Source organism: Saccopteryx leptura, chromosome 13 (genome assembly GCF_036850995.1).
Source record: "Saccopteryx leptura isolate mSacLep1 chromosome 13, mSacLep1_pri_phased_curated, whole genome shotgun sequence".
Classification (NCBI taxonomy): Eukaryota; Metazoa; Chordata; class Mammalia; order Chiroptera; family Emballonuridae; genus Saccopteryx; species Saccopteryx leptura.
The window spans coordinates 54,818,962-54,889,548 of NC_089515.1; the positions used below are offsets into that span (position 1 = coordinate 54,818,962).

Genomic DNA, 70,587 nt, shown 5'->3' on the forward strand with positions numbered 1-70,587 from the left:
GGGGAAGAGTGGGAAGCATGAAGCATGATTAACTCATTGCTTCTCATGTGAGCCTTGCCCCCTGGGGAAAGCCTGAGGTTTCAAACTGACGCCCTCCGCATCCCGGGTCAATGCTGCATCCACTGCGCCACCGCAGGTCAGGCGCCCCAGAGTTTCTAAGGATGTTATGAGGAAAATGAAAGTAAAAAGCAGCTTCTTCTCTGGTGCCTCCATGTTTGGCGCAGTAATAGGAACACAGGTCAAAATAGCCATCCGATGTGGATAACACCCAGGGCCGATGGGAAAGTTTTACAGGGATGAACTCCTTTGAACTCTCATAACATGATTCCCATTTTAAAGACGGAGAAACCACACAGAGTAGTCCAGTCCTTCTGCTCTGGTCACACAGTTTAGGAGGCTGAGCCCTGGGGGGGGGGGGGGGGGGGCGTTTAAAACCAGGTAAGTGATTCTAGCATCTCAGTCCACATGGGCCCTATTGCCTCTCACGAGCAGGAGCTCAGTAAACACTTGCTGTTTTGCTTCTTTAAGCAACGTTTGAGATGCCTTGGCTGTATTCTTTATTATCCAAGTATGAGTACAAATGTTTTAAAAATTTGTTTATAATAAAAACAGGCCAGTGCTTGGCTTTTTTTTTTTTTAATTCTCTGTATAATGAGAAGGGCCCTGTAGAGGTTTACAATTCAACTGGTGGAAAAGAAAAATGTGACGTGATGCTCCTTTACATCGCTGGGTCGTTATCTTCTCCTTCCTTGTATATTCGGTGTGGGTTGTTGTGAATGAATGCAACATGAGGTCACCTGGCATTTGGAATGCTTTGTTCCATTTACTGGACTTAGTGGGTCAGCTTGGTAGACTTAAGCATTTTAGCTTGAAAAGCTGCCCTTCCTGTGCTGCTGTCTGGAACAAGATGATTTTTCTTTTCTTTTCTTTTCTTTTCTTTTCTTTCTTTCTTTCTTTCTTTCCTTTTGCTTCCTTCCTTTCTTTTTCTTTTCTTTTCTTCTTTTTATTTTTATTTTTTGTAAACTAAATGAATTTACTAAAGAAAAAAATATCCAACCCTAGCTTTCTGAGCATAACGGTGGAAGCAGAATGCGGGGTCAGGAATCCAGCGTGTTCGAAGAGCAAGCTTTTTTAGGCTTTGATTTTCTTCCTTTGCCCAGCTTGACCTGTGGGGGAGAGAGAGGGGGAGGGAGGGAGGCAGGGAGGAAAACAGGGAGAGGAAGAAGAGAGATGCTCTGCGGAGCATGCGCAATGCCCACTCTCCGGTTTTTGCCCCCGGCTCTCTCCATCTTTGGCACCAGAGAGGCTGCCAGCCAGTTCCACTTGGGCACCCTGGGTTTGCATGCCGTGCTTTCTCCCAAGTTCACAGGGAAAGAAAGGGAAATACAAAGGACCCTAAATGGTAGGGTTGGGGATCGGTCACCTGGGGCGAAGCCCTTGCGCTCTGCGGGTACCCAGCACCTGCAGCGATGCGCACAGCGCAGCGCAGCGGGTCTGCATCCAGGTCCGGGAAGCCAGCACCGCGTGTGGGCTGCGCTGCGTCTTGCCTCGGCGGAGGCCGGCGATCGGGGACCCTCTGGCGGTTTCCAGGAGAAATGCCCCGGGTTTCTTCTCACGGCCTCGCTTCACCTCCTAGGGGCGCGAAGACGCAGAGCAAGCCGGGCCGCTGCCTCCCTTCTCCTTATTCTTTATGGCTTCTGGGTTTGGTGTCAACGCCATCCCCCACCCCGCCCGCCCCGTCTCAAAATTGTACTTCTAAAATAATGTTTCATGGTTTAAAAAAAAACAAAACAAAACAACAAACAACTTTCCCACCCCGACTTAAAAGAAATAACTGAGGGACAATGCACACGCAACAAAATGCACTCCTCCCGCTCAATACATTTTTAGCCACACATACACGCCCTAAGGGAAAGGACAGCATTGCGCATCATTCAGATGGAGGTGAGGACACGTTCCAGGTGCCCTCTGCCAAGCACCGGGCCAACTTCGCAGGCCCTGCGCACCCTCGCGACCCACCCTCTGCCTTTCCCAATAGAGTGGTTTAGCCTTGCGCTTGCATCTCAGTGCTGGGAATCGTGTGCTTCCGTTCTGAACATCTGTTTTATATCCCCCTAGTACAATATAGCTTTATGTAGCTGTCATTCATTTCTTTCACGTGGCGCGGGACATTTCATTGTGTTCTTCAATTTACCATCTTTTATTCTGCTGACGCGCACATGTTCCTGCAAGTTGTGTGTGTGTGCGCGCGCGCACGTATGTGCCCGGTGTTCTTGGTTATCTGGAGAGCTGCGAAATTTTTAGATCACAGGAAAGGCATGTATTCAGTGGTAATAAAGAGTACTAAAGAGGTTTTCGACATAGTTGTGGCCATGTGCCACCCATTGGCTATGTGAGTGCCACACGTGGCTTCAAAGAGACTCGGCCTCCTCGTCCTTGTGAATGATAGACATTCCTGTAAGGTATTTTTCCCCACCGAGGAAGAAAGAAGGGCATAGCCACGAAGTGTGAAATAATAAAAGCTTTATTTAGTACAGCGCTTCCCGGAGGATGTCCTCTGGTCCAGGGGGACAGGGGCCAGAGAATTCACATGGAGAAAACCGCGTGGGGGATATTTAGAGGGATCATTTAGGGTGGGTGAGGTAAGATGATGTGGCGAAATTTCACTGGCTGACGGACGGTCACTCTTTCTCTCCAGGACTCCTGGGAAGTTTCTTTTGGCGCGCATGGGTGTGGGCAGTTCCAACCAAAGTTCCCTGGTCTAGTTCCTCACGTGACCTTCCCCCAGTGCCCACCGACCTTACAATCCGCTGTCTCGTTCTGGTTGTGGGAATCTGCTTTCATGAATCTCTTAAGGCTTTTGACCACAGCAAAGCTAGCCAGTTTTATTTTTGTTTGTAGGAGCTCATTGTGCACAACGTGTGTGTGTGTGTGTTGTGTGTGTGTGTGTGTTTATTGGTTGATTTTAGAGAGAAAGGAAGGAATATAGGGAGAAATAGCAATTTATTGTTCTACCCATTTATGCACTTATTGGTTGCTTCCCATGTGTGCCCTGACTGGCGTTGAACCCACAACTTGGGTGAATCAGGATGACACTCCAACCAACTGAGCTACCTGGCCAGGGCCTCCTCATGATGTGGTTTTGTTAGGAGTCCTTTCATGTGGGTGCTTGTAAGGGCTCTCTCCCCTCAACCAGTGGTTTGCCTGCTTGCTCTCCAAATAGTGTTTTAGCAACACTGTTGCTTTGTATCCTAATAAATCACTGCTTATCCAGAAAGCCTAATGATAATCTATGTTTTCCTCTGAAAGCTCAGGAAGAAAGCGCCTCTTTTATATGGCCAGGTTTCATTTCTAATTAAATTTTAGCATATGATTTTATTTATGAGTCAATGGTCATTTATCTCCCGACAGAAAGCTAATTGACCTTGCATGATTTATTTAAAACGCCATCTTTTCACCACCACGTTTGCATACATCGGGTGATGATGTCGGAATGCATCCCTTTCTGGGCTCCATCCTCTTGATCTAGTGCGCCATGACCACAGGTATTTTTCTGGTTTTTTAAAAATATTACTACAGCTTTCAAAAATGATTAATAGCTATTATTTCTAGTTTATGCTTTTGGCTGTTCTAGGCCATTTGCCATTTAACTGGAGGTCAGCTGATAAATTATCCCCCCCCCCAAACTTTTTAAACTATTTATTCTGAATAATCACAAGCTTAAAAAGAAACTTATTTCCATCAAACACAACATAATTTACAGTCCCTGGTGCAATTTTGTTCATTGTTCCAATAACATCTTCAATCACATTTTCCCCTCGATTTGATCCAAGATCCCATTCAGGGTCACAAAACTCATTCATTGTTTGTCATATATTGTGTGTGTGTGTGTGTGTGTGTGTGTGTGTGTGTGTGTGTATATATATATATATATATGAAAAAAATAAGGGAAAAAATAAATATATATCATATATATTTTTTACCTAGAACAGTTGTTTGGCGTTTTGTGGGTTTTTTAAGATAACGTGGATAATTTCAGTGGAAGCCATGGTTTTATAGAATGTGCCTCAGAAAGGGGTGTGTCTGCTCCTTCCTCACGATCGGATTCTGAGTATGTAATCCATGCAGAAACTCCGGATAGGTAATGTGGCCTTTCTCAGTGCACGGCCTTGAGGGCCCAGAACCTGAGGAGTTTGTGTTACCGTGGGTCACGGGAATCACTTGGTTAAGTTGGTCTCTGCCAGTTTTCTCCACTGTAAAGTTACACTAAAAAAAAATTGTTAACTATTCTTGGTGGGGGGGGTGAATTCTTTGAGAATCCTTAACTACGTTTTAGCTTGCATTGGTGACTTTTGCCTGTTGGTTGTGAAGCGTCGATTTTCTGAGGTTTCTCCTACACGTAGGAGTCAGTACTTTAAAGAAGCACATCGTCTCTTCCTCTCTTACGACTTCCGTGTGGACTTGTGGTTTCTGGTTTTGTTCAACGTATCTTAACCCATTACTGTTATGAGTTACCGTTATTCCCAGGTTTAACCAAGATTTAGACAGACCGCAGGAGCCTCTTCAAGCTGACTCATGTGTGACACCGTTTTGTCTGTCCCCAATGTATTTATGTATTTTTGAGCACATCCTTACTTTCCAGTGGGGGAATTGTTTTTCTTAATTAGCAATCAACAGTCTGAATGGGCAGAGAAATGGATCCAACGGACTGATGATTCTCTCTCTCTCTCTCTCTCTCTCAAACATCAACCAATAAATAAAAGAAAAAGAGAACATTGTCTTTGGGTGGGATCCCACCACCTTGCCCAAAGTGGCTCCATCACATCCAGTCCACGCACGTTCCAGGATTCCTTCTTTCCGTCGGTTCTCATCCACCAAACACCTGTCCCTGTCCTGGACTCCGCTGGCTGCTCAGGGAGACAGGGACAGCAGCAGGAAGAATATAGAATACATTGAGCTTAAATCAACTCAGAGCTCATTTCAAGTTTTTCTTCCTAAGGTTTCTACATGATAGACTCTAGTATCCAGGCAGCTCAGTTAGAGTGTCGTCTTGAGAGGCCAAGGTTGCAGGTTCGATCCCCAGTCAGGGCACATGCGAGAATCAACGGATGAATGCATGAATAAGTGGAACAACAAATCAAGGTTTCTCTCTCTCTTTCAAATAAATAAATAATTTTTTTTAAAAAAACCCACCAAAATATAGTATCTGATCTTTGGTTTTCTTTGTCTCTCAATCTGAACTCAGAAAAGCAAAGGAAACCCATTTCTTTTACACCTTAATATTAGGCAAAAAAAAAAAAAATCTAAGCGGTAAATATTTTTGAATCACACATTTCCATAAGGAGCCCAATGCTCACTTCAAAATGAGCTACAGATCCTCTGATTTGGGGGTTGAGATCTTCTATTGAACATGACAGAGACAAACAGGCAATCATGCAAATCTCTGATGAAACGAACCTTTTTCGCACACTTCAGAAGCACTACCTGAGGAGGCTGCAGACCCAGCCGGTAACTGCCACCATTGGGAGGGTTCATATCCCCTGCCATGTTTGCGTCTGGCATCAACTGTCGGAGAATGTGTTAATATTATAAAAGAGACATTATAATTAATGTTTAAATATTTAAAATACTGTTTTCATCAACACCATGACAAGGGCACATACAGTTTTTCAAAAAAGAAAGTTCTTTCTGATTTGCAGCTACCTCTCACAATGGAGGTTTACCTTTTTTAAAGTTTACATTTTAATTGTCGATGGCCACCAAGTGCCCCTCCCCTCCCCTCCCCCATCCAAAGTACTTTAAAGCAGTGGTCCCCAACCTTTTCTGGGTCACAGACCGGTTTAATGTCAGAAAATATTTTCACAGACCGGCCTTTAGGGTGGGATGGATAAATGTACAAAATAAAATTATGCGACCGGCGTAAAAACCGTGGTGTTTTTAAATATAATTGTCAAACCTATGAGACAAGCGTCAAGAGTGAGTCTTAGACGGATGTAACAGAGGGAATCAGGTCATTTTTAAAAAATAAAACGTCATTCAGACTTAAATATAAATAAAACGGAAATAATGTAAGTTATTTATTCTTTCTTTGCGGACCGGTACCAAATAGCCCACGGACCGGTACCAGTCCACGGCCCGGGGGGTTGGGGACCACTGCTTTAAAGAGTGTGTTCCCAGTGGCAAGAACATGGAAACAACCAAAAAGCCCATCAATAGATGACTGGATAAAGAAGATGTGGCACATATACACTATGGAATACTACTCAGCCATAAGAAATGATGACATCGGATCATTTACAGCAAAATGGTGGGATCTTGATAACATTATACGAAGTGAAATAAGTAAATCAGAAAAAACCAGGAACTGCATTATTCCATACGTAGGTGGGACATAAAAGTGAGACTAAGAGACATTGATAAGAGTGTGGTGGTTACGGGGGGAGGGGGGAGAGGGAGAGGGAAAGGGGGAGGGGCACAAAGAAAACTAGATAGAAGGTGACAGAGGACAATCTGACTTTGGGTGATGGGTATGCAACATAATTGAACGACAAGATAACCTGGACATGTTATCTTTAAATATATGTATCCTGATTTATTGATGTTGCCCCATTAAAAAAATAAATAAATAAATAAATAAATAGTGTGTTCCCGTCTTCCCTTGGCATTGGACTCTGACCTATGGACATAGGATTTGATGATAGCTTCACATCCTAGCCTCGGAGCACAAAACATTCCTGTGACCACCCTCTAGCATGTTACCCCAACTTTCAGGGTCTGGATTTTCACATCTGTCAGTAAAATTGGAAGCGGAACAGGTACCTCACTGCACTGCGGTCACAATTAAACAAGGCAATAGGCATGACTCTTGGCACGATGCCCAATTCATCCAAAAACCCCTCCGTCCCCCCAGTAATCGATAGCCCTTCAAACTATTTGGATGATGGCGTTTAATTAAACATTCTCCCCGTTCTGAAAAATACAACTCTGATTTTTTTTTTAAAAATTACTTTTCCTAGTAAAGTTTTGTTTTTTAAGTTTGTTACTGCTCTTTTGCTTTTTAATTGAATTTACTGGTGTGACATTGGTTAATAAAATTATATAGGTGTGAGGTGCGCAGTTCCATAATGCCTCATCTGTACGCTGCACTGTGTGCCCACCTCCTCAAGTCACACCCCCTCCCCCACCGTCCACCCCCCCTCCACCCTCTTCTCCCCTCCCCCACCCCCTCTCCCTCTGCTAATCACCAGACTGTCGTCTGTATCTATGCACTTTTTATTTTACCTTCATTTTTTTTCACCCAGCTTCTCAACCTCCCTCCCTTTTGAGAGCTGTCAGTCTGTTCTCTGTATCTAGGAGTCTGTTTCTATTCTGTTTGTTAGTTTATGCAGCCCAGTTGTCCATCTGTTCATGAGTGTATTAAAAAAAAAAAAAAGCTGGCCCTGACTGGTTGGCTCAGTGGTAGAGCGTTGGCCTGGCATGTGGAAGTCCTGGGTTCAATTCCTGGTCAGGGCACACAGGAGAAGCACCCACCTGCTTCTCCACCCCTCCCCCTCTCCTTTCTCTCTGTCTCTCTCTTCCCCTCCCGCAGCCAAGGCTCCATTGGAGCAAAGTTTGCCCGGACACTGAGGATGGCTCCTTGGCCTCTGCCTCAGGCACTAGAATGGCTCTGGTTACAACAGAGCAACGCCCCAGATGAGCAGAGCATCGCCCCCTGGTGGGCTTGCCGGGTGGATCCCGGACAGGCGCATGCGGGGGTCTCTCTGCCTCCCTGCTTCTCATTTCAGAAAAATACAAAAACAAACAAACAAACAAAAAACTGTGGGAATTACACAACGGAATACTACTCAGCTGTAGGAAAGAGGGAAATCTCACTCTTGCGACAGCGTGGATGGATCTGGAGAGCATTAGGCTGAGTGGGATCAGCTGGCTGGGTAGAGGACGGAGGGTAGGCTGATTGGAGATGCGAGGTCCTCCTGGTCAGCCTTCCCCTCCAGGTGGTTCCCGCCCGAGGCACTGAACACAAGCGTTTGCATCTGTGCTCTGGGAGGAGGGATCACATCAAGATACTTGGTTTCTTCCTCCTCACTTCCTTCTCCTCCTTCCCTCCCTCCCTCCCCCTCTCTCTGTCCAATGGAGAAGGAGAGTGGTGTAGAGACCACTACCCTGACAGGTTCCTTCTAGCAAGAGGAGTTCCTTCTATCCCAGAAGCCCAGATAATTTTCTGGAAGAGGGAACCAGCTTAAAGGTCGTGTTTTCCCGGGGGGGGGGGGGAGGAGGAGGAGGAGGAGGAGGAGGGGGAGGAGGAGGAGGAGGGGGAGGGGAAAGGGGAGGGGAGGAGGGGGAGGGGGAGGGGGAGGAGGGTGAGGGTGAGGGTGAGGAGGGGGAGGGGGAGGAGGGGGAGGGGGAGGGGGAGGGGGAGGGAGAGGAGGGGGAGGAGGAGGAGGAGGAGGAGGAGGAGGGGGAGGAGGGGGAGGAGGAGGAATTCTCTAGGTATGCCACACATAGACTCATTCAAGCAGGGCTTTAGGTTGCTTTCTTGTCCTGAATCAGCTTCCGCCGGAAAGCAAATGCGTGGTGCTGCGAAGCCAATGACTAACACCCGGGAGGTCAGAGAACGGGGCCGGCATTTTCTCCTGACGTGGCACACGACGCGAGCCGACCCGCGGACTGACCTCTTTGCGTCTCAGAGTCCCCGTCCCGTTGTAAAGCAGAGGTTTCTGATTCAGGGAACCGGCGTCCCCCTGACTTGTCCCAGAGAAGACGCAGGTTGGAACTACCGTGAAGGTGGTTCACAAACAGGTGAGCAGACCCACCCAGCTCCTTATCCGTCTTCCGCAAGGGTGTTTGTTTGCCATTGTCACTTGGGTCGTTGTCCGGGAGCCCTGGGACCCACCCGGTTATCGGATACAAGCATGTAGACCAATGTTTGCCCAAGTTTGCCCTAGATAGAGAGACACAGAGGTCTGGGAGAGACCCAGCCTCCTGATGGCTGGCTTCTTAGAACGTTCCGGATGGTTATTTATGGGGCGCCCGTCAAAAAAGATACATTGAGACACACCACGGCTCGAAAAGTAGGGCGCAGTGCCTTGTAATTATTTTTTAAGTCTTTATTGCTTGCCTTGTTACCATCCCCCCCCACAAGGGGATCCTTTATTTTGTGTGCATCAAAGAGAAAAAGTAGCAAATGCTGAAACATCTACCACAGGACATCCCAGAGCAGAAAAAGGTGGTGGTCTTTTTTTTGTGTGTGTGTGTGCTCAACGCTGGTCAGATTTAAGCCCAAGCTGCGCGTGGGTGCGGAAGGCATGGCTTCACATTGGAATCCACTCGGCGATCTTCTGGGGGTTTTCCCGTTAACAGAGCTGAGAAGTTGTCAGGATGACGACAGCCACCTGACATGAAGGGCGTCACCTCCTCTGAGGACAGAGACAGATGCCGGAAGCGCGTGCTCGTGTGTGCGGTCTTCTCGACGTGACACGGGCCAGCCTCTGTCCACCTCCCAGCGACGACGCGCGGCAGGACCACAGAGGGGCATGTAAGAGAAATGTGACAGAGCATTCCGTGACAGCACACGTCTCGTGGGGAGCAGCGGGTGCGCCCCCCGCAAGGGCAGATGTTCTGCCGATCGATCGTGGGCGACCTTCGTGGCACAACACCCTCAGCTAGGACTCCGTTCAGCAGAGGCCTCCAGGAGGCCCCCGGGGAGGGAGGTGTGTATGAGGGGGGAGAACGTGTGGTTTTACCTACTTACCCTCACTGGGGTTGAAGTCACCTTTGTCTCTATGACGTGGTATCCTAAAAAATTAGTCCGGGGCAGAGTCGAACTGCCAAGAAAGGGTTTTTTTTGCATTCTTCTCTTTAAAATTTTTTATTTTTATTTTTATTGATTTGAGAGAGAGAAACATTAACTTGTTGTTCTACTTGGTTTTTTAAAATTAATTTTAGTGGGGTGACATTGATAAATCAGGGTACATATGTTCAGAGAAAACCTCTCCAGGTTATTTTGACATTAGATTATGTTGCATACCCATCACCCAAAGTCAAATTGTCTTCCGTCACCTTCTATCTGGTTTTCTTTGTGGCCCTCCCCTCCCCCCACTCTCTCCCTCTCCTTCCTCCCCCCCCCCCCCTCCGGTTACCATCACACTCTTGTTCATGTACCTGAGTCTCTTTTATGTCCCACCTATGTATGGAATCATACAGTTCTTAGTTTATTCTGATTTACTTATTTCACTCAGTATGTTATCAAGGTCCATCCTTCTACTACTTGTTTATGTGCTCATTGGTTGATTCTTGGTATGTGACCTGACCACGGATTGAACCCACAACCTTGGCATATTAGAATATCACTCTAACCAACTGAGCTATCTGGGCAGGGCCCTTCTTTCTTTTCTTTTCTTCTCTTTACTTTTCTTTCTCTCTTTCTTTCTTTCCTTCTTTCTTTCTTTCTCTCTCTCTCTCTCTCTCTCTCTCTTTCTTTCTTTCTTTCTTCGTGTGTGTGTGTGTGTGTGTGTGTGTGACAGAGACAGTGAAAGGAACAGATAAGGACAAACAGGAAGAGAGAGTGATGAGAAGCATCAATTCTTTCTTGCAGCACCTTAGTTGTTCATTGATTGCTTTCTCATATGTGCCTTGACCGTGGGGCTCCAGCAGATCGAGTAACCCCTTGCTCTAGCCAGCGACCTTGGGTCCAAGCTGGTGAGCTTTGCTCAAACCAGATGAGCCTGCGCTCAGGCTGGCGACCTCGGGGTCTCGAACCTGGGTCCTCTGCATCTCAGTCCAACGTTTTATCCACTGTGCCACCACTTGGTCAGGCTCTTCTTTCTTTTTTTTAATTTTATTTTTTCAATTACAGCTGACATTCAATATTATTTTGTATTCATTTCAGTGGTACAGTATAGCAGTTAGACAACCATAGTTTTTGGAAAGTGTCCCCCCCCCCCCAATGTTTGCAATGCCCCCCCCCCCAAGCAACTTCATGATGGGTTTCCTTCGTGTCATATTTAGGAAACGAATCCACCAAAATATGAATTTTTTTTCTCCCCACAAAATGACCTCCACAGGACTGGTTTATTTTTTTTTATTTTTTTAATGAACTTTTCAGGTTCATATACAAAAGCTAACAGGAGCAATACATCAATCGTGAAATACGTACAAGGAAATAAAGTGGAAAAGGACTCAATTACAGTTTGTCACGATGGGAGCGGACACACTGTTTATGGGCATGTCCATGTTTTAGACCCGCACGCACTTGGCTTTAAAATCTCTTCTTTCTTAGTCATTGTTCAGTTAGAAGGGGCAGTGGCTTGGGAAGTAGGGGGGAGGTTTCTCCCCTACTCAACACACAAAATAATTTTTTAAGCAGTTTATTTTTTCCGTTATGGGGAAATGTTTTATCCGTTAACCTAACGTAACTGTTACTAAACTTGTCTGCCTAAATAGTTGCCTATTCTATTTCCTAAAATTAAGGTCATGCAGGACTTGAATTTCTGAAAGTTAAGAATTATCAAAGGCAATTACTTTCTTACATAAATGCTCACAGCTTCCTTTCCTAATGAAAAAAAAAGAAATGTGCTCTTTGTGACCTTTCGTTCCTTGCGAGAGTTGGTCAAGTAAGAACCAGGGAGCGTTTCCTAAAATATTTATTTCGCCGGGAAATTTTGTATGAAATGGCGTTGTAAAGTATAAAAAATATCATTAGGTAACACTTGGAACAGTGAAAAATAGACTCGTCTCGTTTGTAAATGATCAGGGTTCCAAGTGTCAAAGCTATCCTGGCTCTCCAGAAAGGACGTTGTTTGCTTTATTTTGTTCGTCAACGTGACATCTCAGGAAACATCTGACGTTCTACGTAGAAACATCAAGGCAATTGTTAGGCATTGTACAGATTATTAAACATGCAAAAATGTCCTGAAAGGTTAGGTGCCCAAAGATGGGAAGCCCCCGCCCCGCCCCCCGTCTGAGCTCAGCCCTCTCCTGGGTCCCACTCCATGGGAAGTATGGCTCGCTTGGAGTTTGGGAGGAGGGCAGCGGGTCACTTGGGAGAGGTGGCCCCTTTAATCACCGGCTCCCTATTCAGATACGTCGCCCAGTACACCAAGTTGAAAGTGCCAAACAGGACCGGGAATACAATCCGGGACATTTTGTCGATCTTGCTGATGCTATTATAAGTCTTTTTGCTGTCCGGGGTCTTCTCATCAAGGGATCTTCCTGAGATGGTGGAGGGTGTGTTGGCGGTCCCTGCAGGGGTCTGCTCCTGAGGGATTTGGGGGGTCTGGGTCATCTTCCCAGCGGCGTGAGCATTTGTGGACTTGTTGAGGATGATAAGCTCACGCTCCTTTTTCTGCAAAACAGAAGAAGAATGTCAGGGCGTCAGCGGTCAGCTCACTTCTAAAAGGTTTATCAGTTAGAAGAGAAAGGGTTTTCATCAGCTTAGCCCCGGCAGACCCCAGAGACTTGTAAGCCTATAACCCCACACGGCCGGTCTTGGAGGTGAAATTCTATAATTTCAGGTAAAGGTAGTTATGGTGGAAGAAATCAGCATGGTGGTTACCATGGTTGCAGAGAGGATGGGAACCTCCCGGGATGCTGGAGACGTCGTCCGTTGGGCGGGATAGGGACTGGGTGACACTGGTCAATATAATGATCAAAACTGCAAATGTAGGCCCCCGGCCGGTTGACTCAGTGGTAGAACATCTGTGGGTGTCCTGGGTTCAATTCCCAGTCAGGGCACACAGGAGAAGCACCCATCTGCTTCTCCAACCCTCCCCCTCTCACTTCTCCCTCTCTCTCTCTCTCTCTCTCTCTCTCTTCCCCTCCCACAGCCAAGGCTCCATTGGAGCAAAGGTGGCCCGGGCGCTGAGGATGGTTCCATGACCTCTGCCTCAGGCGCTAGAATGGCCCCGGTTGCAACAGAACGACGTCCCAGATGGGCAGAGCATCGCCCCCTGGTGGGCGTGCCGGGTGGATCCCGGTCGGGCGCATGCGGGAGTCTGTCTCTGCCTCCCCTCCTCTCACTGAATATTAATAAAAAAAGAATAGTCCTGCGTATTATCAATGCAGAGCTCTCGCTCAGACAGAGCTGGAGATCCAAAAGGAAGTTGAAATGGGAACTGTTACAAGGAGGACTGCAGGGGACCTGGGTCGAAGGGAAGGGGTCGTGTTGTTGGGGTGGTGGGGCGGCAGAGAGGAGAAAGGCTTTGTCCTGCATTTGGACCTAGACCCAGGCGCGTTTTCTCTGCAAAGGGGGGGGGGGGTCTGCAGGAACGGAGGAGGAGCGTCTGCGGGAACGGAGGAGGAGCGTCTGCGGGAACGGAGGAGGAGCGTCTGCGGGAAAGGAGGAGCGTCTGCGGGAACAGGGGAGGAGCGTCAGCGGGAACGGAGGAGGAGCATCTGAGGGAAAGGAGGAGGAGCGTCTGCAGGAACGGAGGAGGAGCGTCTGCGGGAAAGGAGGAGGAGCATCTGAGGGAAAGGAGGAGGAGCGTCTGCGGGAATGGAGGAGGAGCGTCTGCGGGAAAGGAGGAGAAGCATCTGAGGGAAAGGAGGAGGAGCGTCTGCGGGAAAGCAGGAGGAGCGTCTGCAGGGAAAGGAGGAGGAGCGTCTGCGGGAAAGGAGGAGGAGCGTCAGCGGGAAAGGAGGAGGAGCGTCTGCAGGAACGGAGGAGGAGCGTCTGCGGGAAAGGAGGAGGAGCATCTGAGGGAAAGGAGGAGGAGCGTCTGCGGGAACGGAGGAGGAGCGTCTGCGGGAAAGGAGGAGGAGCGTCTGAGGGAAAGGAGGAGCGTCTGCGGGAAAGGAGGAGGAGCGTCAGCGGGAAAGGAGGAGGAGCGTCTGCGGGAAAGGAGGTGGAGCGTCTGCGGGAAAGGAGGAGGAGCGTCTGGGGGAACGGAGGAGGAGGAGCGTCTGCGGGAACGGAGGAGGAGCGTCTGCGGGAAAGCAGGAGGAGCGTCTGCGGGAATGGAGGAGGAGGAGGAGGAGCGTCAGCGGGAACGGAGGAGGAGGAGCGTCTGCAGGAACGGAGGAAGAGGAGGAGGAGGAGGAGCGTCTGCAGGAAAGGAGGAGGAGCGTCTGCAGGAAAGGAGGAGGACCGTCTGCGGGAACGGAGGAGGAGCGTCTGCGGGAATGGAGGAGGAGGAGGAGGAGCGTCTGCGGGAACGGAGGAAGAGGAGGAGGAGCGTCTGCAGGAACAGGGGAGGAGCGTCTGCGGGAAAGGAGGAGGAGCGTCAGCGGGAACGGAGGAAGAGGAGGAGGAGCGTCTGCAGGAACAGGGGAGGAGCGTCTGCGGGAAAGGAGGAGGAGCGTCTGCAGGAAAGGAGGAGGAGCGTCTGCAGGAAAGGAGGAGGAGGAGGAGGAGCATCTGCGGAAACGGAGGAGGAGCGTCTGCGGGAAAGGAGGAGGAGCGTCTGCGGGATCGGAGGAGGAGCATCTGCAGGAACGGAGGAGGAGCGTCTGCGGGAACGGAGGAAGAGGAGGAGGAGGAGGAGCGTCTGCGGGAACGGAGGAAGAGGAGGAGGAGGAGGAGGAGCGTCTGCAGGAACGGAGGAGGAGCGTCTGCAGGAACGGAGGAGGAGCGTCTGCAGGAAAGGAGGAGGAGGAGCGTCAGTACCTTGATCTTGGCTGCTTCCAGTGCCTTCTTTCCGTCCCAGGCCCAGCCCCTCTTGGTGAAGTAGTTGACGGTGGCAAACTCGATCAGCGCCGAGAAGACGAACGCATAGCACACGGCGATGAACCAGTCCATGGCTGTCGCGTAAGCCACCTTGGGCAGCGAGTTCCGGGCGCTGATGCTCAGGGTCGTCATGGTCAGCACCGTGGTCACCCCTGGTGACGGGGCAGGGATGGGGGAGAGTGGAAACAGATCAGGGCCGGTTATGACTCATCAGTAGGCATCTGTAATTGTCCTTAAAATCCAGTCAATCATTGTGCTGGGCAGGGGGGCGGTCTGTCCATGACCTGGAATGGGTTCCTTATGCCTTCTTGGGTCTTTCCTGTCGTAATGTGCCTTTAAGAATCTCCAGGAGGAAACAGCGTTTTCTATTCATATGTTCCCATGCCTGTCTACTAAGACCCTCCTAAAGAGCTAGGGGAGCAGCAGTGCTCCCTGAAAGATTCCCAAAGCTTAACTGGGTGAGGTGAGGGAGGCCAGGTGCACAGCTGGAGCTAGGGAGACGCCCCATAGTAACACCTGGGTCACATCTGGGGCCACACTAGGGGAGCATGAACACAAAACACAGGTCACCTTTCTGTCCTTGGAAGCCTGAATTGTGCTTTACAGTTTAGAAAGACGGGGGCATCTCCCTGCCCACCGATAACCAGCAAGGCAGCCTTTAATATCGCTCCTCAGATTTGAGGGCACAGAGCTTCAAAGTAAAAGTCAATGTCCCCTGATTGGGTAACTCAGTTGGTCAGAGCTTCATCCCAATATGCCAAGGTTGTGGGTTCAATCCCCGGTCAGTGCACATGCAAGAATCAACCAATGAATGCATAAATAAGTGGGACAGCAAATCAAATATCTTGTCTCTCCCTCCCTCCCTCCCTCTCTCTCTCTCTCTCTCTCTTCTTTCCTCTCTCTAAACATCAATTTAAAAAAGACCCAACGTCATGTTAAACTAGATTCTTACCATATATATATATATATATATATATGTACAAACCAGTATCTATACACATGCATATCATAGGTGTTGTATATAATAGCACATATAATACATGATATTATAGGTATAATTTATTACTATCATAAAGTGACATGTGGATTGCCACTTGGAGGTTAACTTTAAAGTGGGGTGCCCATTTCAAAGAAAATTACCTAATCACATCCAAAGTAGGACTTTTTGAGACCCAGGAAAATACTCTATGACAAAACCTCACATAAGACAGCTTGCTGGCAATTTCAAACCATAAACAAATAAAACTAAATAAATGAAAACAAACAAAAAACCTCCACTTAACAGTGAAAGGCTTTTCCCCCCGCGGACCATTCATTCTTCCCTGGCGCAGAGAGCGAGGCTGAGTGAATTGTAACCCTTCCCTCTGAGTTCTCACCCTGTCGACTCTCTCTGCTTTGCAGGTCGCAGACTAGAAAAAGGTCGTGGTGTGGGCTTGGGGACACTCACCAAACACGGTCCTGGCGGGGACGGACTCCCGGTTCAGCCAGAAGGAGACCTGAGACAAGATGACGGTCATGATACAGGGCAGGTAGGTCTGGATGACGAAGTAGCCGATCTTCCTCTTCAGGTGGAAGTGAGCGGTCATGATGGTGTATTCGCCTGCAGACAAGCATCCCGGCTTGGGTCCCGTGCACCCGGGACCCCTGGCCTCTCTGCGCCTCCCATCGGACAAGTGTTTGTCTGACCGATGTGGGGGGGCCAAGGAGAGGGTGGAAAAACGCATGCGTTTCTTAATGGTCATTGTGTAAGTCTTTTGACCTTCATCCGGCCTCTGCAGGGCCCTTGCTGATGGATGGTTTTCCTGGGAGAAAATCAGATTTCTGTGCTCTCCGAGTAATAATCCCCGCTCACAATCTGTGCCCCTGCCTCCACACACACACACACACCCCCCCTCCGTCCCCTGCTGCAGATGCCATTAGGATTCGGCGGGATTTAGCCTCTCTACACAGAACTGGGCACATCGCAGAGCCCTGTGGTTAGCGGAGGGGTTTCTGCCCACCCTGTTTCCCAGTCTGGGAGGCTCTGCGGAGCTGGGGGGGGGACCCCAGAGGCTCCGTGCTCGGCTGGAGGTGTGGGTCCTGGAGGCTCCTGTCTCCCCACCACCTGCCAGGGAGCTCGGGGGCACTTCCTTGGCAATGCCTCAGTGCCTCCTGTGGATCTACCTGGCCATGTGGGAGGCCAGGGGCGACCTCCCGTTCATCGCGGAAAACGGTGCCGCCCTGATGGTGAACTGGTAAGGAGCCTGGGCTGCAGGGGAGGAAGGGGGTGCAGAGGGGATCGAGGCTGCATCTCTGTTGAATTTGCACCTCCCCGGGGCGATGGGGACGTTGCTAGAGGCAGACCTGAGTAGATCTGAAAACGAGAGGGCTCTGGCTGAGTCGTAAGGCTTGGACTCGGGTACCCCGCTTGTGGCTGGGGGCGCCCGGCTGAGTTTGAACAGGGCCAGGGAAGGAGGTCCGCTCCTAGGGAAAGCGGACCCCACAGGGCGGCGCCGTCTCCTGGAAGTGGTCTGCCGGCTGCGTGGACAAAGCTGGGGCTTCTGAGGCTCGGAATGACACAGCTCCGAGGAGGCTCGCTGTCACAATCAAAGCCCAGAGTGCAGCAGGGCCAGCGAAGGTGTGTCCCGTGTGCCTTTCCAACACACCCAACGTCAGAGGCAGAAGGAAACATTAAGACCATAGGTGATAGTTTTTTGCGTCCCCTTTGAGGAAAAGAGACAGCTTTCAAAAGTGCCTTGGGACAGGCTGTGGCTGGCCATACTTTTCCCAATCGCCCTCACCCCCAGCCCCGGACAGGTGAGTCAGGTGAGACAGGTGAGAGGGGGCCGGTAGGCTCCAGCTGACCCTCACAGCAGAAAAACAACAGGGGCCCAGAGAAAGGGGCCGAGATACATATTATCGCCAGGACCGGACCTCTGTGACAATCCCGATGGCCTCTGACACCTCGGCACAGGGGACGCATCTTCAGGTTTTTCCGCCAAACTGGTCCTGCCGTCACTGCCTTGCTTTTGAACCCTCCTCCTTCAGCGGTGGTGTTCTTTTCCCTTTCGCGTCATTTTCGAACTGACAGTAGCAAGATCAGAGAACGTCTCAGAATCAAAGAACTGGGATGAAGTGACTCCAAACGGTGCGTCGCCGTCCGTCACCATCACAGTTCTTCGCTCCGCGTCTGCAGGGCGACCTTTTCGCTTGCTCCCGTAAAACTGGGTCTGTTTCCTCTTCTTTGGCTCGTAAATTGGAGTCACAAAGGGAAGCCTCTGTCCTGTCCCCCATCACACCTGTCAGGCCATCACCTATCTCCAGGACGCCCAGCAACGGTGGGCGGGACGAAAAGTCCACGCACTCTCTGCAGCCCCCTCGAAAGCAGGGTGCAGACTGGGGGCTCCTGTGAGGATGCCCTCTGGAGATCAGAACTCGGGGTGCAATCAGGGATCACTGGATCCTGTTACTCTTTTCTCCTCGGCCGCCTGGAGACTCTTTTTTTGAGCCCTGCCCTGCTCCTAGCCATGCTGTTTTGACCCTGATGGTTTGAGTGTGGCTTTGTGCAGCCAGGAGCTGTTGTCTGGAGACACGCCTTGCAGGCCAAGGAAGGGGAAGGCATTGCATTCCTTTGGACGCGTGCCCGTTCTGCGTCAGGTGAAGAGGCCCAGACGGGGCCTGTACGACTCAGGTCAGCCCCACAGGTGTGGTGGGGACAGTCCTAGCCCCAGCTGCTTGTAAGGCCTGGGCTATTTCTGTGCGGCTTGTTCGCGTTTTTTTTTTTCCAAAATTTAACCCCGAGGACATCTAATCTGAAATGTTCAAAGCGGGAGGCAGGGCGCAGGGTAAATGGGAGTGTTTGCAAGAAATCAGCTTGCAAGTCTCAGCGCTCAGAGCAGGGGCTGTGTTACATAAGCAGGTCCACGTGGCCTCGGGCAGGGCCTGTGGTCACTGGGGCCTGTTCACACGGGGCCCAACACACTGGCCGATTAATGCTCACTCTGCCTGTCGCTTAATGCCACCAGCCGCCGCAGCTGGTGTCTCCGAGTGCAGGGGCAGGGAGGGGGCCGCTCTCAGAGGGCTGCCTCACAGCTGTTCCCTGGATTGCCAAGGAGAGCACAGGTGGACGGATGGGTAGGCTTGGGCGGTGCCCCCTCCAGACTGCTGCTGGAGCCCGAGCTCCACCCACCACCCACCCGAGTGTAGCGTCCTGCGTGCCCCGGCCCCACCCGAGTGCTACGTTCTGTACACCCCTCAGTGCGGCGTCCTGCGCGCGCCCTCCAGTGCGGCATCCTGCGCCCCCAGCCCCGAGTGCAGCGTCCTGCGCGCTCCCCCCTCCAGTGCGGCATCCTGCGCCCCCAGCCCCGAGTGCAGCGTCCTGCGCGCCCACCCCCTCCAGTGAGGCATCCTGCGCCCCCAGCCCCGAGTGCAGCGTCCTGCGCGCCCCTCCCCCCTCCAGTGAGGCATCCTGCGCCCCCAGCCCCGAGTGCGGCGTCCTGCGCGCCCCCCCCCTCCAGTGCGGCATCCTGCGCCCCCAGCCCCGAATGCGGCGTCCTGCGCGCCCACCCCCTCCAGCGCGGCATCCTGCGCCCCCAGCCCCGAGTGCGGCGTCCTGCGTGCTCCCCCCTCCAGCGCGGCATCCTGCGCCCCCAGCCCCGAGTGCAGCGTCCTGCGTGCTCCCCCCTCCAGTGCGGCATCCTGCGCCCCCAGCCCCGAGTGCGGCGTCCTGCGTGCTCCCGCCCACCCGCGTATGGCGCCCTGCGCCCCCCCACCCCCACCAATGCGGCATCCTGTGTGCCCCAGGGCTCACCTGTGCTGCTGGTGATGTTTTCCGTGCCCACTGTCTGCCCCATCAGGTGGTACTGGTTCAGCCTGGACCCGTCCTCTGCCACCACCACCGACTTGGTCGTGCCATTGGTCCAAACGTAGACGACTTCAGAATTAGGGTACGCGTCTGTGTGGGGAAGACAGCGGGGCATAAACGCAGGGTCGTTCAAAACCCGGCGCCACCAGTGACGCCCGAGGTGCGTGAGGAAGTCAAAGGTCAATCATAAAGGGCACATGGTGTGGTCAGACCAAGGCAGAGGCCCCACAGGTCAGCCCCCTCCGTTCCTGAAAGTCTGAGGGCTCAGACACCAGGGCCCAGCACTTGCTGGTATGTTTCTCTCTCTCTCTCTCGCCCCTTCCTCTCTCTCTAGAAAAGTCAATCAATAAAAAAGAGAGGAAGGGAGGAAGGAAGAGAAAGGAAGGAAGAGAAAAGGAAGGAAGGGAGGGAGGGAGGGAAGGAGGGAGGGAGGGAGGGAGGGAGGAAAGAAAGAAGGGGAAGGAAGGAAGGAAGGAAGGGAGGGAGGGAGGGAAAGGAAGGAAGAGAAAGGAAGGAAGGGAGGGAGGGAGGAAGGAAGGAAGGAAAGAAAGAAGGGGAAGGAAGGAAGGAAAGAAGGAAGGAAGGAAAGGAAGGGAAGGGAAAAGAAGAAGGGAATGAAGGAAGGAAGGAAAGGAAGGAAGGGGAAGGAAGAAAAAAGAAGAGAGAAGGAAAGAAAGAAGGAAGGAAAGGAAAGGAAAGAAAAGGAGGAAGGAAGGGAGAACAGCCTCACAGGTTGGTTCAGATACCACCTTGGCTCCAGTGGGAGAAATGTCTGTGGTTCTTCTGTGAGGACTGTGGGCTCAGGTGGGCGCCCTGGGCATCCCTAGCCGATCGCATCCCTGAGACCAACACAGAAGTCTTGTGTGTCACAATCTCTCTCAGTGAAGTGGCCTCGTCTCTTAGTATCAGATGTCTGATACTAAGCACTCCTCCGATAATCAGCGCACCGGGTCTCTGAGCAGAGGCCCTGTCGGCGAGGGTGGGGTCAGAACCATGAGCCTTCGGGGCGTGCTTCTGATATTTCTCCGCTCATCAGGAAGGTACGAAGTGTGGGGCAGGGGAGGACTAGGGGAGGACTAGATTAGATTACAGCCCCAGGTGAGCGACCAGGGCCGGTGGACGTTGAGTGGTGTTCTTGTATTTTTTTTTTCTAAAGGCACATGAGCTCTTTTCAAGTTTGAGGCAATCTTGACATGTATGTTTCCCCGTGGGCAGCCTTGGAGTTGTACTGACACAGTGTGCCCCATGGTACTGTCCCTGCTCTCCTGGTGTGACAAGGGCTGATGACGCGCCCCTCGTGGTGAGCTGCTCTCTGTGGGTCTGTTCTCAGGCACCGCCGGGCGTACGCTAAGACCAGTGGCTCCCTGAGTTCCGTGGAAGTCACAGTGAGACACCGGTCTCCTTCCGATTATGCGAACGCTACAGGACGCTGGCTGTGGTGGAAGGGTCCTGACGCTTTCTGGTCCCACTGGATTCTGACTGGGGCTCCCTACTGTCCCCAGACTGGCTCCGGCAGCTTCTGTTCCTGTTTCCCCGTGTGTCTGCCCTGTGTCTTACCCCCGGCTGTCTGCTTCATGCTGGGCACAGCGGCTGAGAGGTGAGGCTGGCCTCTCTCGATGGCCACCTGTCTCTCAGCCCCTGGGGAAGCTTAGAGTCCGACCCCTAGTCGAGAGCAGCGAGGAGACCCCCACAAGCCTTGGGAAACGTGCGTCTTGAGGCTCACGAGGGGCTCAGGGCTCAGGGCTCAGGGCTCAGGGCTGCAGACCAGTTGTTTTTTTTGTTTTTTTGTTTTTTGTTTTTTTTGTTTTGTATTTTTCTGAAGCTGGAAACGGGGAGAGACAGTCAGACAGACTCCCGCATGCGCCCGACCGGAATCCACTCGCTCTGCCGCGACCAGAGCCACTCTAGCGCCAGGGGCAGAGGCCAAGGAGCCATCCCCAGCGCCCGGGCCATCTTTGCTCCAATGGAGCCTGGGCTGCGGGAGGGAAAGAGAGACAGAGAGGAAGGAGGGGGAGGGTGGAGAAGCAGATGGGCGCTTCTCCTGTGTGCCCTGGCCGGGAATCGAACCCGGGACTCCTGCATGCCAGGCCAACACTCTACCGCTGAGCCAACCGGCCAGGGCCAGTTGTGAGCAGGAGGACTGTCTGGGAAAGCAGACGTGTGTCGGAGCCCAGAGCCCAGGAAACAACCACCCCCTCCTCCCTGGCTGGAGCCGTCTCCTCTGTGCTGAGTCTGCTCAGGGGCACAGGGAGAGGGCATGGGGAGGGGATGGGGCGTGGGTCATCAGGACACACGGAGCGCTCCGGAGAGTGCAGGGGCCTCCTCTGGTGGCCCGAGGACATGTGGACTCAGGGGCATTGTGGGGGGGGGGGCACGGAGGCTGGGACTGGCCTGTGTGTGGGGGCGGGGCGTAGACCCCATCTTGTCCGCCTCCTGACTGACGGGGCACCTGGGGGTGGCCCCCAGCTGCAGTGCAGGGGGCTCCCCCCAGGCTCTGGGGCTGAGTGGCATGTTGGCCAGGGAAGCGTGTCTGTACTGCAGGGACCAGGGACAGAAGAGGATGCTGGGTCTGTCACCTGCAGGCTTGGCTTGCTGGACACCAGCCCTTCCAAGCCTCTCTCTTTCTCTATCATGAGCGAAGGCGACTGTGTCATTTATCTTACAATCGCAGCCCCTCTCGCCCCCTCAAATAATAATTGCAACTAGGTCAGAGCTACTCAAAATCACCGAGCGATGTAGGCGTGTCACGCACGACGCACGCACGCGTAACAATCCACATCGTCTTGCTCTTTGAACTGTCAGTTCCGTGTCTGCGTGACCCGTTACTATCAACCGTGCTAACGGCATTTGGGATGACGGGGTCCGGCGTGGCCTCCAGAGAGCCGCTTGGACGCAGCGGGGTCCCGGTCATCAAATCAAGCCAGGTGGTGGCGGCGGGGGGCGGGGCGAGGACAAATGCCCTCCCTCGGTGTGTTTCGGCACCGGCACTAAATTCCTCTCCGTGCCGGCGGAGGACAACAGTCAGCGAGGCCATCCGGGTGGCCTGTTTGCCTGTGTCATGACTGAAAGCTCTGGAACCATCCTCCTCGCCTCCCCCCCCCCCCGGGGGGCCATCCATCACCAGGGCCCGACAGGAAGGTCTGAGATGTTTCCACTCAGGAGGGACTTGGGGACTGGTCACTGCCTCCGAGTAGCGCCCTGTCCCAGCCTGACACTTCCTGTCTGCGGCTCTCCTCCCGCGGGGCCAAGGCCGGAGAGTGTCCCAGGGCTCTCTCCGCCTGACGCTCAGAGGGCCTTTTCTGATGCGGCTAGGCTGGGCGTCACTGGGAGTGGAACATGGCCCTTGTCTTTGACCCTCAACAACTTAACGGACGCTCTAAGCCTCTATTTGAAACCATCTGTAGGGTGGGGCAATAACCCCCATCTCCTGGGGGAGGGGAGTGTGCTATGAATGTGAAGTGTACAAAACCAATGCTTGGCACACAATAGGTGCTTAATAAATTATAAGAAATGTATCCTTAGCCCTGGCCCGGGAGCTCAGTGGGAGTGTCATCCCAGAACACCAAGGTTGCGGGTTCAATCCCTGGTCAGGGCATGCACAAGCTTCAACCAATGGCGACGGGTCTACAACATCATCAACAGTTCAAATGCTATAGAAACATTGACCTGAAACCTATGTGCTCGTATTGATCAATGCCACCCTGTTAAATTTCATTTTCTAAACAAAATGAAAAGAAAAAGAGAACCAATGTGTACATGACTACGTGGAACAACAGACTCATGTTTCTCTTTCTCTTCCTGCTCTCTCTAAAACCAATTTTTTAAAAAAAGAAATGTAACCTCCTGTTGGGAAGGATTTTTGCTTGGTGTCAAATCTAGTCTTAGAAAAAGATCTCTCGCCTTGGCCGGTTGGCTCAGAGGTAGAGCGTCGGCCTAGCGTGCGGAGGACCCGGGTTCGATTCCCGGCCAGGGCACATAGGAGAAGCGCCCATTTGCTTCTCCACCCCTCCGCCGCGCTTTCCTCTCTGTCTCTCTCTTCCCCTCCCGCAGCCAAGGCTCCATTGGAGCAAAGATGGCTCGGGCGCTGGGCATGGCTCTGTGGCCTCTGCCTCAGGCGCTAGAGTGGCTCTGGTCGCAACATGGCGACGCCCAGGATGGGCAGAGCATCGCCCCCTGGGGGGCAGAGCACAGCCCCTGGTGGGCGTGCCAGGTGGATCCCGGTCGGGCGCATGCGGGAGTCTGTCTGACTGTCTCGCCCTGTTTCCAGCTTCAGAAAAAAGAAAAAAAAAAAAAAGAAAAAGATCTCTCTGCCTGAGTTGACTTCCTCTTGGTTGGTGGTCACGAGCAAGCCCAGCGTGTGAGGACCACTGGTCAGCCTTATCCGACAGGCTGAGGGACAGCCCGCCCGGCACAGCCAGTGACCCACCAGCCAGGAAATCGGTTTCACCCTGGGTCTTCACTGCCTAGAAGGTCAGACTAAATGCAGCTTCGGACGTCCTGGCTCACGGGGATCTGGACGATTAGAAAGCCTACAGGATCCAAATTCTCTGAGCCCCGTGTCCTCAACCTTCCTCTCTCTCCTGACACCGAGGGCGGAACTGTGTGTGACCATCCGCGGGTCCCTCAACCTCCCTGGGCCTCAGTCTCCTCCCCGGAAAATGACGCCAACACCGACTGCATCATCTGGACTAGAAACCCGGGAAGATATAAACGTCATCTATGCTCCTCTCGAACGGCCTGTCGGACATCTGGTACCTGGCTTGCCTCCCGGAGGGTAAAATCAGAGCCGTGGGCTCTGCCCTCTCCTGGCCCAGAAGTCACAGGGAGGCCAGGGCCACGTTCTGCAGATGGCAATAAACAGATGACAGTTCCGCCCTGTTACCAAGGAAGCAACGCGAGAAAATTGAAATTAATTGGCCCGTCAGGACCCGCGGTTGAGTCTGGGAAGTCAGGCAGTGTCCCTGTGGCAGCGAGAGCCAGACAGACCGTGGGTTCTGTGGGAGGGGCTTTCGTGGGACCGAATCACACAGGAAGGACAAAGGACAGTCACCGGCCTCGCCTGCTCGCCTGTCCCAGCTGGACACGTTGGTGTGCACTCCCTCATCAGGTGGTCAGTGCTAGCCCATCACTGCCCCTGTCCTCGGGCGGTCAGTGCTAGCCTGTCACTTCCCCCGTCACCTGTCCTCGGGCGGTCACTTCCCCTGTCACCTGTCCTCGGGCGGTCAGTGCTAGCCGGTCACTTCCCCCGTCACCTGTCCTCGGGCAGTCAGTGCTGGCCCGACACTTCCCCCGTCACCTGTCCCCGGGCGGTCAGTGCTGGCCCGACACTTCCCCCATCACCTGTCCCCGGGCGGTCAGTGCTCGCCCGCCACCTCCCCCGTCACCTGTCCTCGGGCGGTCAGTGCTCGCCCGTCACCTCCCCCGTCACCTGTCCTCGGGCGGTCAGTGCTGGCCCGTCACCACCCCCGTCACCTGTCCTCGGGCGGTCAGTGCTAGCCCGTCACTTCCCCCATCACCTGTCCTCGGGCGGTCAGTGCTAGCCTGTCACTTCCCCTGTCACCTGTCCTCGGGCGGTCAGTGCTAGCCCGTCACTTCCCCCGTCACCTGTCCTCGGGCGGTCAGTGCTGGCCCGTCACCACCCCCGTCACCTGTCCTCGGGCGGTCAGTGCTAGCCCGTCACCACCCCCGTCACCTGTCCCTGGGCGGTCAGTGCTAGCCTGTCACTTCCCCCGTCACCTGTCCTTGTTTCTGCTCCAGTCTGCCCAGGCTCGGTCTGTGAGCTCCAAGTTGCTCGCAGCTGCACTGGGCGATTTAACCTGAGGGTCCCATGCTTCTGTCACCAGTCCAGCCTCCCGGTGTCGCTCACCTGACCATGCGGCCGTCCAACAGAAGGCAGAGCACGCCCAACGCAGACCGTACCCAAGGGTAACAGGCGCATCTAAGCTCAGATACAGCCCAGGTCCGGGTGAACCTCAGCGTGTGTCTAAGACCTCACAGACTGAACCCCGCACTCCATTCCAGATCACCCACAACCGGGTGGAGTGGGCAGCCCTCCGGGCATGCCCCGGGCCAGAGCAGAGAAACTACATTCCACATGGTGGGATGCACCGGGAGCTCGCTATGGTGAGCTTCACCCCAGATTTCTGAAATCCCCCCACGAGATGCTTACCAAAGAGGCCTCCGTGTCTGCCCAGCTTGGTGTACGTTTTCACGAGCTCAGATGTCGTCACGTGGTGCAGTCTAGTCTGTAACTCATCACTCCACAAATAAAGCCAACCACACACACACACACACACAGTTCTTTTTTGTTTCTTTCCTAAATAGTCTTGAGTTGTCTTTCCAAATGGAAGCCATGCCGTCATCTCTGAGGGATTTCCTTACAGACCTGACTGACCCATTCCTAGGCTCAGTTGGTGAGCTCAGGCTAATCTCGGCACTGCCTTGAAGTCTCCAGAGCAGAGAGGGCAGTCACAACAATGTCTGTCAAGTCACTTATCCCCGAGAGACGCCAGGAGCATGTGGCTCATTAGAGTAATGACAACTATTTGCCTTCCTTTGTCTCCTGACAGGACAGGACTGCGGGTTGGATCATTTGAAGCTCATTAGACTGTCACATTTAAGCCTCCGCACGCACAGATGCCCATGGTGTACGTGAAGGGCTTAAGCCAAGCAGCTATTTTTAGTAGATTCCCCCACCCCCCAAAAGGACAGACATAACAAGGAAGAAAGACACTTCATCAAATTCTATTTCTTCTCTTAAAATGATCACGTCCTGAGCTGAACCCATGTACGTTGAGGAGAGGCAATGTTTGTTGTGCATTTTCTAGCTTTGTTTTTTTTTTGTTTTGTTTTGTTTTTGGTGCAATGGCGTACAAACATGGTATCCGAGGAGAATCCTTCTTTGGAGGGCGCAATATTGATATCGACAGCAAGCACAACAACAAAAAAAAATCAGCATTGGAATCAAAACGCTCTTCAGATCAAAGTAAATTTGTCCTATGAGTTCAGCAGCTCAAGAAGTACATACACTAATTGATCTCGTTTGGTGCGATTCAGTACAGGGATGACAGGGTCCCGCTGATGTGCGTTCGGCTTTGAATGTGATAAATGATTTAACTGCCGCTGGCAGGTTGTTGAATATGAGATAATTTGGTGAAGAAGGGATGAGAGGGGTCACCCATTTTTCTAAACTGAAAATTACCCCTGCCATTCAATCTGTCATGCTCACTTGAACCAATTTAACTAATGATGGGAAAACAAAACACAACAATAATGATCTCACTCTTGGTGTTTTCGTCTTTGATCAAATCAAGAGCACAATTTTCCACATACAAAGTGGGGTAGACTTTTTTTTTTTTTGTATTTTTCTGAAGTTGGAAACGGGGAGGCAGTCAGACAGACTCCTGCATGCGCCCGACTGGGATCCACCCGGCACGCCTACCAGGGGGCAAGATTCTGCCCATCTGGGGCGTTGCTCTGTTGCAACCAGAGCCATTCTAGCGCCTGAGGCAGAGGCCACAGAGCCATCCTCAGCGCCCAGGCCAACTTTGCTCCAATGGAGCCTTGGCTGCAGGAGGGGAAGAGAGAGACAGAGAGGAAGGAGAGGGGGAGGGGTGGAGAAGCAGATGGGCACCTCTCCTGTGTGCCCTGGCCGGGAATTGAACCCGGGACTCCTGCATGCCAGGCTGACGCTCTACCACCGAGCCAACTGGCCAGGGCCAGTGGGGTAGACTTTTAAGTCATACAACCTGTTTGCCTTTTGGGAACATGAATAACTCACTTCCCTTCCAGGGACGGATTCCAGATGACATGCCTTAGGGCAGGGGTCCCCAAACTTTTTACACAGGGGGCCAGTTCACTGTCCCTCAGACCGTTGGAGGGTCGGACTATAAAAAAAACTATGAACAAATCCCTGTGCACACTACATATATCTTATTTTAAAGTGAAAAAACAAAACGGGAACAAATACAATATTTAAAATAAAGAACAAGTAAATTGTAAATTTAAATCAACAAACTGACCAGTATTTCAATAGGAACTATGGGCCTGCTTTGGCTAATGAGATGGTCAATGTGCTCCTCTCACTGACCACCAATGAAAGAGGTGCCCCTTCCAGAAGTGCGGCGGGGGCCGGATAAATGGCCTCAGGGGGCCACATGTGGCCCGCGGGCTATAGTTTGGAGACCACTGCCTTAGGGAATCTTTTGAAGGTTCTGTCCGAAGCACTAATTAGGATAGCCACCCCACGGCAGCACGTGACTTAAGATAAATTCCGGTGGAAGCTCTTTCTCATTATACTACTTTCCCCCAATAAATGTGTTTTATCTCTCCAGAACACTTGAAGCTCATAGTTTAACAACAACAACAACAAAATGGATTCTTCTCCAACCTAACTTTTGGTTCATTACCCAGGCTTACCTCTCCTGATTAAAAATGAAAACCTCTTGGGAATGATAGAAATATCATAAAATGAAACCCTCGCAGTCAAAAGATGTTCCCCCGACAGCAAGGACACAGTGGCTTTTATTAGGTCTCCGCTATGAATGCCGCACACGTTTAAAAAACAGCGCCCTCCCCTGGCTGGCTAGCTCGGTTGGTGAGAGCATCCTCCCGACAGGCAAAGGCTGCTGGTTCGATCCCTGGTCAGGGCGTGTCCAGGAACAAACAGATGGATGTCTCTTGTCTCTCAGACTCTGTCCTTTCTTCTCTCTGAAGTCAATCAATAAAAAAAAAGAAAAGAAAAGAAAAAATATAGCTCCCTGAAGGCCCTGGAAGATGAACACAGACAGGAAGAGACCAGAGGAAGACAAGGGTGGCTTTTCCCTTAAAATGCTCTCCGCTGTGGGCCCTGGCCGGTTAGCTCAGCGTTAGAGCGTCGGCCTGGCGTGCAGGAGTCCCGGGTTCGATTCCCGGCCAGGCCACACAGGAGAGGCGCCCATCTGCTTCTCCACCCCTCCCCCTCTCTGTCTCTCTCTTCCCCTCCTGCAGCCAAGGCTCCATTGGAGCAAAGTTGGCCCGGGTGCTGAGGATGGATCCATGGCCTCTGCCTCAGGTGCTAGAATGGCTCCAGTAGCAATGGAGCAACACCCCAAAAGGGCAGAGCATCGCCCCCTGGTGGGCTTGCTGGTGGATCCCAGTCAGGTGCATGCGGGAGTCTGTCTGACTGCCTCCCTATTTCCAACTTCAGAAAAATACAAAAAAGAAAAAGAAAAAAAAAAAGCTCTCTGCTGTGAGCTGAGCTGCGAGATGGTTCCAGCTCAGAGAGATGCCCCCTGACGCTCACGGCATGAAGGACCGAACCTAAGAGCCACCAACGGAGCGGGACTAGAGAGTGACGTGTCCAGTCCTAGGAAGCAGGAAGGAGCCCCAGGGGAGGAGCCCGCGGCGGATGTATCCAGAGGTACACAGACCCCACCCCGCTGTCTGTCTGACTCCTCCCTGCATTGATGTCTCCATGGAAGGCCGCCCTCCCTGTCCATCATGTCTGCCCAAGATCGCACGGGAGGAAGGACCCTCACCATCCGTATTTCTACCAACGTTCTGTCCTCGACTGCTGTCAAGATGACACAGCTCTTTCCTGGTCTCACCTCTTCTTTCTCTGCCCTCCAGGAAACCCCGGCTTTTTCTAGCACGCATCACAGAATCCCTCTCGCCTCCCCCTACTCATTACCCAGGTCCCAAAGCCAATACTGTGGTGGGCAGCTGGGCAGATAGGAGCAGGGCAAGGATGACAGGCCAGGGGCCTCGGCTGTATGTTTTAGCTCAAGGCCCAGAAAACCAGCAAAACCAGACACGCAACTCCCCGGCTGACCTCAGGCAACTCCCCGGCTGACCTCAGGCAACTCCACGGCGACCTCAGGCAACTCCACGGCTGACCTCAGGACCAGCAGCTTGATTAGGGGTCCCCCTGCCCTGGCACCAACCACTCGTGGAGGCCGGGACTCTGGAAGGAGGCACCTGGAGACCTGACGGATAGTCTACTGAGATTCTCTGTTGGGACCTCCTCTAAAATCGCCTCCGTGAAAAGCCCTTAGATCGGAGGACCCGGAACACACTCTCTCTCTCTCTCTCCCGGGAGCATTTCTCTCCCCTGAGCTCCCCCCCCCTTTTTTTTTGCCTCTGTCACTTGTCTCCTCAAAGCCCTAAAGCCCATTTCTTTTACCGCTGTGACTTTCTAGATACAACTTCCTCTCAGAGTTGGAGTCTCGGCTGTGAAATCTTTCCCAGCCAGAACGCAAGGTCTGAGGTTGCTGACGGTCGGGTCTGACCCCGCCCGTCTGTCACCCGGTGCCATTTTCCTTCTCACCCCCTGCCACCAACAGTTCCGCATTTTTGGGGGTGTGAGTTACGAGCAGCACCTCGCTTTTCATAAAACTAAAGTCTGTATTAGACGCAAACGAGGCGGAGTAAGAGCAGATGGCACAGTTCCAGTCTGAGAAGGGGCTCGCTGGGCACCCCAAAAAAAAGGAGGCTGATGTTTCCGTTTGAGTCCAAAGGCAGGAAAAGAGCCGTGTAACGGGTCAAGGCAGTCAGGCAGAAGAAGTCCCCCTGTACGTTCTAGTCAGGACTTCGACTGATTGGGTGAGGCTCACCCACATTAGGTAGGGCAATCTGCTTTACTCAGTCTACTGATTAAATGATCATCTTATCCAAGAAGATCCTCACAGACACCCCCCCCCCCGCGCCCGCCCAGAATAATGTTTGACCAGCTACCTGGGCATGCGCTGACCCAACAAGTTGACGCAAAATTAACCTCCACGGAACTGAAAAAAATATAACAATCGTATTAAAAAGTTCAATGAATGAGCTCATCCGCAGGATGGAGGGGGCCCAAAAAAATCATTAAAGATGTAACATAAAAAAAAACAGAGAGAATATAGGAGGAAAAAAAAAAGAGCCTCAGTACTTAAGGAAATACAACCGAAGATCTAATATTCACATTATTGACGTCAGGAAAGAGAAGAGAACAAGAATATGATAGGAAAAGTATTCAGAACGTTCACTGATCAAACTCCCTAAATTCGGCAAGAATCTCGAAAGAGTCTGAGCAAATCCTAGACAGCAGAAACCTAAAGAAATTCATACCAACCCACATCATAGTCAAAAAACCTCTGAAAATGAAAAGACAAAGAAAAAGAAATATTGAAAAATCTGAAAGAGGAAAAAAAAAAAATGACATGTTATCTATAAGGGAAAAAAATATTTGAATGGCAGCCTTTTTTCTTGTCAGAAAATATGGAGGCAAGAACAAAGTAGCACATTTTTCAAGTGTCAAACGAACTGTCAGAACATCCTCATATATCCAGCAAAAATATTCATCACAGATGAAGAGGGGGGGAAAAAAAGGTATACAAGATATTCCAGGTAGATACTAGCTAAGCTATTCCAGCAGCACTCATTGCTGGCCTGGCCACACGAATGGGAAACAAAAGGTTAGCTCCATATGTATTAAATGGCTAACATAGAGGTCACTGGGTCACTGAATGTGACACAAGGGACACTTGGTCACGCAGCTACAGAATACAATGAACTTCTATGGTGGTCAAGATGGTGATGATGACCACTGCTTGAGCACTTCCACTGGCGTGACTGCCCGTTTAAAACATCATCTTGGCCCTGGCCAGTTGGCTCAGTGGATAGAACATCAGCCCAGCGTACAGACGTCCCAGGTTCCATCCCCGATCAGGGCACACAGGAGAAGCGGCCATCTGCTTCTCCACCCTTCCTCTCCCCTTCTCTCTCTGTCTCTCTCTTCCCCTCTGCAGCCAGCGGCTCGGTTGGTCCGAGCACATTAGCCTCAGGCACTGAGAACATTCTGGTTGATTTGAGCATCAGCCCCAGATAGGGAGTTGCTGGGTGGATCCCGGTCGGGGTGCATGAGGGAGTCTGTCTCTCTATCTCCCCTCCTCTCACTTAAAAAACAAACAGACAAAATAAAAAGAAAACCCATCATCTCAAAAGCATGTTACAATTGAGGCCTTCCTCAATTAATAACTTACAGCGTGGAGAGGTTACCTGGCCACCGTCCCTCAGCAAAGGAGCGGAACGGCCAGGATTCAGGCCCAGGGAGTGGACTCTTCGATATCGAAGAGCACGTTCTTACGATTTAAATAAAAAGACGACGTCACCAAGCATGGGCCAACGTGATTCGTGTAAAGAAGGTAGGGACTTGTCGGTCGGGGCCAGCCCTGCCCCCCAACATCTCAGAAGTGAGGCTGAGGGGCAGGCATGTCTGTGGGGTCCACGTCACCCCAATGCTGTCCGGAATGGCCGAGACCCAGGAGCTCCTAGTGGAATCAGAGAGCTGTGCCCCTAATGAATACGTTACCCGTACAAACAACATATGTCCCAGTAGGAGCCGAGGGGAAGCAGTGACTCAACATGGCCAATGTTGTTCATACGGAACTTTCTAGAAGAAGTGAGTTAACACAACCGTGACCACGATGCAATTAAAAAAAAAAAAAAAAAAAGGTACTGACTGGGTGCTGGAAATTGGGTGTTGCAGGGGCTGCAGGGGTGACCGATAGTCTCTGAGAGGTGAAAACAAGAAAGACCGGCCAGGTGAAAGTCAGGGGGAAACAGCACCCCCTCCAGGAGCTTGTTCTAGGTGGGCAGGTGCCTCCACTCACACTCAGGGACGCGGACAAGGAGCCTAGTCCACGGGGACCGAGGCGGGTGTACCCCACAGCATCCTCCCCTTCTCTAGAGCAGATGGAAGCTCCTATTCGCGCGGAGAGAACCCCAATTCTTCTGAATGAACGCAGCAACACCCCCGACAGCGCCTCCGCAGGACTTGCGAAAATAACTTACAGCTGCCAAACTTCAGGGGGCACGCGTGAGCGTCCATCGGGAAGTCCTCCAGCTGCATCGGACACTCCGCAGAGATGGTCAAGCTGGAAAATAAGATAAAACAAAGTGAAAAGAGATCAAGACTTTCCCATGACTCAGCGATTCGGAAGCTTTTACTAAAGCCACCCGAGTTCCAGAAAGCCGTGCGCAGTGTCTCCCTCATCATTTTAATTGCTGTCTTTTGGCCCTGGCCGGTTGGCTCAGTGGTAGAGCATCAGCCTGGCGTGCAGGAGTCCCGGGTTCAATTCCTGGTCAGGGCACACAGGAGAAGCGCCCATCTGCTTCTCCACCCCTCTCCCTCTCCTTCCTCTCTGTCTCTCTCTTCCCCTCCCACAGCCAAGGCTCCATTGGAGCAAGGTTGGCCCAGGCACTGGGGATGGCTCCTTGGCCTCTGCGCCAGGCGCTAGAATGGCTCTGGTTGCAACAGAGCGACGCCCCAGATGGGCAGAGCATCGCCCCCTGGTGGGCGTGCCGGGTGGATCCCGGTCGGGCGCATGCGGGAGTCTGTCTGACTGCCTCCCCATTTCCAACTTCAGAAAAATACAAAAAAAAAAAAAAAAAATTGCTGTCTTTTATTGCCCAAACTGGCCCACCAAATGACACAGGTCCGCGCCGCAGATGGAATATCATCAGCAAGGCTTCCATCAAAACCCACTCAGGTTCCATGAACGGGCGTGTGTGCCTGCCCGCATGTTACCGCTTGCAAAGCCATTTGAAATGAGACGCCTTTAAAAATGATTTATCCTCTTATTTCCCTTCCCATATCCAGAGCCATCTGAAATACATCCCTAACAAGGCTGAAAATATATATGTAATTCTCTTTTTTTTTTTAATTTTTTATTAATTTTTAGAGAGAAGAGAGAGTGAGAGAGAGAGAGAGAGAGAGAGAGAAGGGGGAGGGAGGAGGAGGAAGCATCAACTCCCATATGTGCCTTGACCAGGCAAGCCCGGGGTTTTGAACCACGCGACCTCAGCGTTTCCAGGTCGCCGCTTTATCCACTGCGCCACCACAGGTCAGGCTATATGTAATTCTCTAAGAGCCGATATGCTGGAAAAATGATCAACGCGGAGTCAAGGCGCAGACCAAATTTTGGCCCGCGGCTGGTTCTCCCTGTGGTGCCCTTGGCTGGTGTCCTTCACCAGGAACACCGGTGACACCAGGAACACCGGTGACACTGTGTTATGATAGCAATCTCTGGATACAATCTATTTTTTTTTTTCTTAAATCCAAAGCAGGCCTTCTAAATAAAAAGGCCACCCTCAGCGACCACAGTTCCCAACGACGGAAAATGCCGTCCCAGAAATAACACAGCTAATCAGAACAGCACAGTGGGGTTTGTTGCTAGGAACATATCAGTTGACAACAGTGAGAGAAAGACTCACGGGCATTCAGGGGTTGGGACCAAGAACGCACAATTATTTACTGAAGTCCTGGAGTCCTGATGGGAGTCTGGCTGCCCGCGCCCCTGTCAATGCAGGGGTTCCTGGCCGTGGTCATGGGCTCTGTGCGTTTCCAAAGCTGTCACACTCTGGTGCTTTTATTTCACTAAAGACTTGTCTTTCTTTTTCTTTATTTTTTAAAAAATATTTTTAAAATTTATTGATTTGAGAGAGAGAGAAAAGGAGAGAGAGAGAGAGAAAGAAAGAAACAGGGTCAAAAGCAATCTTTTTTAAGTAGAGACACTGGAAGTATCTATAAAGCCATAATGCCAGGCACGAGCAGAAAATATAAAAACAGCACGTGACAAGACAGTGCTGGAGGAGTGTAGAGGAGAAAATGTCTGAGTAGAAGAGTCGGTCTCGGGGTTAGCCCGCGGTGTCTGTTCTAACAGCGTGTGGGCGTAGATATGAGGGGGAGCTGGGGTTCAGTCAGTTGGGGCAGCATGAACAGGGAGGTAGTCTGGATGCAACATGTGGTCTCATCCAAGCAGGGAGAGAGAGACAGGAACATCAAGCTGCTCCTTATGTGCTCTGACCAGGGGTCGAACCCCCAACCTTGTTGTTTCGGGATCACACTCTTAACCGACTGAGCTAACCAGCCAGGGCATCCCCAGTCAGGGCACAGAACAAGAATCAACCAATGAGTGCATGTAGAAGTGGAACAACAAAGTAACAAAGTGCTGTCTGCATACTCCCACCCTCGGTAGTGCTCCTCCAGTGTGAGCACCTACAGAGATAAATACAGGTTCGTATGTAGATCAGGACAGAGATGCTTTTCTGTGTCTTTACTCACATCCAGGTACTAGTGCCTAGCTAAGAACTTCTAGTTACATCCATGTGTGTAATTTATTTCAAACATATCACCTAAGAATCAAACGTGTATGACAGGTATATAATTCCTTTCCAGTAAGTTACTTAGTATACCATACGCCTATATAAAACTATCCACTTATTGTAACCTAATGGATGCCGTCAGCCAATCACTGTGCAAAAATGTTCCTCTGCTGCTCCCCAGTGGCCACCCAAGGAAGAAGCACACATACTGAGAAGCCTTCTCCCACCCTGCAGCTATAGAAACTACTTACTGCATTGGAAGAAACTGAAGAGCAACAATGACAAAAAAATAACTACAACAGGCGGCTCTACGAAATTAAAGTCAAATGACCAAGGGCTCCTGAGGATGAAATGACACCAGTACATCCTAGCCATGGCCCATGGTCTCTCCCAGGGCTAGTCTCTAAACGTCGGTTCACAGCGCCTTTTCAAACGTGGCTAGACCTGTGTCTCGGGATTAAAAGCGCATCACGCCGACCCTTGCCCTCTATGTTTGTGTTTGGTTTTCTTCACGGGGCCCGAGTCTGAATCAAGCTTAAAATTCCTGTTCCACTGGGAGAAATGTGACACGGGTGTGTCTTCGTTTCCCTCCGTTGGCTATCACGGCGACATCGTCAACGGGAACCTCCGTGCCTACAACTTAGCCTGTCTCCCCCGTCGTCGCGTTAGGATGGACAGGAGAGAGCCCAGCGCCAAGCAGAAGGGCTGTCCCCCTGGACCGCTGAGCCCAGGCCGGGTGAGGGTGCCGGATGCCGCTTGTCACGGGACTCATCCTATCACCAATCACTATGCTGCCGTTTCCCCGTCTGTGCTGTGTCAACAAAAATGCTATCGAATGACATCGCTACTTCTATCTCATTCAGATTCATAACCCTTTCAAGTGGAACCATTTTCCACGTTGCAAATGCTGAATATGACTGAGAAAGAAAACTCAATGTCAACGCTGCCACCCATTCACACGGTTCCTTGGCTCCCACGGGGACCGGTTACTGGCGACAAGCTGCCCTGATTCTCAGTGTCTCCTCCCTGCTGTGACGCCGGCACATGGGTGAGAGGGCAGCCATGAGATGTTGAATGACGCCGTATCCCTGTGATTTTCTAATGTGGTGGGTTAACCGAGGACGCTGCTCAGACCCGAGTTCAGATTTCCACTTCCCTCTCCCTAGCTGCGTGGCCCCAGGCCGATCTCCAAACATCTCTGAGCCTCGCTCGCTTTGTTGGAATGGGGTAGTGGTGTCACCTAGCCAGCCGGGCTGTATAAGATTTGAAGGGTTCTGTTTGTGAAGTTGTCTGGTACACAGACACGGAGTAAGAGGCTCCTTTGGGACCCTTTTCCTTCTAAACAATGGTCCGACCTCACGACCCTTGTCCAACCTATCACATGAACGCACCCTACTGTCTTAGGCTATGGACTCAACGACAGTCCTTTGGTGATAGGAACCAGGTATGAAGACAAAGGGTCTGGCCCTGGCCGGTTAGCTCAGTGGTAGAGTGTCGGCCTAGCGTGCAGGAGTCCCGGGTTCGATTCCCGACCAGGACACACAGGAGAAGCGCCCATCTGCTTCTCCACCCCTCCCCCTCTCCTTCCTCTCTGTCTCTCTCTTCCCCTCCCGCAGCCAGGGATCCATTAGAGCAAAGTTGGCCTGGGCGCTGAGGATGGCTCTGTGGCCTCTGCCTCAGGCACTAGAATGGCTCTGGTTGCAGCAGAGCGATGCCCCAGATGGGCAGAGCATCGCCCCCTGGTGGGCGTGCCGGGTGGATCCCAGTCGGGTGCATGCGGGAGTCTATCTGACTGCCTCCCATTTCCAACTTCAGAAAAATATAAAAAAAAAAAAAAAAGACAAAGGGTCTGGGGTTATTTTTATTGTAAGGACAGAACACAAACGTGCATTGTGCCCCCACAATAATGGGGTCCAGTCATTCATTCTAGCCCTTCATGGAGCCGTCGGCCTTCTCCAAGACCTGGCCTCATCCCCACTCCTATGCGCCCTGCTCACAGGGCCAAGCAAAGTGCCCGCAGACTCACTAACCAGAACGACCACCAAGGGACTAGACTCAATCTTTACATAGTATCCCTTGGCTTTCCAACAAGCTTCCCTGCTTGGAGAAGACACCGTCCCAGCACGAATGTGACGTTCACGACTCACGTCTACATCTATGGGCCAAACACATCCTGTGTTGATGTAGGGAACAGGAAAGAGCGGAACAACGTGCCCAAGGGGTTGTTACAGGCTCACCGATCAGAACCTTCCTTAGGTTGTTGTAAGAAAAACCAAGTCCCATCGTCAAACAAGTTTGGGACACGTGTCCAAGCGTCCTCAAAATGTATGTGAGGGCTTCAGCGGTGAATGGCAGCACCAAACACTGTTGCCATATATGTATCTTTTTTGGAGGTGAGAGGAGGGGAGATAGTGAGGCAGACTCCCACATGCAACCTGACCGGGATCCACCCGGCAACCCCATTTGGACCCATGCTTGAGTACCAAGCGATTTTTAGCACTTGAGGCTGATGCACTCCAATGGAGCTATCTTCAGTGCCTGGGCCCATGCTTGGACCAATCAAGCCACTGGCTGCGGAAGGCAAAAAGGGAGAGAAGAAGGAGGGGGGGAGAAGCAGATGGTCACTTCTCAGGTGTGTTCTAACCAGGAATTAAACCCAGAATGTCCATATGCCGGGCTGACACTCTATCCACTGAGCTACCAGCCAGGACCTAAAATATAAAATTTGATAAAAATTATAAAGCAGAGAGAGAAATTCCAATGACATCAATGCAAATGCACGTGCTTTTTAAAATTTTGGCTTTAGCGTTTTAAAAAACAATTATAATTCTATTTCCACTTAAAAATATTTTTTTTGAAGTTGGCTTTTAGGTCCCACCCTGGAAACTGAAAAGCTATAATGGAGCCTTTCTTGCTAATTTATTGATTTCCTCAGATGCAATGAATAATGCAGAATAAAATTTACATTAGAAATACTAAAATTTAACCTCAGCTTTGGAATGCAGATGGTAAATGGGTTTTTAAAACTTTAAAAGCCTTACACCACGGCGACAGAAAGGGGGCTCCTTAGATTTTTTTTTTAATTTAATTTTCTTTCTTCCTTTTTGTTGGGCAGATAAAATGTATTATGCTCACTTTGTTAAAGTGGCGCTGCCCACGTGGAGGCCGTTGCCCAGGTGATATTAATGTGTGTCTCTGTGGGCATGGGGTTTGGTTTTGGGATTAAGCCTTTCCCACCCTTTTTGATGTGGAGCGGTACAATCCAATCATACCTCAGAGAAGTGACTTTGTATTAGAGACTTCCCTATTTTGTATATTAGATTAAAGGTTGTGAAGCTAAACTATAAAATGAGGGCAGAACGAGAGCTTACTCTCTTGGTTCCTGGGATGATTAGCATGAGAGAGGAGAGAGCAGAGCAGAGAACAGAAAGAGGCCATGTGGCCAGGAGAAGCAGCCAAGATGGCAGAGTATTGAGTGAGAGGCCAGTTTGTGCAGTTTGACGCTGGAGAAGGAAGGAGATGGGGAACTGAGGAGAATAAGGCTGGTGAGCTAGAAACCTTTGATTCTAGGAAACTCGGATAAGTCAGTGGCTTTGTGAGCACTGAATGTGAGTGGGTTTTGGAGCCCAGTGTGTGTTTTTACTTGCCTGCCGGGTGCAAGCTAGAATTAAAGACTATGGCCCACCAGTTTGTGGCTCCGTTGTTTCTTTACCGACTGTCCGAATCCAATGCGAACCTGCATGGGCCAGGCGGATGTGATGATGCCTGCGGCTACTGGCTTTACACTTTTCTTTATTAAAAAAATAATAATTGAATTTATTGGGATGATGTTGGTTCGCCAGACCAGCCAGGTTTCAAGTGCACAGCTCAATATAACACCCTCTGCACATGGCAGCGTGTGCCCTCCGCCCCAAGCAAAGTCCCTTTCTGTCCCCATTTTCCCCCTCTGCCCTCTGCCCACCTCCCCCCGACCACTCCCCCTTGTCCTCTGGCCGTCGCCACCCTGTTGTCTGTATCTGTGTTATGTGTCCATGTATCTTTGGCGAATCCCTTCTATTTTTATAAAATAAGTGTTCCCTAACTTGCATAAATGAGCTGGGTCAGTATTCGTGAGATGCTTTGGATCTCCAACCACAAAAGCAAGTCTAGAGAACAGATTCGATGGACCTGGCGGGCCCGGGAAATGACGGACACAGACGTGAGTGCGGGCCAGTCAGGTGTAAAAATACCCAAGACACACACACACAGCATCCTCAGGCCAGTTAGGCTGCAGGTCCTTGGGCGCTGGGTCCCCGCCCCCCACTGCCCCCCACAGACCCTCATGATGACCCCTGACCCCCCTGCACTGCCCTCACAGGACACCATCATGTCACCCCCACCCTGAGCGACCCCCCACAACCCTCCCCATGACGACCCCTGCCCTACTTATGCCGTATCTCACATGCCCCTTTGTCATGTCACCTCCACCCCATGCTGTCCCCCACACCGGGTTTGCCCTTCCCCGCAGGCCCTGCTCCACTCAGCAGACTCCGCCTCCAACTTGCAAGCCCCACCCACTCTCCAGCCCCGCCCCTGACCAGGCCCCGCCCACCCCACTGTCCTGCCCTGCCAGGCCCCGCCTCAGCCCATAGGCTCTGCCCCTCCAGGCAGCCCCACCCACTCTCCAGCCCCACCCCCGTCCAGGCCCCGCCCATCCCCACAGCCCTGCCCTGCCAGGCCCCGCCCCAGCCCATAGGCTCTGCCCCTCCAGGCAGCCCCACCCACTCTCCAGCCCCGCCCCTGACCAGGCCCCGCCCACCCCACTGTCCTGCCCTCCCAGGCCCTGCCCCAGCCCATAGGCTCTGCCCCTCCAGGCAGCCCCACCCACTCTCCAGCCCCGCCCCTGACCAGGCCCCGCCCACCCACAGTCCTGCCCTGCCAGGCCCCGCCCCAGCCCATAGGCTCTGAGGCAGCCCCACTCTCCAGCCCCGCCCCTGACCAGGCCCCGCCCACCCACGGTCCTGCCCTGCCAGGCCCCGCCCCAGCCCATAGGCTCTGAGGCAGCCCCACTCTACAGCCCCGCCCCTGACCAGGCCCCGCCCACCCACGGTCCTGCCCTGCCAGGCCCCGCCCCAGCCCATAGGCTCTGAGGCAGCCCCACTCTCCAGCCCCGCCCCTGACAGGCCCCGCCCACCCACAGTCCTGCCCTCCTAGGCCCCGCCCCCAGCCCCCCACGCACCGCATGGTGTAGAGCAGCGTGCCGTCGTCCTCCAGCCGCAGCAGCTTGTTGGGCGTGGTCATGTTGTGCGCGATGGACTTCTTCCCGTTGTGGAAGAACGTGTCCGGCGTCCAGATCTTGCTGGCCAGCAGGTTGTTGAGCGGGAGGCGCTGCATGGGCCCCTTGAAGCGCAGCCGCTCGTCCTTCCAGCTTTGGCGGAAGAACACGTCGATAGTGTACTCCTAGCGCAAAGGGAGGCGGCCCGGTGACGTCGCTGCGCCGGCCCGGGCCCACATGTATGCCCGGGGCTGGCCTGGGGGGCCCCAGGCCCGCACCTACCATCTCCGTGTCGGACACCGGGCCGAAGCTGGTCACGTAGATGTCCGTCCTCACCTGCGTGATGCGCTCTGGAACAGACAGGGTCACCGTCGGCCTGGGGGGTGGCGATCCACACTGGGCACCCACAGGCCTTCGCTAAGGGCTCTGTTAAATTTGGGGGGCTTGACAACAAACACTGCCTGAATGAGACCACGCCGCTCCAATGAGGACGTGAAATCAGGTGCTTGTCATCTCCAGAAAGGGGCGTGGGGGGCACCCTGAGCAGCGTGGGGCTGAGTCCCGCTGCGGGACCTGGGTGGTTTTTATCACACCCCTTGGCGGACCTGGAAAATACTTCCAACCTCACAGCGCATTGCCTGGCTCTAAAAAACATTAGACAGTTTAGGATAGGGCGGGAGCAGACTGGGAGAAGGTGCCAACCAAAACTGTACCCCAGGGAAGGGAGGGAAGAAAGGTGTCTGGTCTGACCACTGTCCACGGGTGGCCTGGAGCGGACATAGCTTGGGAACGGAGCCCTGCTCTGTCTTCTATGGCATGCTGAATAGTTTGATATTCCCATCGAGGGAAACCTATTCTTTCAAGGAAAATTTATGAAAAGACCCAAAGCTGTAAATGCAGGGAATAATCTTGGATGGGAAGCCTGTGACCCCTGGTGGTCATGAACGGGGAACACATGCAAAGGACACTGACAGCCCACCCTGAAGGACCCCTGCTGCGGAAGGGGACCATCACAGGGTCATGTATGTATGTAGTGTATACTTGCATGTGCACGCGTGTTTGTATGCGTACTGCGTGTTTTCAGTGCCTGTCCCCCTGCTGAGATGCCAGCCCCCAAAGGCCACCCCCTTCATGTCTGTCCCGCCACACAGGACAGTAACATGGGATGGGTGAGGGAGACAGAAGCTAATGCAGGGGCTCATAAATCTCTACATGCTTTGACCCTTGTGGGCATCTTCAAAGGGACAGGGGCGGCCGGACATACACAGGACTAGGGACACAAACCAAAGGAAGACAGTGTCCGGGAGCCTGGGTGGGCTTTTCTTTGCCCAAAATACAGAAAACGGCCATGCTTTAAAGTGACTCTCCCCGTTAAAAATGCAAATAACGGAGAGCTAAATTTTTTTCCCTCCTAGAACGTAGTTGCCGGAAGGTCTCTAATAATGTACCTAATGGAGCAAGTTCAAATAGACCCCATCCCCATCAGCCAGAGCCCAGGGCGTCCCACCTGCCCCATAAACACACACACACGGTTCTCAGCACACAATTAAGCTGTGCAGATTAAACCCCGGAAACACATTTTGCTCTTTTATCGTTTATTGTCATCCATGTCCCTAGTGTCAAAGGAAGTGCTATGATCATGGCCCTAGTGAAAAAAAAAAAAAATTAAGCATGCTATATAGAACGGTGTAAAAACAATGGCTTTGAACAGTGGGGTTTCTGAAAAAGAAGCGCAGAGATTTGAGAGTCTGAAGATGATTATCAAATATTTCTTAGCGTTGGGTGTTCTCGGCTTTAGAAACACCTCAGAAACAAGTTCCTCCTTAAGTGAATTAAATGGACATTATAATTATCTGGAGGAGGCCCCAGCTCAGTTGGTTAGAGCATCAGCTCAACATGCTGAGGTTGTGGGTTTGATCCCCGGTCAGGGCACATGCAAGAATCAACCAATGAATACATGGATAAGTAGACAACAGATTGATGATTCCCTCTCTGTCTTTCCCCTTTCCTGTCTCTAAAGATTAATAAAAAAAAAAATTATCTGGGGGAAAGGGAGCTTGCAGGGACCACTTTCCCAGCTTCTTGCATCTTGAAAAAGATAATCAAGGATGCGGAAACCTTGGCAACCACTATCAACTGGAAGCCCTAGCAGGGAAGCTCGTGGAAGGGTTGTTGGAATCACATTAGACACGAGCTTGAGACTGACTTGAAGCTTCTCCTGGGCCCCAGCCAAGGAGCGTCCACTTACCTCCAAGCCCCGGCCGCAGCCTGTTGTCGTAGCCGTCCAAGAGCCCGTCCAAGATCCTGGTGAAGATCGTGATGTTGTCATTGGTCTCATCTTTTACTGAACTGGTTGGTACCTGTGAAAAGCTTTTCAGCAGGGAGGAGAGTTCAAATGTGGATTAATGATTTCGTATACATTCTTCTCAAGATACAGAGACCAGGGGCTAACATGGTGCACTGTCTGGGAGGGGGGCAGAGATGGCTCCCTCTTCTATCATGAGTATTGTTTGGCTGAGATAAGCCTTCATTCTTGAGCATCCAGAGAATGCTGACCTCTGGGTTGTTCATCCATCGACCCAACATTAATGTCTCACATCCATCCCTCCCTGAGTCAGAAAAACTCAATCTTCAAATTGTTCATGAGTGACCTGCAATGGGCAGAATGGTGTGGAGGGGACCTTTAAAAGCCTTACGTGAGTTGGAAGGTAAGATTGATGTCCCCAATTTCACGGCACCTCTAGCTAGAAGCACTGCACCATGAGCATTATCCCTGGACAAGAGCTAACAGTGACAGAAATGATAAGATTTTGTAAAATAACGCTGGGCTACCCCACCCATTGCTGGTACAGTCATCTCAAGCCACAACCCCATGACCCAGGGGCCAGGCACGGTGAAGTCCCGTCTGAAAACCCCAACTGGGGTTTACCAGCTGCCACCTCCCATCAGAGACTCGAAGACATAGTACTCCGTGTGACCCAACGATCAAACCCTAACAGGAGTAGGCTGAACCTTCCAGAAACAACAACAGTCCTGGTTGGTCCACTTCCATCAGGCTGGGCCCCGAAGGTTGAGATTCCTGTGGCCCATGGGAAGGAGGCACTGCCCTGGGCAGACCTGGACAAACTGAGGAAGGGACTTGGAGAGAGAGGACGTCACAATCTGGAACACGGTGACACAAGGATCACATCAGGGATCCCACCGCGGGCTCTGATGTGCCAACAGCAAGATGCTTGGAATCATTGAGACCTTGACTATACACTGGGCGTGGCTTCGAGGGACGCTCACCCCGCTCAGAGCCAGCTGTGGGTCCCAAGGAGTCAGCACCATTGGCAGCTAGCAGAAGAGCTGGTGAATCCTGGAACCTTCCAGAAGGGCCAGCTGGGGGGTCCCCGGCTCTCCCTGGATTGGCGTAGCGCTGAGCGCCCAAACATCAAGGAGGGGTGCTGGGGGCAGAATCGCCCCCTCCATCCACCCAGTTCTTGGAAATGGGTCTTTTCATTGATTGCGTCTAAATGTATCAATTCTTGACTGGCCTCACTCTCATAGCTTCTGAAGGAGAGGGTGTTGATTCATTGTCCCATCCCCACTAAAATGCACGCCCTGGAAGCTCTAACGAGCTCTAAGACTCCGCCCTGTCAGTGTGGAGCCCTCCGATGCTGCTCTTTACTCTGCGGCGATGTAGCTGTGAAAAATATTAAATCCCCCTCTCCCTAGCATCCCCTGTGGCGGCATGGGGAAGTCCGCAGCCTCGCAGACCTAATGCCAGGGCCCCCAAGGGGTGTCAGAAAAAGAAACTGTGACTTGCCCACTTGAGTCCCTACGAGTCAAACCGAATCGGGCCTCACTCTCCACTTCTCAGGGTTGTGGACAACTCTTCCCCAGTGTGCTTATTCCATTCGAGGCTGAGTCGAAACTCTGCCGTTTACTGGAAGGTCCTCACTGGCTCTGTCCCTTAGACTAGGGATGCGAGCTTCCATGGGAGGAGAAAACGCACAGCACTGACAAGTGGACCCTGAAGAAGCCACACGGGTACAGAGGGTAGGAGGGGGGTGATCAAGGGCTGAAGGACAGAGGAGTTGGGGGGACACTGAAGATAAGTCCTGGAGGTCTGAGCACAGCATCGTGATTACAGTTGGCAATACTGTGTCCTAGACTTCAAAGTTGCTAAACGTACAGCTCTTAAGGCCCTGGCTGGGTAGCTCAGGTGGTTAGAGCATCATCCTAATACACCAAGGTAGCAGGTTCGACCCCAGGTCAGGGCACATACAAGAATCAACCAATGAATGTATAAATAAGTAGAACAACAGATTGATGTTTCTCTCTCTCTCCTTTCTTTCTTTTTTTAAAATTTTTATTTTATTTATTCATTTTAGAGAGGAGAGAGAGAGAGAGAGAGAGAAGGGGGGGAGGAGCTGGAAGCATCAACTTCCACATGTGCCTTGACCAGGCAAGCCCAGGGTTTCGAACCGGCGACCTCAGCATTTCCAGGTCAACGCTTTATCCACTGCGCCACCACAGGTCAGGCTCTCCTCACTTTCTAAAATCAATTTAAGAAAAGAGATCTTAAACGTTCTCACTACAAAAGGAAATGCTAATTATATAATGTGATGGAGGAGTTAGCTCACACTATGGTGGTCATCAAATTACTTAACACCATGTTAGAGCAGTTATATCTCAATGAAGAAAATATAAATTTAAAAAAAGGCCCTGGATGGTTGGCTCAGTAGTAGAGCGTCGGCCTGGTGTGCGGGAGTCCCAGGTCCGATTCCCGGCCAGGGCACACAGGAGAAGCGCCCATCTGCTTCTCCATCCCTCCCCCTCTCCTTCCTCTCTCTCTTCCCCTCCCACAGCCAAGGCTCCATTGGAGCATAGTTGGCCCGGGCACTGAGAACGGCTCCATGGCCTCGACCTGGGGTGCTGGAATGGCTCTGGTTGCAACAGAGCAATGCCTGGTGAATCCCAGTCGGGTGCATGTGGGAGTCTGACTGCCTCCCTGCTTCTAACTTTGGAAAAATGAAAGAAAGAAAGAGAGAGAGAGAGAGAGAGAGGGAGAGAGAGAGAGAGAGAAGGAAGGAGAGAGAGAGAGAGAGAGAGAGAAAGAAAGAAGGAAGGAAGGAAGGAAGGAAGGAAGGAAGGAAGGAAGGAAGGAAGGAAGGAAGGAAGGAAGAGAAAGAAAGAAAGAAAGAGAAAGAAAGAAAGAAAGAAAGAAAGAAAGAAAGAAAGAAAGAAAGAAAGAAAGAAAGAAAGAAAGAAAGAAAGAAAGAAAGAAAGAAAGAAAATGTCACTAGGAACTGGGAAAAAGAAAAAGCATATCTTAAAGTTTCAAGTGCATTTTTTTTCAAGCTATCCCATCCTCTGTTGTGACAATATTCTTAAAGTACATGAAACCCAAACAGCCTGACTGTTCGGAAGTAAGGACTTGACTACATTACTGACCACTGGAGGCGTCCCGAATACTGGGCAGTCATCTGGTGGTCCCCAGGAGTCCTGCCATCTGGAGCCCTCTGGGACACTTCTCCAACCTGGGCTCAAACACCAGCCCGTGGGGCTCCAAGTCCATCTCACAAACCCCCAAATCGTTGCCCGTAGCGACGGAACAGGAGGCGATGGCTATGAATTCCAGACTCACCTTCCACTTCTCGCCCCAAATTTAATATAAAAGAGTTCAGATACACACCTACACCCATTTCTTTGCACACAATTATGCTTTTCTTGGAGAAGTTTTAATATCTGCCTCGTCTGATGTAACCGTCTTGCGGACCCTTTTATGATAGAGACCGCGGTGGGAACCTGTAGCGATTTCTTCTCTCGTTACTACTGAACATAGGATGTAGGAAGTAGGAAACAGGTTCTAAAACCACATTCCTGGAAATGCCTCTTGGGGGCAGGAGTCTCCCAAGCTCCTAGATCACCCTCAAAAAGGACTCAGTCGCAGCCTGTAGTCAGGGAAAGCACCACCTCCCGGCTGTGGAGAAGATGGTCCCTCCCACATCACAGAAAGCAAAGGGTGTGCCCGGGTGTTCGGTGAGCTTGCTAGCGCCCCATCAAGGTGCAGTCTTTTTTTTTTTTTTTTTTTGTATTTTTCCAAAATTGGAAATGGGGAGGCAGTCAGACAGACTCCCGCATGCGCCCGACCGGGATCCACCTGGCATGCCCACCAGGGGTGATGCTCTTCCCATCTGGGGCATTGCTCTGTCACAACCAGAGCCACTCTAGCACCTGAGGCAGAGGCCACAGAGCCATCCCCAGCGCCCGGGCCATCTTTGCTCCAATGGAGCCTTGGCTGCGGGAGGGGAAGAGAGAGACAGAGAGGAAGGAGAGGGGGAGGGGTGGAGAAGCAGATGGGCACTTCTCCTGTGTGCCCTGGCCGGGAATCGAACCCGGGACTCCTGCACGCCAGGCCGATGCTCTACCACTGAGCCAACCGGCCAGGACCAAGGTGCACAATCTTTAAGGATGGCTTGCACACTTGCTTGGCCTCACATTGGGTGAGCTGAACCCATTTGAAAAAACACAATAACACGCAGACCCTGGGCAATTAGTCGGATTGACACTCAGGGTCATGGATGAGATCTCTAAGTGTAGACACAAGACACCCCCGCCCCTTGGGGCACCCACCCCTTCTCAGCTCTGAAGGTGGGCTCTGGATGGGTGAGATCTCTAAGTGCAGACACAAGACACCCCTGCCCTTTGGGGCACCCACCCCTTCTCAGCTCTGGAGGTGGGCTCTGGATGGGTGAGATCTCTAAGTGCAGACACAAGACACCCCTGCCCTTTGGGGCACCCACCCCTTCTCAGCTCTGGAGGTGGGCTCTGGATGGGTGAGATCTCTAAGTGCAGACACAAGACATCCCCGCCCTTTGGGGCACCCACCCCTTCTCAGCTCTGGAGGTGGGCTCTGGATGGGTGAGATCTCTAAGTGCAGACACAAGACACCCCTGCCCTTTGGGGCACCCACCCCTTCTCAGCTCTGGAGGTGGGCTCTGGATGGGTGAGATCTCTAAGTGCAGACACAAGACATCCCCGCCCTTTGGGGCACCCACCCCTCCTCAGCTCTGGAGGTGGGCTCTGGATGGGTGAGATCTCTAAGTGCAGACACAAGACATCCCCGCCCTTTGGGGCACCCACCCCTCCTCAGCTCTGGAGGTGGGCTCTGGATGGGTGAGATCTCTAAGTGCAGACATAAGACACCCCCACCCTTTGGGGTGCCCACCCCTTCTCAGCTCTGAAGGTGGGCTCCGGCTTTGGCCGACTTAACGATGCAGCTCTTTAAAAGCTGTGTTGAGTGGAACCCAGGGGGAGCTTGGCTGATCCTTCGGTCTCTGTGACTGCCCAGAGCTCACGACTTCAAGGTTAAGCTGAGGGTCAGCTCTCTGGGGGGAGCCCGTTCCTGTGAGCGGAGACCCGACCTGCTATTCCTGACGACAGCCTTCGACGTCACGGAAGTCCTTGGAAACCGGGACGCAGCCTCTGGGACCAATCCGGGAGCCCTTAGACTTAGTGCGCGCTGTCTACAGAGACACGTCACGTTGGGTCCACGTGAACAGGTCCAACGTGGTCTGATTACCGTGGCGCCACCAACCCCTTCATCCGCGGTTTCGCCTTCCTCGATCCCAGTGACCCGCAGTCGGACACGGTCCAAAAGTATGAGATGGAGAACTCCCCACAGAAACAACTCGTAAGTCTTAAGCCGCACGCTCTTCTGAGTGACGTGATGACAGCTCCTGGCGTCCCGCGTCCGTCTGTCCCTGGACGGGACGTCGTCCCTTTGTGCCCCCGTCCACGCTCCCCACCTGTCCGTCACTAAGTTGCCTTCTGCTAATCAGATCCACCGCCGTGGCCTCACAGGGAACGTGTCCCAGCCACCTCGATTTTACTGACCAACGGGCCCCACAGTGCAAGACGGGAGATGCTGGCAGCTCAGTCATGCTGAGGAGGAGCCAGAGAAGGCTCCCTGGATAGAAAGGCGGAACATCTCAGCTTCGAGACGGAGAACTCACAGCGTGAGCTGGTGAGGACCGGCCGTCAGAAGGAAACTCCTGCCCGTGAAACTGCGAAGAAGGGCGGAAATAGTCACGCTCCTCGGTTTTGCTGTCACACCTCACGCCGAGAACAGGAGGGCCACGGTGCTTGCTGACTGCTCAGTGCAGACGGAAAAGGCGTTACATTTGTGGGCAGAGGACACCAACAGAAGAGGTGGTCCATGCCCTGGCTGGGTGGCTCGGCTGGTGGGAGCGTCATCCCCACACACCAAGGCTGTGGGTTCCATCCCCGGTCAGGGCGCGTACAAAAATCAACCAACGAGTGCACAAATGAACAACAAATCAACCTTTCTCTCTCTCCTTCCCCCTCCCTCACTCTCTAAAAATCAATAATAAGAATAATAATAAGAATAATAAATTGCTTGACCTGTGGTGATGCAGTGGATAAAGCGTCGACCAGGAATGCTAAGGTTGCCAGCTTGACACCCCGAGCTTGCCCGGTCAAAGCACACATGAAAAGCTATGAGTTGATGCTTCCCTCCCCCATTTCTCTCTCTCTAAAAAGAAAATCAACCAATAAAAAAAAAAAAACACTTAAAAATCAATAAAACAAATAAAAGAAAGAAAACATGTTTCAACTTACAGCAATGTGTTCTGCTAGAAATCACTAAGCCTCTACGTGGACCTTAGCAAGGGACCCCCCCACGAAACCCCAAAACAAGCGACACCCAGACCACTGACTGCAACGAAGGGGTGGCCACGCAGATTTCAGAATAGGTCCGGACTCAAAAGATGCAAGAAGGACCAGCGAGGCTGCGTCACCGATGGAAGGACGCTACCGTCACACTCCCAGCAGAGACGAGAAAGTTGAGTAGGGAGGGCGTGGCCCTCTCCACCATCCAGGCAACCACTGGGGGGTCTGAACAACATCCCCAGCCCCCCAACCTCAAGGACACAACTGTGTTGTAAAGGAATGCGCCACGTTCACGGGTGATTTTTCCACAGAACGTGGCAGATGTAGGAATCTCGGCCACAGTCAGGACACCCAGGGAACTCAAAGGCAAAGCGAGCTCTCTCTGGAGCCCACCTGAGCCGTCAAGTGTGAAGGCCAGGCCTCAAGCCAAAGAGAAGGGGGTGTGGAAGGGTGTTGTGGGCAGGGGCCCTGAAAAAGAACGCAGTGGTGTTTTGCAGAGGGCACAGAAGAGCGTCAGGGACAAGAGGGACGGGAGCCGCCGCAGAGATGGCACACGGCACAGCGTAAGGGACTTGGCACCTGTCACCGTGCTACGCTCCAAGGGTCTGTCCTGAAGGGGGCGGGGGCCTCGGAGACCTTCCACCAGGGGCATTTTCTTTCCTCCTGGTCCTCTGGCACCTTGTGGGTGATGACCTTGGTGGAGGCCAGACCGGAGGCACGGAGTCCGGGGATGGAGGGGAAGGCGGCGGGCACAGAGGCAGGATGGGTGGCTGTCAGGAGGACTTCTGACTCGGGAGGGAGGGGGAGTCTGACCGCTCCTGACAGGGACTCCCCAGGGAAGCTGTCTCCAAAACCAGCCGCTTCCCAAGAAAGGGTCCGCCCGCAGTAGGAGCCACACGGCACCCTGAAAGACATCTGAGCAGCACGCTGTATTTTTAACCCACCCTGAGACCATCTTTTTGAGGAACAGCAAGGATCTTACTCCAACATCATGTTACCTAAGGGCCTATCGATATCATCGTCCGTAACCACGTGCTGTAGATTCCAACTAAGAAAGGTGTTTCGTTTTTTTACCAAGTGATGCCCGATGATGTCTCTTCGTTACAGTATTTTAAAAGGGGACGATAGCAATGCCTTCGTTTCTGGGGGGGGGGGAGAAGTCTTTTGAGTCCGTCCTGCCACAAGCACGGGTTCCGGAGATAATCGGGGACGCCCCTCTACCCCGCGATGTTCTCTCAGCATACGCTGACAGCCATTTTTTTTGACTTACATAAAATGAGGTCGATCATGGCAACATCAGCCCCGTGTGAACGTGAACTGACATCGGGGAATCGCGCTAGATGGGTCTTAATGGCGACTTATCCATCTTCCTAAATTGCATTACTCTCTGCCCTTCCTTGCCCGGTTTAATGACTTCTGAGAAATGTCTCTCCAGTTTACTCATTTGTTGCTTTAAGCGCATCACAGAAATGGCACCATTTTGTGTGGTTTTCCTGAAACGTTTCATCACGCACCTCTTTAGCTAGGGAGGGAGGAAGGGAGGAAGGGAGGAAGGGAGGGAGGGAGGGAGGGAGGGAGGGAGGAAGGAAGGAAGGAAGGAAGGAAGGAAGGAAGGAAGGAAGGAAGGAAGGGGAAACAAAAAACAGCCACGGTGGACACTAGCTCCACAGTGAAGGTCAATCTCAAGCTTCCATTAAAGAGGAGACCCCCCTCGAGACGGACAACATGGATTTGACTCCCGTTTTCTTTTCTTTTTTATGCAAGTGGACAGGAAGGACAGGAAGGAAGAAAGATGAGAAGCATCAACCCGTAGTTGCAGCACCTTAGTTGTTCATTGATTGCTTTCTCATATGTGTCTTAACCAGGGGGCTCCAGCAGAGCCAGTGACCCCTTGCTCGAACCAGCAACCTTGAGCTAAAGCCAGAGACCTGGGGCTCCAGCCAGTGACCTTGGGCTCAAGCCAGTAACCGTGAGGGTCATGTCTTAGATCTCATGTTCAACCGAGCGACCCCACGCTCAAGCCAGATGAGCCTGCGCTCAAGCCAGTGACCTCGGGGTTTCGAACCTGGGTCCTTACTGTCCCAGGGTGGGCCAATGCTCTATCCACTGCACCACCACCTGACTTTTCGCTTTCATTCATGCTCATATCAGCCCACCTGCATGTTGTCGTTGTCCCCACTCCACTCAATGGCCAGCGTGAGCATTCAAGTCTCTGTCACATCACTGTCACCCTGCAATGGGTTGTATTCCACTTCCACTTAAAACCACTCATTGGCCCTTATCTTGTGACCTACAAAATATTGGTCAGCTGCTCTTCCGGATGCAACCCGGCACGGCCCACAGGGCTCTTCCTGATCTGACCGCTGCCCCTTCCCCACGGTCCCCCCTCTGGTCAGGCCTCCAATCGACCTCCACTTCCCTCACGCCGGCCTCCTTGTGGTCCCTACTGCGCCAGGCGCGGCCGTGCATTCACTGCTCCTCTCACCGGATCCATCGTGACGAACCGCATTGTCCACAGGGTCCCTTCCCGCAGACATCCGCCCGGGCAGGACTGACTTATCCTCAGGTTGGTGCCCACCTGATGCGTGTTTAATGCACAACAGAATGCACCTCCTTGGGGCAGGCTTTTCCCTGCCCGCCTCGGATCTCGGCCTCTTGAACGGCACCGGCCATGTAGCAAGGACTCAGTAAACCCTGGTGTCATAGCCATGTCCCCCAGGACGTCCACACCCCAGGCCCCAAAGCCTGTGACTGAATGTGCTACGTGACATGGGGAGAGGGGAGACTCCTCCGCACCTGACGGTTATGGACTTGGCTGTGCCCGCCCTCTAGGCGGTGACCTTGGGGCCCCCTCCCGACACCAGTGCCACACTCACCCCCAGGTCTCGGGAACCTGGGTTGTGGCCCTGTCACCACACCCAGACTGGCTAGCCTGCACTTAGGGCCCTTCTCTCCCGACCCTTGACTCGGTAGCTGGTGCGCACTCAGCAGTACATCCCTCGCATCAGGCTGGGACGTAGGATCTACCGTTAACGCCGCCTTGAGACTGGAAGACCAAGTCACAGGCAGCTCAAGGAAGTCTTCGGGAGCCAGACAGCCAACGTGGCAACAGGGATCAGAGCACTCCAGCTGCCCTCTGTCGACACGATGCCCAATGCCGTCTCCAAATACCAGCTGGGGCGCCTGAAACAGACACGGCATTGCCGGTCAGGGGAATACCCTATTTTTATTGTACTTTTTAAGACTGATAGGAAAGTAAACCTGGGTTGCAGCTGTTATTAGGTTTGTCTTTTGGTTCTGGAATAGACTGTGAAATAAATAGATAAAAACAGAGTTTCCCACAAACTACAAAAGCCTATTTCATAGCACAGGAGGCTTCCTTCTTTCATCACAGGACCCTTCCCGACGACATTGTCTTGCCGAGTCCACATTGCACGTCTGATTTCATTCCGGCAGTGGTCGGCCACCATCTTTCTTTTTCTTAATTTTTTTTTTAATTGACTTTTAGAAAAAGAGAAGAGAGAGAGACATCGATTTGTGGTTCCACTTAGCCATGCAGTCATTGGTTGATTCTTGCAGGTGCCCTGACTGGGGATTGAACCCATAACCTTGGTACATTGGGATGATGCTCTGACCAGCTGAACTACCCGGCCGGGGTAGACCTACCCTCTTTAGTGTGAAGTTATTTGAGTTAGCTCAGGACACTCTTTTGTTTCCAGTACCTAGGTTTTGCCCCGTTCCCTCCCTCCCTTTTCACTGTACCTTAACCAGCAGAACATTCCGGAGAGGGTCCTGCCATGAACAGCCTAGCCTGGACCCTGACTCAGCACTTCCTGACGACCCCACTTGGGGCACACTTCTCTACGCTCTAACCCTGAACCTTTTCCATCCACACAGGGCGGGGCTGGTGAAAAGGAAATCGTACTTTTTTTTTTTTTTTTCTGTTTTGAAAATGCGTTCTAGAAATGAAGGAGATGGGACCCCTGTCACCACAGGTGATCACTGTCCTGCCATGAGAGTTCTAGGGTCAGTCTTCTGGTCACGTCTGGCTCTGAGAACTCTCCTCTGAAACCTGGCACAAATTAACATAGGCCCGTTATGTCAATGGAAAAACCCAAGAGCCCACGCTCTCCTTCTCCTCTCGAACCGAGCCAGTGACTCATACTGGTGGTGATTGCCACCCGGGTCGGCTGGGTCGGAACTGGTCTCATATCCCAAGCTCTGCTTAGCTCACAGACTGCTGGAATGACAATCGTGCCAAAAGTTTCTTTTATAAAAGCGTGTCATCTGGAAATATTTTCTCTGGGTGCCTTTAAAACAGTGGTTCTCAACCTTTCTAACACCGTGACCCCGCAATACAGTTCCTCATGTGGCGGTGACCCCAAACCAAAAAATAAGTTTGGTGGCTACTTCATAACTGTCATTTTGCTACAGTTATGATTCGGAATGTAAATACCTGATACGCATGATGTATTTTCCGATGGCTTTAGGCGACCCCGCCGGGGTCGCGACCCACAGGTTGAGAACCGCTGCCCTAACTGCTTTGGTGACACTTCCGTGTGCTGTTTTAGCATTGGGGCCGCGACCAGGTGTTCTGGGCCTTGTGAACCTGGAGCCACGGAGCCAGGAAGACCTGGCCGTCTTGGGGGTTCACAGGCGGCGAGGACCTGTCTTTGGGAAAGACACTGTGAGAACTGGAGTGTGTTAGACAGGGAGAGTGCGCTTCCTGCTCTGGTCAAAAGAGTGCCGTCCTGAGCACGCAGATGATGAAGCAACGCTCCCCACGAGCCAAAGGTCCGGGCGGGCAGACGCGTGCGGACCGCGGAAGAGCGGCTTCATCTGTCCGTGTGCCTACGTCCCTTCTACAACATAAGATTTCGCTCCTGCGGGGCACGGAACTGAGAGCAAGAAATGAGCCAGCAAAACGAACAAACCCACAAAGGCTCAGGGAGGTGGACAACCATCTGGCGGTTCCCAGGAGGAAAGAGGTTAGGGGGTTAGCGGAGGGTAAAAAAGCATCAACTCTGTGGTGACGGAAGATGATTTGACTTGGGGTGGTGGCCACACAATGCAACCTATAGAATCCTGTAGCATCAAAATGGACACTGGAAACCTGTATAATCCTTTCAACAAATGTCATCCTGATCCACTTCGTTGTAAAAAGCATAAAAACAAAACAAGAGTTCTGTTTTCCCAGAGTCTGTTTGACTTGTAGTGTCCGGAGAGGGCAGCACTCATATAGTTTTCCTTTTTCCAATAAAACCTCTAAACTACATTTAAGGCAATTCAGTGAATGAAATCAGATTTTTACCTCGACAATCCTCAAATTCATCTCACAGGTGTCACTGGCCAGTTGAGTCAGATAGAGTGTGATTACCCCCCCTCCCCCCAAAAAATGGATTCTCATCTAAATGTGATATTATGTAGCTGGGCATTACCTTGATTCGAAGGGCTGGTTTTTCTAGACCGTGTAGTTTTGCTTACTGGGCTCTTTGAAATAATTAAGAGTTGCCTCAAACGAAACCGTGTCTCCAAACGGGACATCACAAGCAGGCTGAATCGCCACGTGAGACCCCCCTGTTCCGTCTACCCCTGACTCACGATCTGTTACATAATTCAAAACCCACGGAAGGTTGAGAAAAGACACTGAAAACGAGCTAGCGGCAACTCTGATCAAACTCAGAAAAAGCTCGGCGGGAGAAGAACTAACGCTCAGTTATTTTCAAAGCAGCCTCTCATTAATTAACGTTATATAATCGCCCAAAGAGAGTCCGCGCGCCACACGGACCCGTGTCACGATCGCCAAACCCACACACGGGTCACACACAGGCACACGGCCTGTCACCTCGTATGTGCGCGGAAGCTGGCACGTGCCTCTCTTCTGCTCCCGGCTGGGTTGCCTGTGACCCTCCCTCGTCCTCCACCTGTCGTCTGGCTTGGGGACCTTCCCCAGTTAGCCACCCAGCCCTGTCACCTTTCCCAGCTGGAAGAACGGGGGGCTAAGGATGCTTAGCTCATAAAAGTTCCTCCTGGGCCTGACCAGGCGGTGGTGCAGTGGATAGAGCATCGGACTGGGATGCCGAGGACCCAGGTTCGAGACCCCGAGGTCGCCAGCTTGAGCACAGGCTCATCTGGTTTGAGCAAAAAGCCCACCAGCTTGAACCCAAAGTTGCTGGCTCCAGCAAGGGGTTACTCGGTCTGCTGAAGGCTCGCGGTCAAGGCACATATGAAAAAGCAATCAATGAACAACTAAGGTGTTGCAACGCACAATGAAAAACTAATGATTGATGCTTCTCATCTCTCTTCATTCCTGTCTGCCTGTCCCTGTCTATCCCTCTCTCTGACTCACTCTCTGTCTCTGTAAAAAAAAATAAAAATAAAAATAAATAAATTTAAAAAAGTTCCTCCAGGGACAGAGCCTAAAACCAACAGATTAAACAATAGGGCTCCGTATCACCCTGCTATTACTGTGCCAAGATTTTCAGTTCAACAAGATTACTTGTCAAACTTTCTTGGCAATTGAACAACAAACGTTTCTGCAGCACCTTTAGGGTGATAAGCAAGTCTCGTCTCAGAACAAGAAACCCAACAGGGAACTGTTGCCCCTGGACCCACAGCACATCTTTGGCAGCTCTTGGAGAAGCACCCCTGCTGGCCAGGTGTATGAAACCTCCCCCTTTCCTGCTCGGCAAGACACCCCCCTCTGCATTAGAAACTGGAGCCCACGGGATCAAGAGTCAAAGACGCTCCGAGGATGTGACGTGAAATCCCACCAAAAAGGAGTATCTTCGAACAGAAATGATCTCCGATACTGAAAAGGGGTCGTCAGCCGGAGACGTTCGCCGTAGGAACGTGTCTCCCAACAGCCCCGCGGGAAACCGTGTCAACATCCCGAATTAGGGATGTAGCTGATGAGTAAGCATTCGTGCCCTTTAAGAACAGACATCCGTTTTTAAATCCTATGTTTTAAAGAGTTTGTAATAACAGAGCATGAGGCATTAAAAAAAAAAAAAAAAAAAAAAAAAGCCAGCACAGTCCAGAATTGAAAGAGAGGTATGATCCCAAAGGCATAAAAATAAGCATAGAAACAAGAGAAGGAAAACACCCCCAAAATATGAAGGGAAGAATGTTTTGGGGTGATGGAATGAAAGATACTTACCTTTTTTTACCCCATGATTCTGTGTCTATACCTTGTTTTTTTTGTTTGTTTGTTTGTTTTGTTTTGTTTTGTTTGCAGTTAGTGGACATTGTTCTAGGGTGGATTACTGTACTGACCTTCTATCTTAAAGGATCTAAAACACCCCCCAAGAGCCTATCCTCTAGGGGACACTGAAGAGCCACGGTACCATTGTTTGGTGTCAGCTTCCAAAAACTAGACAGTCATCTCTCCATTTTGAAGATAGCCTTAGAAAGACAACCGTACTAAATAACAAATGAAAGATCGTGGCTTCTAATTAATGACAAGTCCCACAGGCACATGACTTCCTATTCCAGACTTGCATCGCCCCGGAAACTGAGAACTTCACCACTGTAAGAATGCAGACCTCGCCATAATATATTTGGCCAAATCTTAAATGAAAAGAAAACCCAGGGTCCTCACCTTAGTAGATCCCTCACTCCTGAAATGTTGCTAAATGTAGACATTGTATCAGGAAACAAGCGAACTGCCTCCTGGATTAACTTGGAGAGCCTATCCCAGCTCTACACACATTGTTCATTCGGAGGAACACTGGGGACATTGTGGTGTCTAGGATTTATAGCCGGAAGGGACCCAGGAAATGACAACTGTCACTCAACAGAGAAGGAACCAAAGTCACAGACAGAGAGGTGCCCGTTCAGGACCGACAGCTAGGCAAAAAGTAACAACTGATCAATGTCCCACAGGGACATTCGGAAGGGTTCGAGGGGCTTCATCCTGCAAGTCACAATCTCAGTGCCAGACACAGCACCTGGGGACCACCACAGCCTCTCTCCTGGGAAGGTCAGAAGAGCAGAAAACATCCAGAGCACAGACAGAGGAGGTCACGAACCCGGAGGAACCCTCCTCGCTGGCCCGAGGGCCGGTGTCTCTATGGGGTGCTGCACCATGGCAGTATTCATGAGACCCCTCGTGATTTACCCACGCTCACCGAACTGGGTCCACGCGTTACAGAAAGCGTGCTTGGCAGATTCACCCCGGAATGTCCTTTTTAACTTACACTCCGTCCACTTCAAAGTTGCCACCCTGTTGATTGGCCAGAACCATTTTGGGGGAGCCAAGAGGTCAGGAGGACTCTCAGCCCCCGGTAAGGACATGTATCCGATCGCCAATGATCACTAGTCAGACGGAAACAGACTCAAGTCGGAACTCCGATACCAAGAGCCAAGATGAAAGAACTTACAGGAATCCGTGAGGCCAGACGCCCGGATGTGTGCTGCACACTGTCAGTCACGTTACGGACTTCCTACCTTCACACGGCTGCAGTTCAAGGCAATGCAACCCTGTTCCATGATCTCTACACCTTGTCATTGCCACATAACGTGGGCTTGGCCTTAGGAGCAGATTCTTTTGCCAAATGGAAGCCCAGGGAGGGTGGGTGGGGGGTCACCAAAACATAAAGACAAGAAGCATCAAGTGTCCTTTACGCATGTGGACGCCGGAGTCTCGTTTTAACCTGGGTAAGAGGAAACACACACAACTCCCAAACCACCTCGTTTCCGCTTCTGAAAACATCACCTGTGCCCTCTTCTCCCCACCTCTGGGGACAGCCTTGCTCAGGAAGGAAGCACGGGGCAGGGCAAAGACTTGTTTTTAATGTATTTACCACAACCAGCAGAGCACAGGACCACCGAGCAAAAGTTTCTGAAAGGCAGGCGGTGCCCCGGAAAGAACCATCCAATGAAAGAGCACCAGAGAGGGTCACTTACCCAAAGCGACTGGCTAAGCTCATGGAAATACAGAAGAGGAGGAGGTTTTTGATCATGATAAAGTGAGGGAACATTCCATCGTCCATTCCCAAGAAGTGGAATACCAGCTGAAGGCAGATGAGTTACGGAGGGAAAAAAAAAAAAAAAAAAAAAAAGGTTCCCGTCTCCACCTCGATCTCGAAGCTGAAAGGCACACAGAGAGGGGGGAAAAATGCAAGTCAACACGAACGTTTTCCTGCCACGGTTCTGGAATTAATGCATGCGGCCAGCACACACAGGGAACACAGCAAGGACCCTGGCTGTCCTCGGGCATGGCTCTGCAGCGGGTGTCCCGCTGGGGTTCCCTGGACAGTGACTTAGGCGATGCAAAGAAATTGCACGCTGGTTTAATTTTCCACTCAGAGAGCAGAATCATTCTCCTAATTTATGTTTCCCACGTCTCAGATACTTTGTTTCAGTTTATAGCGTGTGATCAAATGACTTCCCTCAGTCCTCTTACTAGAATCAATGCTTGATGTTCTATTTTGTTTTTGTTTTTTTCTGTTTGTTTTGGGGGGTTTATTTTGCAGTCAGATCTACAAGTGGAATAAGGTTACCTTTCTGATGTTTGCCACGTGTTCAAAGCCAGCTGGCTACTCCTTGTTCTTCAAGGTGCTGAAAGAGGAAGGGAGGGGGAAAAAAAATAAACCACATCTAAGAAAGAAAGTCTACGAAATCACGGTAACAGAACTGCTTACAAGGGAGGCCTGCCCCTCTCTCGACATCCAGTCCCCACGACTAAATAACTTCATGGTATCACCGCGTCTGGGGAAGTCTCCCGGGTCTGTGCTGAACCCTAATGCAACGAATGCACCCAAGATCCAGGCCGGCACAGTCCCGGGGCTCTGTAACTCAGCTGAGAGAAGGCACCCGGTTCTCAACATGCGCATATCGCCAAGGGGTGCACGCGACGCAGGAGCACCTCGTGCTCAAAGGGAACGTTTTCCTGAGAAGACCCTCTAGCCCCACGCCCCAGGCCGACACCAGAATTGGGAACCACACAACAGGTACTTCGACCTCAGGAGAAAAGAAGGCCCCAGGGTCCAGAAAGCCAGGGTGCCACGGTGCCATGCGGGAGGTCTCCTGGGAGTCGTCCCGGGGCTTGTCGCCTGACCCGGGCTAGAGTCCCCGCGGCCAGCACGCGGCGCTGCATGCGGCGGAAACCACGGGCAGCGCCTCTGGCGACCCCTCAACCCCCCAGCCTCCCCCCCTCCCAAAGGCTGCGCTCTCACAGTCCCCAGGACCGCCTCAGGGGCTTGCGGACTTGAGGAGAAAACGGGGGCGGCGCTGCGTAGCCGCAGCCTCGGCCACCCCGGCTCCAGCAGCACCTCCGGGTCGGCCTCCCGCCGGGTCCGCAGCGGCGCGCCCCGCGTCTCCCGCCCGCAAGCCCTCCCCGGCTCGCTCTGGCCCGCGTACACCTCGCCGCCCCGGCCCTGGGTCCAAATCGAGCGCTACGCGGGGCAACGCCTTTTTCCTCGGCGAGGGGCGCGCGGTCCAGCGGCGGCTCCAAGTCCCCCGGCCTCCAGCAAGCAGCCCGCGCCCACCCCGCCGGCGGCGCCGTGACCCCGCGCGCCTCAGAGCCCCGGGGCTGGCGGGGCCCTCCAGGTGTGCTCTTCCGCCCTCCGATTCCAGTGACCGCAGCGGTGGGGGGTCCCCACACCCTGATCCCTGGCTGCGCGCGTGGTGGGTGCTGCGCTCCGGTGCCCCATCTGGCAGGGCTGCGCCGCCCAGAACGCCCCTGCCCTCTCGCGCTGGCTGTGCTCCCGCAGCCGCCGGGGGAAAGTTTGCGCTCCCGGCCGCTCGCGGCGCCCCGCCTGCTTTCCAGGTCCCCTCCCGGACCCCGCAGCTCCGAGGACAGGGGTGCTGCGGGTCGAACCCGGACCGCCCGTCCTTTTCTCCGCTCGCCTGCGTCTCCTTACCCCGCTGCCCGGCTTACACTGCGCGCCGGGGGTTACCCTGCGCGCCGGCCCCGGGAGGCGAGCCGTCGGCTACGGTGCATCCTCCTCCTCCGCCGTTCGCTGTCGCCCGCCTGGCAGGTGCGCAAGGCCGGTGCAGCGTCACCGCTCCATGCTGCCAGCGCGAACTTGCCCAGCGCTCCCGGCCGACCCAGTCCGGCGCCCCACGCTCCTGCCGCCGCCCTGCGGCTCCGCCGTGCGCCGCGCCCGGGGCCGCGCGCTGCCCCCTGCAGATCCCCCGCGCTTGGCGCACTCGCGCTCGCTCTCACCTCTCCAGGGCGCCACATGCCGCCCGCGGCTCGGCGAACGCTCCTCTGTGGCGGCGGCGGCGCCCGCCAGAGGCCGCCAGACTCTCACCAAACGCGCCGTGCCCAGCTGGGCGGAGGGCGCAGGGCGCAGAGCGCAGGAGCGCAGGGGCGCAGTGGGGAGGGCGCAGGGGCCCTGGCTTGGCCTGCTTTGGGATAGGCCGTATTCCTGCGGAACTTTCCTTTTCTTTCTTGAAGAACAGCTGTCTTATTGAGCGGCTTTATTAATGGAAGATGGGTTTCTATTTTTAAAAAGTAATTTTTAAAAATTTCAGTGACGGTTGGCACACAAGATTCTGTGACTCTCAGGTGTTCCACATAGTGATCCAATATTTACGTAACTTAAGAGGTGCTCACCCTGAGAAGTCTGCTACCCACCCGACGCCATACCTGATTGTTACATTAGGACTGACTCTATTCCCTGTGCTGTACTTTACGTCCCCCCCCCCCCACGTTCCTGTCACTACCGATTTGTGCTTCTTTATCCCGTCACCGTTTCCACCCACCCGCCCCATCCCCTGCCCCAAAATACCATCAAAATGTTCTCTGTATCTATGAGTTTGTGTCTATTTCATTTATTTATTTATTTGTTTGTTTGTTTATTTATTTATTTATTTATTTATTTTAGAGTCCAGATATAACTGAAATCATAGGATCTTTGTTTTTCTCTGTCTGACTTATTGCACTCAGCATAATAGGTCCATCTGTGTTGTCCCCAAATGGCAAGATGTCATTCATTTCTTTTTTATGGCTGAGTAATATTCCATTGCGTGTAAATAGCACCTTTTATTATTATTATTTTTTTAATCTGTTCATCTACTGATGGGCACTTAGGTTGTTGCGTCTTTATCTTGGTGGTTGTAAATGACGCCACCGTGAACGCCAGGGTGCCTATGTGTCCTTGTAAATTAATGAATAAATGTGTTCTAAACTAGAACTACAATGGCTGGGTCCTTCTTTGGCTCCTGTGATAGCCTTTGTTTGAAAGTCTCTTTTGTCTGGTATAAATATTGCTACTCTAGCTTTTTTTCTCTCTCTCTCTTCTTCCATTTCCATTTGCATAAAATATCTTTTTCCATCCCTTTACTTTGAGCCCTGTGTGTCTTTCAATCTGAAGTGGGTTTCTTGTAGGTCACCTGCGTCAGGATTTTGGGTTTTTTGCTTGTTTGTTTTTTAATTCATTCACCCACCCCATCTTTTGATTGGAGCATTTGATCCATTTACATTTAAAGTGATTATGGATAGGTATGTTGTTATTGTTGTTTTATTACCCATTTATTTTTCTTCTTCTTCTTTTTATTTTCTTCTTCAAAGAAGATCTTTAATATTTCTTGTAATAGCTTTTTTTCTTATCTGGGAAGCTCTTTCTCTGCCCTTCAATTCTAAATAATAGCCTTGCCGGGTAGGGTAATCTTGGTTGTAAGTCCTTGCTTTCCATCACCAAATGTTTGGGCGCTAGGTCCCCTCTGGCCGGCAGAACCGATCTCTTCTTCACTGAGCGTTCTTGTGACCAGTGTTCCGAGCTCTGCGTCTGGTAGAATGCATCTCTCCATGACGTTTCGTTCTTTCTCTGGAGTTTGGTTTGGTTCTTGCATCGTGGGCACATTTCCCCATCTGCTCACTTTGCCAGCCTCCTTTTGTCCGTTTCTACGCATTTGGCAAAGTCTTAGCAGCCGGTGTCCTGTGGGGCCCAGTGGGGTAGTCTCCCCGGTCACCTGAGCTGGGTGCATCAGCGGTGCCGCTTGTGTGGGTTGTGTGTGCCCTCCTGTTGTGGCTGAGCTTTGATCGCTGTTGGCACAGCGATGCCGGGGACTGACCCTCAGGCTGATTGGCTGTCCGGACTGGTCTTGACTGTAGGGGAGGAGCTGTTGTTGAAGGGTGACCCCATAGAGCAGGAGTCACTTCAGAGAGGCTCTGGTGCCTGGTGAGTCTGCCCTTTAGATATGTCATTGATGGGCCTGACCTGTGGTGGCGCAGTGGATAAAGCGTCAACCTGGAAATGCTGAGGTCGCCGGTTCAAAACCCTGGGCTTGCCTGGTTAAGGCACATATGGGAGTTGATGCTTCTAGCTCCTCCCCCATTTCTCTCTCTCTGTCTCTCCTCTCTCTCTCTCTCTCTCTCTCTCTGTCTCTCCCTCCCTCTCCTCTCTAAAATGAATAAATAAATAAAATTTAAAAAAAAAGATAAAAAAAAATATGTCATTGGTGGAGGTGGTTGGGCATGGCTCTGATGTGGTCACGGGGCGGGTGTTGGATGTGGGGCCTCCTGGGAGGGGTTTTCATGCAGACCCAGGTCAGCTGCTGCCTATTCCTGGCCTGGGGCCACCTGGTGAAGTGACGTACAGATGGTTGTCATCCGTGCTGGGCTTAGAGGTACCCGGAGAGGCCAAGCTGTGAACCGAGGCTGGCTGCCACTCGGGCCAGACCCGGGCCACCTAGCAAGAGGTACGGGGCTCTCTGAGACCAGATGTTGCTTGTTTGGGGTTTGTGAACCTCTGAGAGAACTTGGGGAAGTTCCTGGTATGAGCCAAGACAGGCGGCCACCTAGCAAGAGGTACGGGGCTCTCTGAGACCAGATGTTGCTTGTTTGGGGTTTGTGAACCTCTGAGAGAACTTGGGGAAGTTCCTGGTATGAGACAAGACAGGCCGTGGTTAGCGAAAAAGCCACTGGATGCGGCTGGCTGGGCCCACAAGTTGGTGGGGTCTCAAGGCATCACCAAGGAGGGGAGCTTGAGGGACACTCTCGCACAATCCCCCCCCCCACAATTGGGGTAGAGGGAGGCTCAGCAAAGGAACAAGATGGCAGAGAAAGCTGCCCCCCCACCAGCCTTCATCCTGGAAGCCAGCTGATTCCGTTCCTCCCCACATGCCCCCAGCGCCTTCTGAGCAGCTACCCAGCGGGGAGCTCAGAGCGAGTGAGTCCGCGTAATCCTCTCCACTGGTTCAACTCCCAGAAGTTATGGGGAGTTGTCTTCTTGGTTCTGGGACCCTGGAGGTGGGGGTAGGTGGGCTGGTGTGGAACTGGGACCCCTGGCTCCCCAAAGTGGGGTCCTCCTTGAAGACATTGCTTAAGGGACTTCAGGAGTGTGTTGGTTCCCCCCCCCCTTTTTTTTATTTCCTACTGAGTGGCAACAGTGGGATTTTATTTTATTTTATTTTATTTTATTTTTTTACATAGGCAGAGATAGACAGGGACAGACAGACAGGAACGGAGAGAGATGAGAAGCATCAATCATTAGTTTTTCGTTGTGCATTACAACACCTTAGTTGTTCATTGATTGCTCTCTCATATGTGCCTTGACCGGGGGCCTTCAGCAGACCGAGTAACCCCTTGCTTGAGCCAGCGACCTTGGGTCCAAGCTGGTGAGCTCTTTGCTCAAACCAGATGAGCCCGCGCTCAAGCTGGTGACCTCAGGGTCTCGAACCTGGGTCTTCCGCATCCCAGTCTGATGCTCTATCCACTGCACCACCACCTGGTCAGGCTTGGTTCTCCCTTTAATAACCACCGGTCCCCCTTTTAAGAACAGAGATGGGAAGGGGGGGTCAGCAGTAGCAGCCGACGGTTTCCCGCTGCTCGGGCCAAGCCCTGCCCCTCCCTAACCTGGCCTGATCCATCCTCCGTCCTTAACACCTGCCCCTCCACACGCATCTCGTCTTCTCTTTGGAGAGACACCTGCCGTCCGGGCTCCGTTTTATCTATAATTCATCACAACGGGAGGGAAACCCAGCATCAAACCCGATGGCATTAGAATTCAACCCTCACCGCATTGCCACAGACCTTTAGAGGTTTTTCTAAAGGTCCGTTTCCTGAGAAGAAGCCACGTCTCCACAGCCAATGGGGGTGGGGTGGGGGTGGCCCGCAGAGCGGAGAGCCTGCCCGCCTCTGGGGCCCGTGCACATGTGGGGTTGTCTCTGGGGGGGGGGGGCTGTGTCTGTCTGGCTCAGGGGGCAGGTCCTGAGAGGTGAGCGCAGCACTGAAACGGAGTCCCCCTCCTAGTAGTCGCGCATAAGATGAGTGGAAAGGAAGCCTGGGGCAGGGGTCAAGATTTATACTATTGATACATATTATCCTCTGTCTTCGGAGACCCGCTGTGTTCACAGAAACCGTTGTGAGAAGAGGCACCGTTTTAACTCTCCTTTAGAAAGAATCGACCATGTGGGAGCCACTCTGGTCTTCAGCTGTGTCCCACGTCAGGCATCGCACGTGTTGGCCACCCGCTGGGGGCTTTGGCAGGTGGAGAAGTTGGGACGACCTTCCCGGGACAGGATACAATCTGTCCATGTTGCCACGGTGCAGGGGTGTGGCTCTGAAAGTAACACTGGGCCACGGTGTTCCGCCCCTCTGAGTCTGGTGGCTCTCCGGTGTTAGACACGGAATGTATCGTCTCGTGCATAAGATCTAAACTAGAGAGGAGGCTATTCTCTTTTTTTATTGATTTTAATTTATTGTGTTTACATAGATTCTAGTGTCGCCCCGAATACATCCCCTCTCCCCCCTATTCCCCTCAACATCTCCCTTGCTCCCCTCCCCATAACGCCCTCCCCCCTTCCCTTCAGGTTTATCCCATCCTCTCATCCCCTTTCCCTCTGTCCTCTTTTCCTCTGGTCCCTGTGATCCCTCCTCTGTCTCCATTCCATCCCTCAGTTCACACCGTTCATTGGATTCCTCAAATGGCTTATTTCACTTGAGAGGAGGCTGTTCTGAAAGGCACGCTGACTCGCAAATGAAAACTTCAAACGCGTGCCCACCTTCATTTTCCTCACATCGTAAACGGTGGATCCCTAAAGATAGAGTTAGCCTGACAGCTCAGCTGTTAAAAAAACCGCCAGCCTCGACTTCCTGTGCCTTGTGGAATCGACCTGTTGAGTGTTAGAATTCCAAGCTGAGTGACACCAGAGGACACTGCTCCTCTCTCCGGATTGAGCAGCCCGAGGACTCACACCGTGTTGAGCTCAGCCACGTGGTGACTTCAGACCTTCACTGACGGTCAACGTCTTCCCGTCATTTGTGCAAAAGAAAAATCGGGGAGGGGGGAGGAAAGTGGATAAACCAAGGGTTGCTTTCAGATGACCGAGTTATGGGCATTTGTTCTTAACACTAATACTGGATGAAGGTATTGTTGACCGGCAATGAACGGCGCATTGACTGGAAGTGAATTTATGTTGGTTTTTTTTATGAATTATTTTGAAAAAGTCCATGGTTTCTTGGTAAATTGTTTCTCTATTTCATTTTCATGCCTGTTATTGAACATTTGGAAATTATCATAAGTACAATCTGATTTTTTTTTTTTAAAAAAAGGTATTTGAGCAGCACAATGGTTTAAATGCTTCTCTTCTCCCTGCGATTAGATAGTGACCCAGTTTCTCCTTTTACTGTTTATAAAGGTCTAACAGAGTCCCCGGTCAGATGGACCGGAGGGGTCAGAGAGACAATACAACTGTATAGAAGCTCACAGTTTAGAAAACATTCACTACCCTTTCAGTAATTGTGTTCTAATAGGACAGTCAATGTTTCTCCTAAGAAATACCAGCCTACCGGGTGAATTCCCGTGGGTTTGTTCCATCAGTGTTTTTCCTTTTTTTTTTTTTTTGAGTGACGTGAAGAAGGGTGATTACAGCTCTGGATGGCAGTAGGGGGCACCCCAGTCCTGCAGAACCCTGGTGTCGGTGAGAATTGAATTTCCAGCATCAAAGCCTAAAATAGCTGAATGTGGAGAAGCCAGGCAGTGGGCTGACCAGTTGGCCAAGACCCCTTAGTCTGTCCAGGTTCAGAATGAAAAGGGGAAGGGAAGAAGGAAGCGGCGTCTGTGTGGGTGGGTGTGGGGGCGGTGGCCGCCGCACGAAAACCAGGGTGGCCCAGAGCTTGGCAACAGCTGAACCAACGGTGCCCTGAGCCAAGAGCACTGTACACAGAGCAAGGTATGCTCAGGGAACAGTGGACACTGCTGTGTTTAGGAGGAATCAAGTGTAGGGGAAAGATAACGAGGGGTTGAAACGAGACCGGTATGCAGAGACCAAGCGGAAGGAAGAAGGAGGTCCCGGTCAGTGTTGTTGGTCAGGGATGGACACGCGGAGGTCCCGGTCAGTGTTGTTGGTCGGGGATGGACATGCGGAGGTCCCGGTCAGTGTTGTTGGTCGGGGATGGGCACGCGGAGGTCCAGGTCAGTGTTGTTGGTCGGGGATGGGCACGCGGAGGTCCCGGTCAGTGTTGTTGGTCGGGGATGGGCACGCGGAGGTCCCGGTCAGTGTTGTTGGTCGGGGATGGACACGCGGAGGTCCCGGTCAGTGTTGTTGGTCGGGGATGGACATGCGGAGGTCCCGGTCAGTGTTGTTGGTCATGCGGAGGTTCCGGTCAGTGTTGTTGGTCGGGGGTGGACGTGCGGAGGTTCCGGTCAGTGTTGTTGGTCGGGGATGGACATGCGGAGGTCCCGGTCAGTGTTGTTGGTCGGGGATGGGCACGCGGAGGTCCCGGTCAGTGTTGTTGGTCGGGGATGGGCACGCGGAGGTCCCGGTCAGTGTTGTTGGTCGGGGATGGACGTGCGGAGGTTCCGCTCAGTGTTGTTGGTCGGGGATGGACACGCGGAGGTCCCGGTCAGTGTTGTTGGTCGGGGATGGACACGCGGAGGTCCCGGTCAGTGTTGTTGGTCGGGGATGGGCACGCGGAGGTCCCGGTCAGTGTTGTTGGTCGGGGATGGGCACGCGGAGGTCCCGGTCAGTGTTGTTGGTCGGGGATGGACACGCGGAGGTCCCGGTCAGTGTTGTTGGTCGGGGATGGGCACGCGGAGGTCCCGGTCAGTGTTGTTGGTCGGGGATGGACGTGCGGAGGTCCCGGTCAGTGTTGTTGGTCGGGGATGGACATGCGGAGGTCCCGGTCAGTGTTGTTGGTCGGGGATGGACACGCGGAGGTCCCGGTCAGTGTTGTTGGTCGGGGATGGGCACGCGGAGGTCCAGGTCAGTGTTGTTGGTCGGGGATGGGCACGCGGAGGTCCCGGTCAGTGTTGTTGGTCGGGGATGGGCACGCGGAGGTCCCGGTCAGTGTTGTTGGTCGGGGATGGACACGCGGAGGTCCCGGTCAGTGTTGTTGGTCGGGGATGGACATGCGGAGGTCCCGGTCAGTGTTGTTGGTCATGCGGAGGTTCCGGTCAGTGTTGTTGGTCGGGGGTGGACGTGCGGAGGTTCCGCTCAGTGTTGTTGGTCGGGGATGGACACGCGGAGGTCCCGGTCAGTGTTGTTGGTCGGGGATGGGCACGCGGAGGTCCCGGTCAGTGTTGTTGGTCGGGGATGGGCACGCGGAGGTCCCGGTCAGTGTTGTTGGTCGGGGATGGACGTGCGGAGGTTCCGCTCAGTGTTGTTGGTCGGGGATGGACACGCGGAGGTCCCGGTCAGTGTTGTTGGTCGGGGATGGACACGCGGAGGTCCCGGTCAGTGTTGTTGGTCGGGGATGGGCACGCGGAGGTCCCGGTCAGTGTTGTTGGTCGGGGATGGGCACGCGGAGGTCCCGGTCAGTGTTGTTGGTCGGGGATGGACACGCGGAGGTCCCGGTCAGTGTTGTTGGTCGGGGATGGGCACGCGGAGGTCCCGGTCAGTGTTGTTGGTCGGGGATGGGCACGCGGAGGTCCCGGTCAGTGTTGTTGGTCGGGGATGGGCACGCGGAGGTCCCGGTCAGTGTTGTTGGTCGGGGATGGGCACGCGGAGGTCCCGGTCAGTGTTGTTGGTCGGGGATGGGCACGCGGAGGTCCCGGTCAGTGTTGTTGGTCGGGGATGGACACGCGAAGGTCCCGGTCAGTGTTGTTGGTCGGGGATGGACATGCGGAGGTCCCGGTCAGTGTTGTTGGTCAGGGATGGACACGCGAAGGTCCCGGTCAGTGTTGTTGGTCGGGGATGGACATGCAGAGGTCCCGGTCAGTGTTGTTGGTCATGCGGAGGTCCCGGTCAGTGTTGTTGGTCAGGGATGGACACGCGGAGGTCCCGGTCAGTGTTGTTGGTCGGGGAAGGGCACGCGGAGGTCCCGGTCAGTGTTGTTGGTCGGGGATGGGCATGCGGAGGTTCTGGTCAGTGTTGTTGGTCAGGGGTGGACATGCGGAGGTCCCGGTCAGTGTTGTTGGTCGGGGATGGACATGCGGAGGTCCCGGTCAGTGTTGTTGGTCATGCAGAGGTTCCGGTCAGTGTTGTTGGTCGGGGGTGGACGTGCGGAGGTTCCGGTCAGTGTTGTTGGTCGGGGATGGACATGCGGAGGTCCCGGTCAGTGTTGTTGGTCGGGGATGGACATGCGGAGGTCCCGGTCAGTGTTGTTGGTCGGGGATGGACATGCGGAGGTCCCGGTCAGTGTTGTTGGTCAGGGATGGACATGCGGAGGTCCCGGTCAGTGTTGTTGGTCAGGGATGGACATGCGGAGGTCCCGGTCAGTGTTGTTGGTCGGGGATGGGCATGCGAAGGTTCCGGTCAGTGTTGTTGGTCAGGGATGGACACGCGGAGGTCCCGGTCAGTGTTGTTGGTCGGGGATGGACATGCGGACGTCCCGGTCAGTGTTGTTGGTCGGGGATGGACATGCGGAGGTCCCGGTCAGTGTTGTTGGTCAGGGATGGACATGCATCACCCTGAAACATTCACCCTGGCCACACAGAGAAAACCTGTTGGCAGGAGGCGAACTCAGGTTCAAAAGCATGTCAGGGCTTCCTGGGACCACCTCAAGGTGTAAATCTCGTCAACGATCACGTCGCTCCGTGCATGGCATGGTCACCTCCCTGCTCCCTGTAGTCCACGCAGGTTTATCCATGCTTTCCCCAGACAGAAAATGCAGGTCTCTCTCGGCTGTTACAGGAACAGAAAGGCCAAGTCTGCAAGGGAGAAGAGGGGACATTCCTAAGGAAGAGGGCAGTTTGTTTATTTGTTTGTTTGTTTATTTTAAATTTAATGGGGTGGCATGGGGTAACAGAATTATACAGGTTTCAGGCACCCAATTCTACAACACATCTCTGTACACTGTATAGTGTGTTTACCCCTCCACCTCCCTCACCCAGCCCCCTAGCCCCCCGACCGCAGCCTGCTCTTTATATGGAATATATATATATACACACCCCCACATTCACTGTGACATTATTCACCATAACCAGATCTGGAAGCAGCCCAAGTGCCCATTAGTAGATGAGTGGATAAAAAACAACAACTGTGGTCCATTTATACAATGGAATACTACTCAGCCACAAAAAAAAAAAGGAAATCTTACCTTTTGTGACAGCGTGGATGGTCTGGACCTGGAGATTATTAGGCTAAGTGAGATATGGCAGGCAGAGAAAGACAAGCATCCTAGGATCTCACTTGTAGGTGGAAACTAATGAACAAAACGAACTAACAGGCAGTTGATTTTGACTCTGGAAAATAACTTGGAGAGAAAATATCACCAAAAAGAGGAAGGAAGAAAGGAAGGAAGGAAGGAGGAAGGAAGGGAGGAAGAGAAGGAAGGAGGGAGGGAGGAAGGGAAGGAGGGAGTAAAGAAGAAAGAAAGGAAGGAGGAAGAAAGAAAGGAATAGAGGGAGGGAGGGAAGAAGAAGGAAGGAAGGAAGGAAGGAAGGAAGGAAGGAGGAAGGGAGGAAGGGACAGAAGGAGGGAGGAAGGAAGGAGGAAGAAAGGAAGAAGGAAGGAAGGAAGGAAGGAGGAAGGAAGGAAGGAAAGAAGGGAGGAAGGGAAGGAGACAGGAAGGAAGGAAGGAAGGAAGGAAGGAAGGAAGGAAGGAAGGAGGAAGGGAGGAAGGGACAGAAGGAGGGAGGAAGGAAGGAGGAAGAAAGGAAGAAGGAAGGAAGGAAGGAGGAAGGAAGGAAGGAAAGAAGGGAGGAAGGGAAGGAGACGGAAGGAAGGAAGGAAGGAAGGAAGGAAGGAAGGAAGGAAGGAAGGAAGGAAGGAAGGAAGGAAGGAAGGAAGGAAGGAAGAAGAGCACAGATAGGAGATACAGGGCCTGATAAATATAGTATTAAATGCTCCATATATTATCAATTCATCAATTATTTCTGTTCATCTCTCACCTCATTTAAATTGGAGCCTTCATATTAGTTACCCGAAGGCTGTGTACAGACTACAGATAGACAGGTTTCTTCTCCTTCTTCTTCTTTTAAGGTTGAGTCTCTTAAAATACTGTTTTCCGATTTTAGTTTATATTCAATATTACTTCGTATTTGTCCCAGGCGTACCGCATCCTGGTTAGGGTTACACATACGACTTCTGTAATGAACGCAAACCCATGTTGCAGTAAGAGAAGCAAGAAAGACCATCCGAGAGAGGGTGTGCGTGGTGAGGAACGCAGGAAGAGGCAGTGCTGGTGCGGGGGATGGGGAAGAGCGATTGCTTCTCACCGAGGAAGGTGCGGGCGCACACGCGTGTGCCTCTAGGAAACGTGCAGGGAGAAGGGTCGCCCGTGTTGGATCCGGTCACAGAAATGTCACGGTCGACGAGCTCTCTGACTTTCCAACACATATTTTCACTCTGCTGTGGATTCCGTAGCTTTCCCCGCAGCGCAAGGGTGGCCCTGCACTGGGATTTCAACCGTCCTTCCTTCCCTCTGGGTTGATTGCATTACAAGGCAGGCTTTGCTAGGCAGAGAAGTGGCATCCGTTTGCTAGCCGTTGACTCCACAGATATATATATATATATATTTTTTGTATTTTTCCGAAACTGGAAACGGGGAGAGACAGTCAGACAGACTCCCGCATGCGCCCAACGGGGATCCACCTGGCATGCTCACCAGGGGCGATGCTCTGCCCCTCCGGGGCATCTCTCTGTCGTGACCAGAGCTACTCTAGCGCCTGGGGCAGAGGCCAAGGAGCCATC

General features: G+C 52.5%; 1 protein-coding gene across 1 annotated transcript; it reads right to left on the bottom strand.

Annotated features, from left to right (window-relative positions):
* Positions 1-11,134: 11,134 nt before the first annotated feature.
* On the bottom strand, positions 11,135-58,115 carry GABRA5 (gamma-aminobutyric acid type A receptor subunit alpha5). Its single transcript, XM_066355700.1, has 10 exons — positions 58,065-58,115; positions 57,469-57,651; positions 42,131-42,252; positions 40,165-40,232; positions 39,847-40,067; positions 32,316-32,398; positions 19,452-19,595; positions 16,110-16,262; positions 14,603-14,814; positions 11,135-12,343 (listed from the first exon to the last, which is right to left on the bottom strand). Exons 2-10 carry the CDS (start codon positions 57,552-57,554, stop codon positions 12,035-12,037), a joined length of 1,398 nt encoding a protein of 465 aa, XP_066211797.1. The 5' UTR covers positions 57,555-57,651; positions 58,065-58,115; the 3' UTR covers positions 11,135-12,034.
* Positions 58,116-70,587: the final 12,472 nt, after the last annotated feature.

Bases quoted from the DNA above. Each gene is read 5' to 3' on its own strand.
- GABRA5 (XM_066355700.1), bottom strand. From the start codon at position 57,554: ATGGACGATGGAATGTTCCCTCACTTTATCATGATCAAAAACCTCCTC. The intron at 19,596-32,315 runs GTAAGTTATTTT...TTCCCCACACAG, and splicing joins CCCCCTGAAGTTTGGCAGCT to ACGCGTACCCTAATTCTGAA. The intron at 14,815-16,109 runs GTGAGTGTCCCC...CCCCGTCACCAG, and splicing joins CCCCGCCAGGACCGTGTTTG to GGGTGACCACGGTGCTGACC.